The following is a 72,089-nucleotide window of genomic DNA, read 5'->3' on the forward strand; positions in this document are numbered from 1 at the left end:
CATGTGTGACACTCTCGGTTCACTCATGTATCTACTCACAAATCGACTGAGAAACCTGTATTAGGCTGACTATTTCACACATATCTCAGAGATCCAACAATTTGTTTGAACAAAGTTGCATCGACTTTGTCTTCCTCTCCATGCTTCTCCAACTTCAAGTTTGGTTCGACATGTGAAGATGCAGGAGTCAAATCATCCATTTGGAATCTCTTGAGTATCTCTTTGACATACTTTATTTGATGTAGCATCATACCTTGCTTTAACATTTGAAATTCCATTCCTAGTAAATAAGACAAGTTTCCCATATCCGACATTTCAAACTCCTTCTTCAACGTCTTTGAACTTTGATAAGTTCTCCAAGCTACTTCCAGTTACTAACAAGTCATCGACATATAAGTAGATGATTATTATATCTTGTGCCACAACCTAAACATAGACACCACACTCATATTTTCATTTGATGATTTCTAATTCAACAAAGTATGAGTCAATCTTCTTGTGCAACTTGTATACTTTCCTTGATTCCTCCTGAATCACAAACCTATGAGGTTATGTGAAATATACCTCTTTATCTATAGGACCATTCAAAAATGTTGATCTCACATCTAAGTGAAATGTCGACCAACCTTGATTGCATGCAAAGGCGACAACTAGTCGAATAGTATCCAATCTTGCTACTGGTGCGTATACTTCATAGTAGTCGACTCTTTGTCTCTGAAGAAAACCTCAAGCTACCAATCTATCCTTATGTATTTCTATCAACCTATCAGCATTGTGCTTCAACTTGAACACCCACTTCACTTCGATAGCTTTTGTATGTCCTAGCAATTCGACTAACTCCCATGTGTTGTTTCTTTCGATTGCTTGTAACTTTTCGACCATAGCTGACTTCCACTTTTTATCACTTAAGGTTTTGCCATAGTTGATTGGTTCAACACCTACAAGTAAGGATAAATGAAATAATTCTCTATCTGGTGTGACTTCATCATCACCAGTCACTTCATAGTCTTGAAGTCTTGTTAGGCAAGATCTAGTTCTTTGAGGTCTTTGACTAGTACTAGCTACACCATCTTCGACTTTGATTGTGTTGGGCATGTCAATTGTTGCTTAGATGTCGACTGAAATATTGACAATATATTTGACTTCGATATCATTACTTGCTTCATTGAAATCACAACTCATCAATGGCTTGTTAATTACATCATTAGAATTCCAACCCGGAGTAAAATTTCATCAATCACAATATCTCGACCCATCACGATCTTCTGATTAATTGGATTGAACAAATTGTATGCACCAGTTTTATGATTTCCTACCAGAATCATAGGTTCACTCTTATCATCCAGCTTCCTTCTTCTAGCATCAGGAACATGCTTGTAAAAAAATAGAGCCAAACATTTTCAGATGACTCACTGATGGTCGTTTGCCACACCAAAATTCTTCAGGAGCCTTGTTCTTCAACTTCTTGGTAGGGAACTGTTCAGAATATAAATAGAAGTGAAAATAGCTTCACCCTATAAGGATTTTGGAAAATTATTCTGCTTTAGCATGCATCTCGCTATATCTAATATGGTCATGTTTCTTCTTTCTGCTATTCCATTATGTTGAGGCGTGTAAGGTGCAGTTACCTCTTGATTAATGCATGTTATGCACATAATTCTTCAAACATAGTGGATATGTATTTTCCGCCTCTACTATTCGGAGAACCTTGATCTTCTTCTCACTTTGGTTTTCGACAAGCATCTTGAATCTCTTAAAGATTTCAAATACTTTGTCCTTTTGCTTGATCACATATATCCACAACTTTCAACTAAACTCATCAACAAACAAAACAAAATACATGTTTTCACCAATGATATGCTCTTCAAAAGTTCCACATACATCTAAATGTACAAATTCGACTATGCAAGAGGATCTCATTGGCATAGTCGAAACAAAATACTTTTTGGATTACTTTCCAACTAGATAACCTTCATAGAGTTTGTTGGGCATCTCTAGACTTGGTATGTCAATTACCATATATTGAGTGATAAGTTGACTGAGTGATCGAAAGTCCAGATGTCCAAACCTCAAATGCCACAACCAACTATTCTTGTGGTCAACAATGGTTTTTAGACATTGTACTTCAGTTGAACTGCTCATGGTCTTAAATGTCTTGTTCTTGGACAGAGGAGATTTCAAGACCTAATTATTCAGAGGGACGAATAGTTCCAAGGCTCCAACTTTCATAATTACTGAGAAACCTTTTTCAACCAGTTGTCCAACACTTAGAAAATTGAACTTTATTCCAGGTACATAAAGTACATATTTGATCACAGCTTTTCCTTCATTGCTCCTTTGAAAAACTATGTCGCCAGTACCTTCTGCTTGCAATGAGCTCTTATCAGCAAATTTGACCTTGATCTTTTTCGACGAATCGAAATCTGCTAACCACACTTTTCAACCAGTCATGTGATTCGAGCAGCCTAAGTCGAGGAACCAAATCTTGGATTCGACACGGTCATCTGCAATTGCAACCATAACCACCATATATTCAACGTCATCTAAATATTGGCATGGGTTCGCTCCTTCCTCCTTGCCTTTTGTCAATCCCTTGTCTTTATTATACCAACAATTCTTGGCCACGTGACCCTACTTTTCACAATTATAGCAATACACACCTTTTTTTTATTTGTCTTTCTGATAGGAGTTTCCTTATCCTCTTTTCGAGGATTTATAAGCCTTATCATCGACCTTAGGCTTTTGAAGGTTCGACCAAGACTTCTTGCTTCGAGTCTTGTCTCCTTTGCCTTTGAATTTGTTGGAGCCGCCATGCTTCCTCCAAGCTTGAGCTTGCAGTGCTTGTATCAAATCTTTAACCCATTTCCTTTCGATAATCCTAATCTCATGCGCCTCCAACAAACCAACCAAATCTTCCAGTTCATGGTTTCAAGATTGTTGGATTCTTGAATAGCTACAATAACGTGATCAAAGTGAAAGGTCAATATACACATTACCTTCTCAACTATCATCTTATTAGTTAGGGTTTCACCATAATCCATCATGATATGGACGAGATTCAGTACCTTCGACACATAACATACAATCTTTTCATCTTCTCCCATCTGAATCAATTCATACTGCCATCGCAAAGTCTGCAATTTGATAATTTTAACTTTCTCACCTCCTTCATAGTACTTGACAAGAATATCACATGCCTCCTTCGTCGATTCAGCATGAGAGATCTTGTCAAAATTCGTCGAATCTACCGCCGATTGAATGCAATATGAGGCCTTGCAGTCGTTCTTCTTCTCCTCCTTGTGCGCGACCCTCTGAGCATCAATTGCATTCTCAACAAACTCAGGGACGTTATTAGTAACCACTTCTTGGATTTCATGAAAGTCGGACAAGGATTGCATCAGTTTTCTCCATCAATCTAATTCTTGTGGTCAAGAATTGAAAGAGAATTCGGAATGACGTTGGTGTCATTCATCTTTGCAACAAACACGATTAACAACCCTCAATTCCAGAAACACGGTCACTAACATGTGATTCTTGAAAAGACGATCAAGAATCTAATCGAAACTCTAGATATCAATTTGTTAGTGTGTGGGGCACTTTTGTGAGGAGAGAAAAGATAGAGAATATGAAAATAAAGGTTTTATTATTGAATAATGATTGTGATACAAATTGATTTACATATGCATGTATTTATATACAAAGTTACTTGACTACTAAATAACAAACTAAGTAACAAACCTTAAATCATAATTGACTTTGAACTTGAGTCATACACAACTTAAGTTATATCTTATATCTGAACCTATTCTAGTAGATTATATTTTATTTTTAACATAATTTAACCGTTGTTATTATGTTCAATAAGAAAGTTGTATTTTTGCAATTTATCTTATGCCGGTGACATTGGTATTTTTATATCAATTGTATGAATTTGAAATCGTAGCTTCATTAGTCAACCCTTTCTTTTTGTTTTCGGACGAAAATGTTATAGTGAGTCCATATTTGCCGATAGTGTATTGAAAGGGTGGGTCTATGCCCCCACCACAATTATCACTTATTCCATATTTAATATTATAAGTAATATATTAACATGTTAAATGTATTAAAAAATTAGAAAAAAAATTATTATGACCCCCACTTAATAAATAATATTGAATAGTTTAGTTCTCACACACACCTATTACTCTACTACATTTAAAATATTTAATTGTTTACTTTTTAAAAAAAATAGTTCTATATAATAAATATAATAAATGCTTTAAATAAAATTTAAAATAAAAACTTTTTCTATTCCTATTAATTCTCTTTTGACACTTTTCAAGGATAAACAAATCACTTTCCGTATTCCTTTTTCTCTCACTGCAAAGTGCATCTCTGTTATCAATTTTCTTCTCTATAGTTGATATTTTAAAAGATAAATTTTTTAATTTTAATTTTTATGAATTTACAATTTATTTTTATTATCATAATAAGAGTATAAATATATTATTACCTTATTGAGCTTGAGATTGTGACGGTAGAAATTTTATTTTTAGAGTTTTGTAGTGTTTGTATCAATTTTATAGTATTAGCATGAACTTTTTAAATATGATTTTAATTGTGAGTTTTTATTTTGTTTTTAGTAATAAGCAATGAAAAAATTTTTTTTTTTTTAAATCAACAAAGAACATGTTGTGTATCCATTGGTATATTTGCTTTTAAAATTATTTCTGATATTATTGGTGGCAACTGCAATAGCTAAAAGAGCTTTCTCTGTTATGAATATTATAAATAATCAAATGTGAAATTGCATGGGTGATGAATGGTTAAATGATTGCTTAGATACTTATATCGAAAGATATATTTTTTTTATGTTGAAAATTAGAAAATTATTCAATATTTTCATAATATGAAAAACCGTCGAACAATTATAATGTGTATTTATATTTTTGAAAAATAAAATATTATATTTATATTGACTCCACTATTCAAATTTTTTGACTTCGTCCTTGTTTGTTGGGTATGTCCAAAATAATTGTTCTTTTTACAAACTTTAAATAGGAGTATAATAGTGACTACAAGTTGAATATTAACATTTTCTTTTCTTATTATAAATTTGCTTTGTAATTTTAAACTATTGGTAACACTTAATAAAAAAACATAGTTCATAAAATTTTTAATACAATTATTTATGTATAATTGGGTGACAAAAAATTGACAGAGAATGTAAAAATATATATATTCCATTTAATGGGGTAGTTTTAAGTCCCTAAAGAATAAAAAAAATTATTAATACAACATTAAAAAGGTTAAGGATTCCCATTAAAAAAACTCTACATATTTTAAGAGATTTCAAATTCTTGAAGAATAGTCCCCAATTTTTATACCATATAATTGATGAGAATCTCATCTTTGGAAGTTCAAAATACCCTATACTATAATTCGATACCTTGAAATGGCAAAATAGAAAAAATGGAAGAGAATAATTTCGATAACATAAATAAGATAATTTATTACAATAAAAATTATGATAAAAATTTATAATAAAATGTAAATAGATAAAAATATTAATTATAAAATTTTGAAAAGATCATACACAAATTTTAAAAAAACATTTTTATAATTTTAGTATTACTCTATATTTATTTATCTAATAATAGTACATCTAATACTCACAAAGAGGATTAAAAAATGTATAATTTATTTTACCCTTTGAGATCACGATTGAAAACAAGTAGCAGCAATGTAATACTATTAACTATCCTCAATCTCATTTCAATGTAATATTGCCAATTCCTTTGATACATCTGTTTACATCTGGATCATTATGTTAAAATGAAAGTAAAAACATAAATTCCAAATAAAATAAAACTAAAACAACTCCAAATTAATTACTAATGTGTTTTAAAAAAATGATCAACTACTCATTTGGGAGTCGAATCTGGATCAGGCCCTCCTCCTCCTACACCTGTGCCACCTGGTTTTCTTTTACTTTTTTCATTTTGTCCTTTGTTTTTATCGTTAATGCATTTTCCGACAAGAAACACTAAATATAATATGCCTCTGTTACAAAAGAAAAAACAAATAAATAATAACAAATTAGTTTATAGCTCTTAAATTATTTGATGATTTTTTTGGGTACATATTTGTTGACTGATTTCAAATGAGTTAATTAATTAAATATATACTATTTAATATGGTTGAATTAACTTATAATTATTAAATGATGCAAAAATATGTTTAATTAATATTTATTTACTGTAATAAATATTTCTGGCTTAAATTTAACAAATTATAATCTATTAAAATTATTTAATAATAATATAACTTTGTGAAAAAATAATAATTACTAAAGGAATTTCTTTTAGAAATTGATATCCTTTAGGCACAATTTCAGAGACAAATCCTTCAACAAAAAAAAATTAACATTGTACTCCAGATTAAAATCCCTTCCATTTTATATAAGTGCTATTTGATAAAGGAATTTTTTTAACATGTAAATTTATAAGTTATAAGTCATAAATTCAGAATATAACTCTGTGAAATAAAAATTTTGAGAGATGCTATTTCTTAGTGAGAAATTACAAAAGAAAACGAAGAATCTCTTCAAACAATTAATAAAAAGACATGTACGGTCTTTGGAATTATTTTACTTTTTTTAAACCTTAACTATTTGTTAATTCTCTTCTAAATTGTTTTAAATTATAAGTTATAATTTTAATATAATATTAATAATTTTTTCAACTATAATCTCTATTTTTCATTACTCTTCTTTCTTCTAATTATTAAATTTCTCTAATTCGTATTAATTTTCTAAAATTTTTAAAATTTTCTGTCGGTTTGAATATTATCTTATTTCACAATAAATAATTAAAAAATAATGATTTTATCAAACTAATGATTAGTACTGTTTTAACTTTTGAAAATAATAAATGAAAATAAACAAAACAATTCTGCAAAATATTCAATATTTATAAAACCGAAGTAGCATATACTTACATGGTAACTATTACTGATTTTTTAGAGATACAGTTGGAGGTTTGCAGCATTGGCATGTTTCTCTATGATTTATTTCTCCAAATTTAGTGAGTTTGATCTCTATTTGTGATGGTTTGTTGAATGTTGGATTTAAGAGAATGAAGTATATATACAACTATTGATGAGAACTAAAACACGTAATAGCGTTTGAAATGTCAACTTTGAACACTTCTGTTTATCTCTATATATAGTCGAAGATTTAACTAACTAAGGGTCAAATTGTGAGTGGTGATTCCAAAAAATAAAATATTTCAGTTTCACATTTAACTAAGTTTTATGTATTTCAATTGTTTATATAGTCGAAGATTTCTCTTTACCGTCTGTAGCCACATGATATTCACGTCACAACGTGAAATATCACTTCAACTTCAAAACACGTTTTTAGCGACGTGAGCTTCACGCGGCAGGATCTGAAAAAAAAATCTTATGGATCATCAAGAACAGATTTATATTATAAACTTATTATTTCCACCAAACTTTTGATTAAATAATAAGTTTAAAATAAATCTTATGGATCATCAGGATCGGAAAACTCGTCAAAGTTAAGATTACTCGTCAAAGTTTAAAATAATAAGTTTAAAATAAATCTTATGGATCCATCTGTTCTTGACCATCAACTTCTTTATTTCCACCAAACATTTGATTACCGTTCTCTTGTGATTGCATAAACTGCCGCATCATCTTCTCCATATCAGTTTGCCTCTATTTGACGTTGTTGCGCCTCCATTTGGGCCTTTAGCGCCGACTCGCGTCTCGCCTCTGTTAACGCCAATTACCTTACTGTTTCTAGCATTTCAGATGTCAATTGTGGTGGATGTGACGTTCCTTCCCCATCTCTAACTCTTTGAAATAAAGTTTTATCCCCTTTTCTCAAGCTGTCGGCCAAAGATCCAGCACAAAAAAACACCCATTAGATCCCTTTTCGCCATTTGCTAAACCCCAAATATAAAAATCCACAGTTGGAATAAGCGGCTCGGAACCTCTTGGAGTATATTGAGGATTTTCAACCAAAAATTGTGTGAGCAATATCTGATATATTAGAATTAAATCAGTAACAATTAATCACATATACATGTTCTACATATTATATCATATATTTTAGTGCAGAATATAATAGATAATACAAACATGTATATAATTACAGGATCTACGACATGTTAGTATATGAGAGAAGAGGTGGTAGGAATACTTGAATCTATTGAGAACGTTTTTTTTGTTAGTGGTAATCTTGAAAGATAGAAGATGGCTTGTATGATTCTTCCTCAACCGATAATATTAGGTATCATAGCCTATATATAAGGTGATGGCTAATTAGGGTTCCCACTATTCCGAAATAAACTATATTGACATCCACTCATATTTGAGCCCATATCCAATTAATTAATTAGTTAATTAATAAATAGAAATCTACATAGTCTTTTAAATTTATTTGTCTACTTAATCTAAGGCTCTTAATTTGATAAATAGCTAATATAATTAAAATATATATACCAACATAATAATTATTGAAATATAATAATTAAATTATAAAATATTCCAACAATCTCCCACTTGGGCAATATAGTTTTGATAATTATATCACAATTCTTTAGGCGCGCATCCGAATGTTATTTATCTTTATATTTCAACTTTACAATCTGGTTCACTTCATACATCAATAATGGGACCACCGCAGTTGTTGTCACAGACGTATAACGTGACAGAACCTCGACGACCACCACATCGATGTACTTGGTGACATAAATCGATATGAATGAGTGACATGGAAATTTCATGTAATGTGATCTCTAAATCATGTCTATTTCCAACTGGTCCAACTTAATTCTTTATTAAGATCAAACTGAAGTTTGCAAATTCAATATTTGCACAAACTATACAGAAATAGTTATAACAATAATAACCTCATAAACTTTATTTATGCAGATAATCTTAACATAAAGTCTGTATCGATGTCCAAACAATATTATAAAACATAAAGAAAGAGTGACTCCGACTAATCTAGGATATCCTTAGTGATAACAATCATATGAAAGATCTTATATGTCAAGTCTTTGATTAGTGAGTCTTTAGCTGAAATTCTATATGTATATATTCTAGTTTCAACAATAATAACTTATAAGTCAATGAACATTTTAAATATATTGTTGAAAAACTATATGATTGTCTTACAACACAATATAACTTGAGCGATATTTCAAATCCTTATATTGAATTGCAATTGTGTGACATAAATACATACCTTCATTTATTTTGTATTAGAATATCTATTTGACATCTAAAATATCGGAGTCTAACATACCGATGATCTTCCCATTATCCGACCTCTGATTTGTGAGCACAAATTCTTTTGTTCTTTATAATAATCCTCACGATTATCTTTTTTTTTCCACAATTCAAAATTGATTTGTTTAAGTGTACAGATTTTTCATATACATATAAGAAAAATCATATATAAAATTCTTACAAGCAAAACATAAGAAAATACTCAAATTTTCAAATTTCCATGTTTACTTTGTGGTAGTTATAATTGAGACCCAATAGTATAATTTATAATTGAAATATCCCAAATATTATTGTATTTCATGTTGAATTTGCTTTCAACCTTATTGATGAAATTCTTTTGCGATATCCGAATGGTACCTTGAGAATAATCTCTAATTACCAAAATAACTTAATACAAAAGAGGTTTTCCCAAGATCTTTTATCGCTAAATTTTCATTAGAGATTCTTGGTTTCACATAATAAACTATACTTATTTTCACTTAATACAATAAAATTCACATATTATATAAGAAACATAAACTTACTCTCACCGACTTTATAATACCCATAATTTTTTCCTCTTATTCATCTCAATCTCGAATGAGAAAACTAACTTTAGAATAATCATCTTAAAATCAAATAAGACAATTTTTATCATAATATTTATCTCAAAATCAAATGAGACAACTACCTTATGAAATATTATGGTATCACTAATGAGACAATTTCATTAACTCAAATAGTTTTTATCTGTTAATGAGACAATTTCATTAACTTTAATTTGCTATATAAATGGCAACTATATGAATTGAGTTAGAACCAATTTTTTCCCACTCAATTTTGCTATCTCTCCCTCAATATGAATATTCTCAAAATATATTAAAATATTTGTCTCAAAATATTCTTTCTTTAACTTGTGACTAAAATTTATATTTCTCAACCATTTTAACAATTCTAGATTGTCACAAGTCAGGACTAAATTAACTATAATAATATTTAAATACAAATTTATATTTATAATGACAATCTAAAATAGTTAATATATATATATATATATATATATATATATATATATATATATATATATATATATATATATATATATATATATTCACCAAATTTGTACCCTTTAAATTAATGTATCTTTCAACACCATTGAAGATTTGTCAGATCATATTTTTTTATTATTCTTTATTTTTTCTTATTCTTTGAGGTATTTATCGAATGAGCAGTCTTTTATGTTCTCTTGTTTCAATCTTTTCTTTATTGCAAACTTTATGAAATTATTCTATTAAAGAATAATTTCTAACTTCAATATTATAAACTTAATTGTGCAAAGAGAATACAATAGGCTAAATTTTCCACAAAGTCACCAAATCGACGAAACTATAACGCATTAGCAAGATTAAATAGTTTCGTAATGCACTTTTGATATATTTTTTTTTGCTTAATAATCTTAATGAAAAGTCATTACTCTAATGAGAGTTTGTCTTGTTATTTCCTTAAAAATAGCTTAGATTAAACAAAGAAAATATGAAAAAAAATTGTGTCATCTTAAATGATATCAAAAATTAGGAAATTTCATATTTTATGATCCTAAGTTAGATTTATCTTAAAAAAAGAAAACAATGCAATCAAATAAAAAAGATTTAAACTCATATAACATCATTACTAATATGTGAATAAATTATTATATAAACATTCATCTTTACTTATAAATTAAAAGACTCAAACAAGATACCAAACATGCCATTAATTCCCAATCTTTGATTGCAAAATATTTACTCTAAACGGTATTCTCTTGCAATGATCAAACATTAGTAATAAGTCTGGTCACATAAGGGACGTTTTTGACATCAATAACTACCCACATGTATAAAATTAATAATTAATACATATTTACCATCATAAATATGCAATTGTTCAGAAAAACTGTGTCTTCTTTTGACCGGCCATAAGGTTCGTATGAACAATTACTCACTACCTCTTTTGTAATTTCAATTGAATCAAATTTACACAACAGATGTTACTTTTGCAACATGTTGCTTCAATCAACTCAATCAAAATTATTAGACATTTTAATAAATTCAATGGGAAGATTCTTAAATTCACAAGACGCTACCCACAAATGTAGATCATATTCATTTAGGATGTCGTTTAATAATAATAATATTTCTTGAAAGTCTTTGTGTGAGAACAAATTCACAATAAAACATAAGTTTTATGAATTTATATAAATTGGATGATTAAAAAAATATTATTGTATAAAACTTAATAACAATAAACTCAAATAACATTATGCTAAATGTATAACTTAAAATCAGATAAATATTAAATATTAATATATCCAAAATAAGTGTTAAACAAATTAATATATACATCAAATAATTCTTTACATAAATTATTTCGAATTAACAAAATCAATTCCAAAATCTAAAGTATCCCAAATTTAAAGAATTAAATATTTAGTTTTAGCTTATAGTTTTAAGAGACATTCAAAATATTCAAAAAAAATCCATAAATAATATATAATAACTAAATATATATTAAAAAAATCGGTATTTATCTTATCTCTCAAAATCTAAATTAATGTACAGATTTTATGTGAATCAAATTGAAAGATAAACTATAATTAAAAATAAAATAAAACAATTTAATAATAAACTTTTTTTTTAAAATTCAAAACCAAGAATCAAATCATCAAAATAAGATTTTAATTCAATATTTATCTTTCTCAAATAATTAACATAAATATATATTTCTAAATATATATTCTCTAGCCACAAATAAAGTGTTGAAAATCAAAATCTTTAATAAAAAAATATTTTTATGATTCTCAATCATCAATCATAACCACATATGTGATTCCAAATATATTTAGCATAAAGATATTATTATCATCAAACATATATCTCAAAGAAAATTAAAATTTTCACAAATACTTTTCTTTCAAAAAAAACATAAAGTTATTATTATGAATCAAAACTTTATCATATAATTTGCAAGTCAAATTCAAAATTTTATTTAATAGTAACAAACTATATTTGAATCAAATCTAAAATTTATGATATATATCAAAATTCTTTATTTAGTTTCAAATATAAAAAACTTTATTTCTAACATATTTCTTTGGTTTTTATTTTATACAAAATCATGATCAAAACAAATATTTAAGATTATAATGCAATTAAGAAACAAACAATTGTAATTATTTATGAATAAAGAATTTAAAGAATATAAAAGAACATGCGTACATATAAATTTATATGAAAGAACTTAAACCATATAATTCGTTTCAAAACAAATATATACATAATGATAAACTTTCTACTATCACAATGATTTAACAAATAAAAGAAAATATCCCTAAATATTATCATAAAAAAATTATATCTTGAAAAACAAAATTCACACGATCATGAATTTCAAATTTATGCTTCATAAATTTCAAATATTTGTTTTATAATCGCATATCCACACACAGAATTTAAGTTTAATGGACAAATCTCAATAAACTTAACATGTAGACCTTCTCTAATACCACTTGTTGGAATTAAATCAATAACAATTAATCACATATACATGTTCTACGTATTATATTATATACTTTTGTGCAGAATAGAATATAGACAATCCAAACAGGTATATAATTACAGGATCTACGATAGGTTAGTATATGAGATAAGAGGTTGCAGAAATACATGAATCTATTGAGAAAGTTTTTTTACTAACGCTAATCTTGAAAGCTAGAAGTCAAACAACGAACACTTGGTGGCTTGTATGGTTCTTCTTCAACCAGTACTCCTAATGTCTTGAGATAATATACTTGTGTACGGTAATAGTGGAGATCATATCCTATATATAAGGTGATCGCCAATGTGTGATCGCCAATGAGTGCTCTCATTATTCCGAAATGGACCATCCTGGTATCCACTCATATTTAAGGTCATATTCAATTAATTAGTTAATTAATTACTAAATAGAAATATAAATAGCCTTTTTTAATTTATTTGACCACTTAATCAATTAAGACTCTTAATTTGATAAATAGTCAATATAACTAAAATATATATACCCTATAATAATTAAATTATAAAAGTTTGCACGTGAATAAGCGGCTTGGAACCTCTTAGAGTATATTGAGGATTTTTAATAAAAAATTGTGTGAGCAATGTCTGATAATCCTCCTACACATACAATAAAATGTCTGATAATCCTCCTACACATACAATAAAAAAATTAAGTTAAATATGTATAGTTTAAACAACTTAAATTAAATTATAAATGAAATATAGCCACGTAATTTTCACGCCACAATATCTCAGTTGCCATGTGAAAATCACACGACAAAGTTGTCATTAAATAAAAATTGTAACAACCCGTATAATATATATCTAGAATAATATCATACAAGTGTTATTATTTGATATTGACACAATCATAAGTGCATATTGGCATCATTATGTACACATGTCCAAAATAAAAACATGAATGACACATGTCATACAATAAAGTCTAAATAATAAAATCTAAGAACTATGTACAATATCTTCGTTGTACACAACTCCATAGCAGAAGATCACGATAATCAGCATCCCTTGAAACATCAGTAGACGACCTCTCTTGAATTCAACCTGCAAGGAATACCTAAAAAATAACAACAATATGGGATGAGATAATAATCTCAGTAAGTTCTCCTATCCTATGGGTCCAGTCGGCTCTACGGGGTTTCTACTCAATTATAACTCAAGTATTCACCTTCCGTTACTTGTGCATCACTCGCACCTTGTAACTAGGACTTGAGTAGCTAAGGGATAATCGCAATGTATGGAAACATGTCACCTGAGTCCACATAACTCAATAAATCATTATTCAGATTCACGTAACATCGATCCCCAACCGGACCTACGTCTAGGCCAAGGCTTGGTTCACGCATGCCCGTATAATTCGACTTTCACGGTGGATATCGGGTCCTCTATGAGGCGTAATCCCCAGTTCAAGCGAACGTCACCCGTATGGGACTCTAACCCACTTATGGTATCTTTCATCGTATGGGACTCTAACCCACTTAGGTGTCCATCTTTCCCCTATGTCTGTCATGGTTGGAGCTCAAACCCAATTGAGGCACGAATCATTGGTGCCACATCCCCACTTACCGCTTTACCTAGGTCCTCGAAGTGGTATGTGCACAATCACAACTAATTCCGAATACGTGATTAATTCTCAATAACAAATAGGACTTTTGGAGCAACGCTCCTCACCAAAATAGGACTTTTGGAACAAAAGTTCCTCACCAAAATATCAAACAAATCATCATGATATCATATCAATTCCCATGGTATCATAACATGATCCATTCTTATTACATAAAATCACGCATGTTCCATACAAAACATATTGATTCTTTATCAAGTGAATACTTGTCCATGATACACACCTAGGTACTGTTATGTCCAAGCATCACCGTATACTCATTTCCATAACCTAGATTATCTTTCTAAGTTAGTAATCAAGTTATACTCCTAAGGTTTCCTCACTAATCATCATATGTTTTTAACCATTCATGCACACACATAATAACAATACTTAGTATATATTATAATATGATTCATAACATTTATAAGGTATACACAAAGTAATTATAACATGGTACAATAAACATAGTCAAGTTATTACACTCAATTAATTTATCAATCTATCCTAATCAAGATTTAGGTTAACATTTATTCATTGCATAAGTATTCAACAACAAAATCCTTGGCCTAGTGGTTGGAACTCCGTATTCACAAAAATACAAAGGAATCAACTGATTGAACATGGGAAGCCATTGATCATTGAATAAATTCCAATTTCTCTTTCAAAGAACCAATCGATTGGTCCTTACTTTTTCTTCAGAAATTCATCTCTTAACTCCATCTATTCCAACCATAACCATCTCTAATTCATTCCAACAACCCAACCAACGTCAACATCATGAAAACAAGAAACAACACCCTAATCCATCACAAAATATAAATAACAAAATACATGAGATCATAACATCATATCATGGTTAACAACAACAACACAATCCATAAAACCATGTCTAAATTCTTGGAACCCTAAGAGTTTCTAAATCCTCCTCCCCAAAGTTCTAACTAAAAACTCATCTTGATTTTATGATTAAGATGATGAAATATAGATGAAGTTGGTGATGATGATGATGAAGATGAGATGATGGTAGTGATGATGAATATCCATGGCTTCCTTCTTCTTCTCCAAGCCCCTCTTCCTTTCTCTTCTCTTCTTCTCTTCTCTACGTTTCCCCTTTCTTTCTTTTATTTCTGACATCTCTATCTCTCCTACCTACTCTTTCTACTTCTTCTTATCCTCTTTTCTTACCAACTCCCATTCTTTCTTATCCACCACACATACACATACTATATAGTATATACAATATATATAATATTAAATAGTGACACAAAATATCTCAATTGATATTTTGTCTTCCAGTACCAATTGACCAATTATTAATGTTACAAAAAATGTCCCCTCCTGTACTTATTAATAAATGTCAGACTCTTTTTATTAATAATTAATATCTTTATAGTTTACTGGTTACTCTATTGGTCACAACTGATAACATTTAGAGCACATGGGAGCTCTAATTGTTCCAACTGACAAAAGATAGAGTACATAGGAACTCAATTGGTCTCAACTGACAACTAATTGAGCATTTAAGGGAATATGAGATATTACAAAAATATATATAAACAATTAAAATAACTTACCAAAGTTTTTTTGGTACGTTCGTCAACAAATTTCCCCGATTTTTTGTCCGAGTCTTTATAATCAGCTCATTCATTAGTGGAGGTCTCCCCAAACGCTTACCCTAAATAATAAAATTTAATTTAATTAAAAATATATAATAAATAAAAATATAACTTAAAAAAGTAGTAATAATTATCATGCGTCGAGCATGTTCGGAAACACTTATACTTCCAACGGCATTAAGGCAACCCCCTTTTTCAGATGCTCTCATTTTCTTTGTTTTTTAAGATCTTTCCTTAAAACCAGTTGTATCCCAATATATAAGAAGTTCATCAGATTCTTCTTTCCCTATCCAGTTGAAATGAATATTTTTTGTTTCCCAAGGCTTTCTAGCACGCCGTAGCATATCAAAAAGTCGAAGTGATGTTCTGCCATAATAATTTTTTTAACCACTTTCTCGTTCATTTTTTCCCGCGTAAACTTTTCCTGCAATGTTGTATGACATTCAAATAAATAGTTAGATAATTATAATAAAAAAGTAATTTAAACAAAACATAATAGATAAATTAAAAATAAATTAAATAACTTAACAAAAATAAATTAATTATACCTTAGATAAATTAAACCAAGCTTTTTTTTCTTCCCCATTAACATCTTTAAATCTCTTCCAAGCTTTTTTATATTTATGTTGAATTACATAATGTATACATTGGGCAGCAGTCCGACTCGGCTCGAAACTAAACATCAATAATTTGAATTAGTATTAAATATAAGTATATAAAAAATAGCAATATGTATACTTAAATAAAAATTTATAACTTATGAATTTACGATAGGACAAATGTAATATCTTCCATCAATGATATGAACCACCTCATGATTGTCATCCTCCTCTTCATGATCGTCTTCCTCATCATGCACCTCATGATGGTCCTCATCTGACTGCTCATGATCATCATCACGCGCAGGTATATGCATGGATGGTAAGGGTACCTATGTGGGATGTGCGGTGCGGGACACCTTAAACTGCATGGAGGATGAATGTACATGTGGGAAAGGTGGAAATTTAGATCCCCTAGACTGCATGAAGGATTAAGGCACATGTGAGGAAGGTGGAAAATTAGATCTTGTAGTCTACTGGTATAGATAGCTAGGTCCCCCTGTCTGCTGATATGGATAATTAGGTCCTCCAGATGGGCTAATAAAAGCTGGAGCCCCAGATTGACTAATAAAAGCTGGAGTCCCAGACTGGTAAGCAACACCTTCCACAAGATCTCCAATTTCAATATGACCCAATGGTTTTGTTTTGATTACAACAAGAGACCCTCGTTTACGTGGCACAATTGAAGGATAAGGAACATAGTAAACTTTCCTAACAATATGTGACACTATGAAAGGATAATACTCTTTCTACCTTCAGTCCATTCGAATCTCAACAATACCATATGCCTTATCTATTTTTGTACCTCTGGAAGACGGATCGTACCAGTCACAATAAAACAAGACACCTTTATTTTCCGAGTCTAAGTAATTGTATACCAACTCGTAGATATGTTTAACAAATCCATAAAATTCGTCTTCACCACCATCTGTAACTCCTTTTACAAATACACCAATGTTTATGGCTTTTTTCCCTTCAGTTCAAGTCTCCGTGTGAAATTTATATTCGTTCACGAAGTATGTGTGCCATTCATTTGCGCTTTGAATAGGACATTCACACAAGTTTCTCAAATGGAGTATTTCTTGAGTCAGTGCAACAATGCATGACAATTTCTCCTTAAACCATGCTGGAAAATAAGCATGTATGTGATCGGAGGTTGCTTGTTCATCGGTGCTATGAAAATTGGATGTGTTAAATTCCCTAAAAAGAAACACACTGTAAGTTTCAAGGTAATAAGTTTTATATTCACACTGTAAAGAAAATTAAACGGTTGGGGTATACTTACTCAAGATATGGTTTAACTTCAACACAGTTAATCAAGACATGAACATGTGCAAATTACATTTCTTTTTGGGTCAACCAATGCACACCCTTATTTCCAAAGGGACGACCTGGAAGCCCAAAGACTGATAAGGTAAATTGACTTCTTTCGTTAAAATTTACAGGATTTCTTATGATTCATAGAGTTAATATCAAGTGATTGAAATAGTGACTGCAAAAATGAGATGTTTCTCGATGCAAGTAATATGCACATATTGATCCTTCAACTTTAGCTTTATTTTTCACCAGTCGCTTTGAATCACCCATGGACCTTTCAAATGGATACATCCACCTATATTGAACAGGACCGCCAAGATAAGTTTCATAGGCAAGATGCACAGGTAGATGCTCCATAGAGTCAAAAAAACCAGGCGAAATACTTGTTCCAACTTACACAGAATGACTGGAATATTTTGGTCCAACTTAATGATGTCATCCACTCTTAACGCTGACACACAAATATCTCTAAAAAATTGACTAATTTTAGTTAGTGGATTAAGCATATGATTGAATAGTGAACCGAATGCAATTGGAAGCAATCGTTCCATAAAAACATGGAAATCATGACTTTTTATACCATGCAACTTCCCAGTTTTAGTGTCGGCACACCTTGCTAAATTTGAAGCATAACCATCGGGCATTCTCAATTCTGTTAACCATCGAAAAACCACTTTAGCTTCTTGGGAAATTAGATTGTAATTAGCCTTGGGTTTTAATAATTTTCCATTTGGTTGAGGCTTCAACTCCAACTCTTTTCAATTACACCAAATTTCCATGTCTTGTCTAGCCTTCTCATTGTCCTTTGTTTTGTCTTTAACATCCATCACTGTGTTAAATACATTATAAAAAAAATATATTCTGAATATGTATAACATCAAGATTATGGCGCAACGAATTATCTTTCCAATATGGGAGGTCCCAAAATATAATTCTTTTTGTCCAATTGTGTGTGACCACATATCCTTGAATTCTACATGTTTTACCAATATCTGTGAATTTTGGTGGTTCATAAACTTGGTTCCATACTTCACTTGGTGACAATCGAGGCGGAGACAAATTTGTTACTCATTTATCTTTTTTGAAATCAGTCTTGTTTCTTCTATAGGGATGATTTCTTGGTAGGAATATGCGATGACAGTCAAACCACAAACTTTTCCCCCCTTTTTCCAACGTAAACGCCTTGGTGTTTCCCATGTAACATGGAAATCCCATTTTGCCATGCGTACCCCAACCAGACAACAAGCCATATGCTGGAAAGTCATTAAAAGTCCACATCAAGGCTGCTCGCATAGTAAAGTTATATTTACAGGATATACCATAAGTCAATTCTTCAATCCACAACCTCTTCAGATGGATGTTGCATAGTGCCTGAACTTTTTTTGTTTGTAATGATGCCATGTCATTTGACTTGCACTGTGCATTGAAGCAAGTATTCTTTTTAACCTTGGTATTATTGGAAGATAAACCATGGACTTCACTGCTACATATTTTTGCTTATGGTTAATAACTTTACTGCGAACTTGATATCTTAGACTCTTATAGAACTTACATTCCTCCAATGCTCTATCACTAGTACCAAACTCATTGTCATAAAACACATGCAACCACTAATGCAACAATCAATCTTTCTTACTTCTAAACCCAACTTCGACACCAACTTATTTGCATCATAAAGACTTGTAGGCAGGTTGTCTTTCATAGGAGTTGCGTCGAGCATCATTTTTGTGAAGAATTCCAAACACTGACCAGGAATATTCCAATTTGACCTGGTGGCCAATAGTCTCACGCACATTGATAATTTTGAGTGAGAGGACCCCTTCAACAACGACTTATTCATATCATTCAACAACTGATAAAATCTTTGCGCTTCCTCATTCAGCAACTCTTCCCCATCTAAATCTTTAGGTTCATCATAGGTCACGTTCACACCTAAAGCATTGCCCACCATCTCACCGATCATATTAAAGTTTTCCACATATTCCATCGGTGATCGACTACTCGAAGCATGCGTATTACTGGTCTCTTGTACGTTACTCGACAGTTCTTCTCCATTATATGTCCAAACCCAATAACTTTCAATGAAACCCCTTCTATTTAAATGGCGTTCTACTTCCTTTGGGTCACTAATTATAGGTCTACATTCACATTTAAGACAAGGACATCTAACTCATCCTTCGCTTCGACAATATTCCTGAGCAACTGCCCATGTGATAAATCCTTTAACTTCTTCAAAATTTGGTTTAAGTCTACGTCTTCCTGGATACAACCTATCGTACATCAAACTTCGACAGTACCGATAATATTCCATACTACATATTTATACAATCATTGTATTTTTAATTTCAAATGTGATTTTACTATATCAACCAATTTCAGGAATTTTGGTAAAACATTAACTACAAGTATTAACTAACTTAATATTATTCATAAACATAAACTAATATTAACTAGAAACTACTTTCATACAACTACAAATAAATACCTTAATATATATCACAACAAATAAATTCCATACTATTTTGTTTTTTATAAACTTATATAATAAATTCTTTAAGATAAACATAAATATTTTGTTTTTATTTAAACTACACATTCAATAAACATATAATAATTTATTTTTTGAATAAATAACTACTATGTTCTATTTAATAAAAAATATATAATAAACATATAACATAACATATAATACATATAATTAATATACATATATAATATATAATACATATTTTGTTTTAAATATACATATATAATATATTATATTTTTTATTAAATAAATTGTTTAAAAAATTATATTCTGTTTTTGTTCTGTTTTTATTTAATATTCTATTTTTTAAAAATTATTATCCTGATTTTAAAAAATATATATATAACATATTTTAGTTTTAATATTTTGTTTATATAATATATTATGTTTAAATATTAAAATGTAATATATTCTTTTTTATTTAAAATAAAAAATATAATATAAAAAATGATATATTATGAAAAATAATATATTATAAACATATATTCTGTTTTTTTAAATATAATATAATATATTACATTTTTATTATATTTATTTAGAATATAATATAGTATTTTACGAAATTAATATACTACTAAAAATAATATTCTGAAAAATAATATATTTTAGTAATATATTATGAAAAATAATATTCTGTTTCTAAAAAAATCATATATAATATTCTGTTTAAAAAATAATATATAATATTCTGTTTGAAAAATAATATATTGTTTTAAAAATAGTATTTTGTTTATATATAATTTTCTGTTTAAAAGAAAATTATCCTACATAAAAATTTACAATAACAACAACCAACAACCTAATATATATATGTATTTAAATCTGGAAAAAAATTTAATAAATTTCTGAAATACCTAAACGAAGATAAACAAAAACTTGAATCTTGAACCTTGATGCTTGAATAGTGATATATGTTGATGAATCTTGAAGAAAAAAATTAATAATGTTAGCTATACAATTAAAATATCAACATAATATTTAACACATAAAAAACGAAAAATTAAATTATATTAAAATACCTTTTGAGAAAGATAATATTGGGGGGAAATTTTGAAGATGAAATGTGGTGACATGAAGAAGAGGAGGAAATGAAGAAGAGAAAAGGAATTGATAGGAAATGAAGAATGAAACTGAGTCTGGGCGTGAGAGAGAAAAATAGAATTTATATAGTCAATTAAGTGACGTGAATTTCACGTCGCAACCTTGCCACGTGATATTCACGTCGCTACTCACCAACGATCATATGAATGTGTCAATCAAACGTCCCCCATCAAGTCAACGTCTTTTTTTAGTTTTTGAATTTAAAGTTGCGACGTGATTTTCACGTCACAACTAAAATTTTAAAAAAATTCAAATCTCCCTCCACCTGCTAACTGTGCACGTTTGACTTCTTTTTCTTAATTTATTGTACTTTTAAATTTGCGACGTGATTACCACGTCACAACATGTTGGTTAAAATTTTCATTTTCCTTTCCCATGTGCTTCTCTGTACACGCCTGACAATATTTACTTTTTTATTTTATTTTTAAAGTTGCGACGTGATTAACACGTCACAACATTTTGTTTAAATTTTTTTATGTTTTTCCCATGTGCATGTAGCGGTGTCAATTTTTTAATAATAAAAACATGTTGCCACGTGATATTCACGTCGCAACTCCCTTTTTTTGCCACATGATTTTCACTTCACTATATCACGTGGCTGAAGACAGTGTTTTTTTGTAGTGTTAGAGGAAGGAAAATAGGGAGAAGTTCTTGGAGGCTAAAGGAAAGGGTAGAGAGGTGAAGGAAAATTTTGGTGATCATCTGCCTCAAACCAGGGGAAATAAGGGTACGCCCGACAAGTTTTTCAAGGATCAGAGATTTTAGAACATAAGGAGAAGATTGTTTGTGAAGGTGATTAGTGGTAAAGGGACTGTTTTTCAGCAAACCAATCCGAAAGAAGGTACTCCGATTATTCTGAAATTTACGTCGAATGAAGTGGAATTGTCTAGATTCCATAAGGCTTTCATTGGAGTTGTAGAAAATATTGATTTAACATATAGAATGCAAGATATATTTCATTCTGAAGGTTATTTTTCTGTGAAAGTTACACCCTTGGATACTAACCTTTGTATGTTAGAGAAACTGGAAGATGGTGACATAAAGGCTTTGATTGAGGAAGCTTCTTCATGGTTAGGTCAATGGTTCAAAAAAGTTAGAGCATGTCAACCTAAGGATGTTGATTCTGAAAAAACTACTTGGAATAGATGCTTTGGAATCCCTTGTCAAGCTTGGTTTTTCAGAATTTTTGAGTTTCTAACATCCATCATTGGAACTTTCATATGTTGTGATGATAATACGTCCAACCATGCCAGAGTGGATGTCGCTCGTTTTTATGGCCAGAACCAGATGTGCCTCAGTGATTGGAGAAGTGCTTAGTATTTTGATTAATTCTACTATTTTTAGAATCAAAATCACGGAAGAAACCCAAGGTCCAATTGGTTTTATTGCTAGGAGAGTTGCAGCTACTAACTCTACTTCGAAGGAGGAACTAGTTGGTTCGGAGGATAGTTCTGATAGGTGGGAGGACGAAAACGATAGAGGAACGAATTTCTATGTCAACTCAGTAGAAGGAGGATCGAATATTAGAGTTATTGTAGATGGTGTTGTGTCTTGAGGCTCAAAAGGTGTTAATGATAAGACGCGTGATGAATTATATGGAGATAAGACGCTGGTGGTGTTTAAGAATAATAACATTGAGCAGAACTTTTCACCAAATGCTTGACTTCAACTTTTGAAAAGTAAATTGGCATGCACAGAATCTAGGGATCTGGTGTCACATGTAGCGTGTCCTAGGCTTGATGAGGTTTCTAATCCTCTAAATACGTGTCACCTTCCTGATGAGAATGTGAAGTTGACTAAGGATTTCTGTGGCCCTTGGACTTTGGCTTATAATAAGGACAATAAGGTGGAAGAGAGTCATACTATCAAGAGTGTTAGGCCTTTGGTTATGGACACTGAGAAATTAGGCCCAATTAGCTTTGATGATGCATACTAGAAATTTATCATTCGAAAGCCCAAAACAAAAAAGAAGAGGTTCGCTTTGGATATTCTGAAGAAAGAGGATTTTCCTCCTTCTTATTATTCTATTCTTTAGCCTAGATGTGGAAAAATTCCCGCCCAACTTCGTTTCCCTAGAAAGGCAATTAGAAATTGCAAGCAAGTGTTTGAGTTGGAGGTGAAGGTCATTGATGAGATGATTCAGTGAAAAAGTGTTTGAAAGAGTCCTTCTGGTTCTGAGAACCAAATTTCAAATGGAAAGGTGTTGTATTGTGAATCCACTACGGATTCTGATGTCAATAAAAGCAACTCCAGATTTTGTGAAAACATGGAATCCTATGTGGGAAGGATTGTTTGGGAATCTATCACTAGACTGGGGATTTCGAGTGGCAAGAAGAAGTGTGATTCTGCGAAAGAGGTGACGTTAATGGAGAAAATAGATAAGATAGAATAGGTTAAACAGGTGGCGACATTACAATCTCTCAAATGAATATTCTATCTTTCAACATCAAAGGAGGAGGTAGCGAAATTAAGAGAAAGAGGATCAGGTTCAACATTCGAGTAGGTAAGTTTGACATTTGTTTTCTTCAAGAAATGAAACTTTAAACCTTTGATAGTTCGACCGCTGGTGAGTTCTAGGGAGCTAAGGATGTAGAGTGGATTAGAAGTAGGGTTAATGGTGCTTCCGGAGGTATGGTGATTCTTTGGAAGCAAGATTTCTTGTCTCTCAATTACAGTTTTAAGGGGGGGGGGGGGGTTCTTTGGTGTTAATGCAGATTGGAAAGGGAGAACTTATAATTTTATCAATATTTATGCATCATGTAACATGGTGAAAAGGAGAAATATGTGGAATGTTCTGATTCATTTGAAAAGAAAGAATTCAAATGATGAATGGTGCTTGAGGGGAGATTTTAACACTATTTCAAGCAAGGAGGAACGTATTGGAGTCAGGATGAGTTACGGAGGCTAAGAATACGAGGAGTTCAAAGCTTTTATAGAATACATCGGGTTGTTAGATGTTCCAAGTTTAGGTGGTCATTTCACGTGGTTCAATGGGACTGGGGATTCTATGAGCATATTGGATAGGTTCATCTTGTCTACAACTTTGGTCTCAAACTGGAAGATAACAGGTCAACAAATTAGGAATAGGGACATCTCGAACCATTGTCCAATTTGGCTAAAATCTAATACTGAGGATTGGGGTCCCAAACCTTTGATATTTAACAACTGTTAGGTCAAGCATGATGAGTATAGGGAGTTTATTGTTAAGGAGTGGAATGATTTAGTTTCTAAAGGGAGAAGAGATTTCATATTCAAAGAGAAACTGAAAATGTTGAAGGAGAAATTAAAGTGGTGGAACAAATGGGTATTTTTCTAGATCGATTTGAACATGGAGAATGTTATCAATGAGGTGAATGATTTAGATAGGTCTCTTGTTCTGAATCAGGGTGGTACTATTTCTGATCTAGTCAAAGGGAGAGCAAAGGCGTCAGAAGATTTTTGGATAAACTTGGTTTTAAAGGAAAGTCTTTTGAGGTAGAAATCCAGAGCATGTGGCTTAGGGATGGGGATAATATTTCCAAAAAAAAATCATAGGTCTATGAAGGATAGGTTCAGGAGGAATTTTATCAATGTTGTAGAGTTGCCTAGCAGTAGAGTTGAAGGAGTGCAAGATGTCAAGGAAGTTGTCATGAGTCACTTTGAGAAATTCGTTAAAGAAACCAACAAATCAAGACTTGTTCCTGAAGGCATTACTTTTAAGTGCATTTTTGACGAAGACAACAAAAATCTGGAAGAATTGTTCAGTGAGAGTGATCAATAGCATGGGCCTTGATGGTTTCACTTTTGATTTCTTGAAGAATAGTTGGGACGTGATTAAAGACGATGTATTTTGTTTTGTGAAAGACTTTCACAACAAGGCCATTCTTACTAAGGAAAGTACTACTTCTTTTCTCACGCTAATCCCCAAAGTCAATAATCTGCTATTTTTGTCGAAATACAGGTCGACTTGTCTTGTAGGGTGTCTATATAAAATTCTTGCGAAGTTGTTGGTTTTTCGTTTGAAAAAGGTACTAGGTAAACTCATCTCCAAAAACCAAAAAACGTTTATAGGGGAGTATTCTGGTTTTCATTTAAATGAGGAGGTTTCAGTCAATATTCTACAATTTTCTGACGATACTATCATTATTGGAGATGGTAGATTGGAGAATTTGTGGGGGTTAAAAGCTTTTATTAAGAGGATTTGAAATGGTTTCTGGTTTGAAGGTGAATTTCTTTAAAAGTAAAATCTATGGGATTAATATGAATCAGAGGAGTATGAATGCAACTTCTTCATTTTTATCTTGCTATGAAGATTAATTTCCTTTCGAATTCCTAGGGGTGAAAGTAGGAGATAGTCCGAGAAGAGTGCATATGGGGAAAGATGTCATCAACAACATTGCTTCTTGACTGGCAGCTTGGAAAAACATATTTTTATCTTTAGGAGGGAAGGTTGTGTTGTTTAATTATGTGTTGAACTCAATTCCCATTTATTCTTTATCGTTCTATAAAGCGCCAATCAAGAACTTGAAATAAATTAGAAGGATTCAAGCTAATTTCTGAAGGAGAATAGCGATCCAAAACGCAGTAGAATTTAAAAATTTCTCCTTTAGTGATCCTTACAAATGGGCATGATTAGTGATAGAATCGTTACCTCTTGTGGCGATTGAAACCTTTGATGCAGATCTACGGAGCGATCACGAACGTTGAATGGTGGCAACACCTCTACTCAGTCCACACGAACGGATTCCTTCAATCTCGGTGCTAACTGCTATGAATGAAGGCTTTGAGTGAGTGAGAGAGAGAGAGAGAGAGAGAAACGAAATTGCAACTGCACAAATGCTTCTGCACAAGGGTTCTATTTATATAATCACTTGTGTGGGCTGCAAGCTAAAAAGCCCACTTAAGTGTATGTGGCCCATATCTTATGATATGACAAAATCACTTAAGCGTGTGGTACCTTACCATATTTAGTATTCTACTTAAGTACACCGTACCTTACGATGTTCTACAATTCACTTAAGTGTACCGTACCTTACGGTGTTCCTTAGTTACTCCATCTCTCATCAATCTGTCCTTTTATGTGTGACCCTGTAGCTTTTCGCGACATTAGCAATTATATTAAATCACGTATTTAACATAATAAACAGTGAACGGTATCTAACAACACATCACTGCTACCCAAGACACGAAAATGTCATGTAATTTGAAAAATCCTTTGGTGATAATACTTATGTGTATAATTACCCTTTTGCCCTTATGTCTATATTGAACACAAGGCATAGACCGTGTCATCCTTGTCCAGTTCAATATTGGGCCCGTAGACATTTATCCTGTTATGCAGGATGGACAAATTTCATCTAGGTCACTCATGTCCCTCAACATGCTTCGTGGAGTACCTATCAACTGTCTTTATGGTCATCCAGTTACGGATAATGTTTGATCAGCAATAAGGCACTTGACTCTACATCTAGGGTACATAGTGGTTTTAGGTCAAAGGGTGGTATACACCATTATCACCATAAGAATAACTTATGACACTTAGCATAACATTCTATATAGTATTCTCATAGCGGGTCAATCCAGTATAAATATTACTCTTAATATTCATACTCATGTTTAAGACTTGATAACTCCTTATCTATGATCCATGAGATGTGATCATCAGTCTATATACATAATAGTCTTAATGCTTTAATGTTATCCCACTTCACAACAAAGCTCAACTACGGATACTTTAAGAATGATGTCCTTATGTTTAATGTGATATCATGATTAAGTCACACTTGATACATTAAACGGACTAACTATTCTAGGGACTTTATTAAACAAATATAATAAAGAAAAAGTCTTTTATTATTAATAAATAATTCGATGCAAGTATCAAAAGTATTGGCCTCTAGGGCTTACACCAACAATTTCTTGTAGGGTGGAGCAGAAGACAAGAAAGTTATTCATTTGGTCAGTTGGAAATCGGTCTGCAAACCTAAAGAAGAGGGGGGTTTGGGCATTAAAAACCTTGAGCTTTTCAACAAAGCTTTGTTACTCAAATGGAAATGGAGGATTGTGAAGGAAAATGATGCATTGTGGAGTGAGATCTTGAGAGTTAGATACATTAACCCGAAATTGAAAATGTTTATCGATGGTGGTAGTAAGACAAGGAGAGATGAATCTATATGGTAGAGGGATTTGTTAAGGGTGGAATTGAAGGATGAGGTTCATCAGAATTTTTTTCTAACAACATTTTATGCAGGTTGAAGAATGGAAGTGGTATTTCATTTTGGCATAGCAACTAGGTTACAAACCAACCTTTAAGGGAAACTTTTCCCAAAGCTTTTCCAAGGGCTACCGATAAGGAGGGAAGCATTGCTGAAGCAATTTCTTGGGAAAGTGGTGTTTGGGTCTGGAATTTACTATGCAACAATGATGATCCAGAAACTGTTGTAGCAATTGAGATGAAAGAAGTTTACAGGCTTTTGGATGATTTCGAGCCGCTGCAGGATGAAGAAGATGAGTTATGTGTGGAAGGCGGACAAATCAAAATGCTTTACGGTTAAATCTTACTACATCAAGATGACACCTTGCTTGACGGATCTTTCTCCAGATTTGTTGGCAGCATTATCTATAATTTGGAAGATGAAGGTTCGATCAAAAATTCAAATTTTTGGAAGGAGATTGATTCGTGATCGGTTACCCGGTTACCGATAAGAGATCAACTTATTAAAAGGCATATTACTATTTGTTATAGTGATAGTTGTTGTGTTTTTTTGTTTGGATGAAGTACAAGATTCAAACCATCTATTCAATTCTTGTGAAATGACATAGAGGATTTGTGATGTGGTGAGGAAGTGGACGGGTATTCAGTTCAGATCAGATTTGAGGGGTGTTTCTTTTCTTTTGTCAATCAACAATCAAGTCAAGAATGAAAATAGTAGAAACATGTTATTAATTATTTGGATTGCAACTATTTGGAGTATTTGGTTAATGAGAAACTCCATTTTTAAAGATGGGGTGTTTAATTTTGAGGATTGCTTTGCACCCGTTAAGTTCATATCTTGAAAATGGATGAGGCTGAATGACAGTTCTATTTTGTAGTGTAATTTTTTTTGACTGATTCAATTCTCCTTTGATTTGTATCAGGAAGAATGCTTAATGTTCTTGTTTTGGTGAGTTGTAGAATATCTCTTGTACTGTACTCTTGTTGTCTATTAATATATTTCATTCCCTATAAAAAGAATTTAAATAGAAATGGTATTAAAAAAATGAGTTTATCGGTTACATACTTGACATATTTCATGTCATGTCTACACTTTTTTTTGCCAATCTTACTATTTTTCATTGCTCACACTACAATTTACTTATTTCTTGTGAATTTTTATAAATTTCTTGAAATTCTGTTTCCTCTATAATTATCCTTAATATGGCATCTTTTTTAAATTCATTGGCTACATTAATTACAAATTTATATTAATTAGGATTTGCTACATTGATCAACTGAGTAGTTACACAATCAATAAATCAATCAAAGAAATAAAATCATACCCATGCTCTGGCTTTAGGAGATAATTAACTAAATGAGCCTATTGAACTGGTCTATACATGCCATTTAGGAAATTATTAATTATCCCGTCCTTGGTCTTTGATTTATCATAAAATATTCACCCCATTTTCTCTTCCTACTTGCATCCCACTTCTTATCTTGCAATATCTTTGTGCAAGTGCCTCAATAGTCTTAAAAGAAAATCAAGACTACAAAAATAACAATGTTCTACATGTGCCATCTAACCAAAAGCTATAAAATACCGCACTATATTGTTAAGCGGAACCTAAAATAATACACAACAACAACAACATTAGCCATGTCAAATGAGAAAAAAAAATGAAAGGAAAAACATATATCCCTTAATTACAATAAGAATGATAAGCAAAATCCAATTAAAAGAGAAAATAAAATAAACTAAAACAACTCCAAATGAATTAATGTGATTTAAAGCATGTCGAATCCATCAAGAGGATTAAAAAAAGAAAAATGATGAGCCACTGATTGGGAGTGAAATCGAATGCAAAAGTATTGTTGTCAAGTAGTTCACCATCTTCAGCATTTTGTGGTGGCTGATCAATAATTTTCGTGACACCTGGATCAGGCCCTCCTCCTCCTGGACCTGTGCTGCCTAGATTACTTCTTTTTCTTTCAACTTGTCTTTTCTTTTTATCGTTAATGCATTTTCCCAGAAGAAACACTAAATATAATTTGCCTCTGTTTCAAAAGAAAAAACAAATAGATAATAATAAATTAGTTTATAGCATATCTATTTCTAGCTCTTAAATTATTTGATGAATTTTTTGGTACATATTTGATGGTTGATATCAAGTAAGTTAATTAATAAATACTACATAATATTTAATATGGTTGAATTAAGTTATAAATATTAAATGATGCACAAATATGTTTAACTAATATTTATTTATTGTAATTAAGATAACTAAAGTACATTTAATAAATTATAAACTACTTAAATTAGTTAATTAAAAAAATCTATGAATTAATAAAAATATAAGTTTGTGAAAAAATAATTACAAAATCAATATTTTAAACACATAAATTTATAAATTATAATTTATAATCTCAGAATATAATTTTTTAAAATTAAAATTTAGTGAGATGATATTTCTACAATTACAAAAGAAAACAAACAAACTCTTCAAACAATCACTACTATAAAAAAAAAAGTATATACAAAAACGTCCATCTTATCAAGATTCTTTGAAAAATCATGGTGACATCTTTCGATTCAAACACCAATATTTTTTTTTAATTAAAAATTATTAAATATTACCATAGTTAGTTAGACCAACCGTTGTGATATCTGTAATATTTCACGAGTTCGAATATCAACGTTAGTAAATTTTTTATTTTTTCAATATTTTAGTTGCACATTCATTTTGGTTTATTTTTAAATAAAAAATAAATATGATATCAGTACAATTGTTTAACCCAACCGTTGTCATATATTTTTCTTCAATATTTTAGTTGCACCTTTCATTTTGATTAATTTTTAAATAAAAAATAAATGAAATATCACTACGATTGTTTAACCCAACCATTGTGATATATTTTTCATTTTATTTTAAAAAATTTAAATACTTAAAAAATAGCATTTTTTTATTAAATTTCATTAAATAAAGCATATAGCATCACTGTTGTTTTAAGTGATCGTGGTGGACTTCCTTATTCATTTACAAGAAACACAGATAGCTTGTCACTTGAGTTGTCATTTTTTTTTCACTAGCGAAACAATTTTCAACCCTAATATTCAACGTTGAGAAACAAAACAACACCATTTCCAATCAACTGCATCTTCATCGTTCATTAACGAAACGAGACGAAACCAAACCCTTTCAACCAACGTTATCTTCATCTTCACCGTTCAATCAATTTCACCGTTCTTGACTTACATGCCGTTAAGGTGGAAGACAACACCAAATTCATCATTCTTGGCTTACGTACCTTTGAGGAGGAAGACGAAGAATCTCACAACATTTGTTTAGCTCTTTTACTTATTCATCATGTTTTCGGTATGTAAATTTTTTTCTCATGCATTTAATAAACTCTAGTTGCCATTGTTGTTGATGTTTATGTTTCTATGTTGATGTCGAATGTTTTATGTTTATGTTATTGACGTTGAATATTTTTGGTTGTTGTTGTTCTTGAATGTTTATGTTATTATTGTTGTTGGTGTTGTTGAATGTGTATGATCTCATTTGTTTGGTTAAGATTAGATTAATCTTTTGTTGTTGTTTATGTTATTATTGTTGAATTAATGTGTATTAGACACATTTGTTATGTTATTGTTGTTTATGTCGTTGTTATTGTTGTTAAACGTGCATGGTCATATTTGTTTGGTTAAGAGATTGAATTAATCTTTTATTGTTGTTTTTTAAGATAGATTGTGTCTTCTTCATATAGCAGTGACGAAATTTATACAAAAGAAATTCGTACAAATAATTCTCAAACTATAGGCGAAAAATATAAAAGAAAACAAAGAGGTGTCACAATGATTTCTAAATTTAAAAAAGTCTTCAACTCGAGTAACAAATTATTGATCGAGTTTAATGTCATATATTCGATAGGTGAGTATTAGTGTAGTTGTGTTGTATTGATAATGAAGAAGTGTTATTGATGATTAAAATGGTTGTGATGATATGGTGATAGGAGGATGAATGAAATTTGATTTATAAATATATGTTTGCTATATTTTTGAAATTGATGTAAATAATATTTTTGACTTTGATGGAAAAAAATTTAGTTTTGTAATATATGTATAAAAAAGAGGTATATATGAAGAAAAAAAAATTAAAAAAAAATAAAGTATTTCAGCAGGGTTGATTAAGAAGGCCGTGGTGAGATAGGTATAACGCCAAATATTATATACCATACCATCGCTGAAAGTCAAAGTCATGATCTTTATATATTGCACAATGTCTGTTTACTAAAACCATTGTCATATGTAGCGCGCTATCTAGTTTATCACAACAGTCACACGTTCATAATGAAAAACAACATAGTTACAATCATATCATATCTCACAACACTTAATCAACTGTGATGTTATCCATTTTTTAACCGTTATAAGAGAGATCTTCCGTATTATTGAATTAATAAGAAGACATTTATGTTTTTTGGGATTATTTTAATTTTTTTTATTCTTGACTATTTCTTTAACTCTGTTCTAAATTGTTTTAAATTATAAATCACTATTATAATTTTAATATTAATATTAATGATTTTTTCAACTATAATCTCTACTATTTCTCTTTCATACGTTATTAATAAAAGATACTATTATAAAACTATATATAGTTTAGATTTTCAAATTAAATTAATTATTATTTTTAATTAATTTTGATTTTCTAAAATTTTAAAAAATTGAGTCGGTAATATTATCTTAGTTCATAATAAATAATAACAAACTAATGATTAATAGTGTTTTAAATTTTGAAAATGATAAATAGTATTGAACAAAAATGTTCTGCAAAATATTCAATGTTTAATAAAGCGAAGGAGCTTATACTTACATGGTAATTACCACTGATGCTTTATAGGTACAGTTGGAGGTTGGCAGCATTGGCATGTGGGTGAAACAACCTACGGCTACAGCAAGAGTCATGGGAAATATTATAAGTTATCAAACTTGATTCTTCTCTCCTATTATTTATTTCTCCAAATATTGAAGCAGAAAGAAGCTTTTGCTTGTACTCACCAAATTTAGTGGATTTGATCTATATTTGTGGAGGTTAGTTTAAAGTTGGATTTATAGAGAAAGAAGCATATGAAAAGTCACTAAATATTGATGAGAATTAAAACACGTACTTGCTTTTGAAATTTCAACTTTGAACACTTCTCTTTATTTCTATATAATAAGTCAATAGTCAACATATTTGTTTGACTGAGGATGAAATATTATCATTTGACTAATTATATCTTCATTTAATCCTATAACTTATGATCTTATATTGTTTCATAAGTAGGGTGGAACAATAGTACGCGTTGAGATGAAGAAAGTATCCTACAAGGAGATTCAGAATGGTGTGTGATCTATCAAAAGATTATTTTAAATAATCCTTAAGATATTCTCAACGCATAACGTATAACAAGAGTTATTCTAAACAATCATTGTGATATATACAATAAATTTACTATAAATTATGTGGAATATTTATTTCGTCAATGATCACTAAACATATAACATTCCAATCTGATTTAGAACACTATAATATGAAAAATTAAGTTATATTAGAAGAACAAGTTACACCGTTCAATGCTATACAAGAATATTTCATCCCATTATCCACATTCCGTTCTCTAATGGTTAGATTTTGTTTCAATACTCCTAGTTCTTCAATCTCCCTTGCCCTCACGTCTAGTTCATTTTGCAAAATATTATTTACTCTGCAAATAAAATTAAAAGCAGAGAAATAGACAATTGAAGAATTAGAAGCATTAAATCAAGTCATAACCGTTAAAGAGCAAAATGCAGACAATTGACTTAAGAATTCTTGTCTATCATTGAACGATGTAACTTGTTTTCTAATATAACTTTATATATCATATTATAATTTTCTAATGCAATTCGAAAAGTTATATATTTGGTAAGGATTTAGAAAAACACTCAAACCAAATAAGATATAATAAACTCGTCTTCTAAACAAACCTTAACAACAACATATACCAACAACAAACCTTAAACAACATACAAGATACACCAAAAAACTTTTATTAACAACAATAATATCATCAACAACATAGCATAAAATACATATAGCATACAACTTGTTGTTAGACGATAGGCCTAGATCTAGAAGGGGGATGAATAGATCCCGAGTTAAAAACTTGAGGAAAAATAGTTTGAAAATTTTATGACGCGGAAGCAAGTTACAAATATCCCGGATCAAAAAAGCGTCTAACCGAACCCGCAATCACAAAGCTCGAATATGCGTATAAAAGGAAACAATATGATAATTATTCACAAATCAATCAACAACAACTAATCACAACTATTTGAATGCAAAGTTATACGGATAAGTCTATCTCCAATGATAATTCACACAAAAATACAAGTGAGACAATTTGTCAAACACTTAGTGTATGATCAATAATGTTTAGAATTCTATGTGGTTTTGTTTTTCTAGAAATCCAATCGCAACCAAGTGGTTTGTGATTTACACAACAACACCAATTTCAAAATGTGTTCAAAATTATGATCGATCAAAGATCAATGCAATCGACAATTTTCAAATCAATAATATATATATATATATATATATATATATATATATATATATATATATATATATATATATATATATATATAGAGAGAGAGAGAGAGAGAGAGAGAGAGAGAGAGAGAGAGAGAGAGATAAATAGATAGATAGATAGATAGATAAATAGATAGATAGATAGATAAATAGATAGATAGATAGATAGAGAGAGAGAGAGAGAGAGAGAGTGCACAAGAATTTGTTTAAGCATTTTCTCAATCGAGCTCACTATGAGTACGTCTGCCCTCAATTCGAATTCGAATTGAGATATTATATTATATCTTGCTTTGCAAATGTGAGAATACAAGAGATGCAGAATTTTAACCCTACAAACCCTATGTTTAATGTTGATTCTACCATCTTCAAGAACCTTGATCAAAGATTGATCAAGTAACCAACAATGACGCTCCAATTTACCATTCTCACGCTACTTCTTTGAACGAAACACCTTGTTCTTCAAAGCTTTCACTTGGTCAAATTAATTCTAAGCGCACATGTGTTGAAACCCAAGATTTGTCAATGTGATCCACTATCTCACGCTACTCCCTTGCAAGGCATCCCTTGTCCCAAGGCTTTCACTCGATCGGATCTGAATTGCACAACCTTGTCCAAAACCTTCAAATCCTTATGATCTTGAAGGGAAACCCCACCTTGGTTTTCTGATTTGAAATGCTCAAAGTTCTCAACTCAATATCAACAGTACAAACAACCTAATTGGATGTTATCAACCTTATCTATATGGCACCCAATCAAAAAATGATTATGTGTAGTTTGATTATGTGTATGCACATAAGAGAGGTTGAAGATGATGAGAATGCTTTGAAATCCCGATTTTATATCGGTTTTACTCACTAGAAACCTTGCTAGACAATGACGCGTATATGAAGTATTTATATGTAAATATTTTATAAGCAAAAGGAATGCAAAAGGAATAGAAACAAATGCAATTTTCCAAGAATTTTGATCTATAGGTCGACCTAAACAAGTCATATGTCAACCTATACATGTTATGTGCTGACCTGTATAGGCAACACATGAGACAAAGCCTATAGCCTTTAATACTGCAGAATGGGTGTCAACCTATGGATCATATGTGTCGACCTGTAGTTGAAAATATTCTTCTATAGGTCGACCTATAATCGTATGTGTCCATCTTTAGAAATTTTCCCTATCTATAGGTCGACTTGTATAGTGCATGTGTCGACCTATAGGTAGTTTTCCACCCAAAAACGATTTTTTTATGCACAAAACAATTTCTTGATGCATAAAAATTTTCTAGACCATTTTCAAACATGTTGACATGCTTTCTAATGCTAAAATGCACAATACACAACTAGAGTTAGATGATACCGTCCAATATACATAAACGCTAAAGTTTCCTAGTCTTGAAATCATACAAAACACATCTAAACAAAAAGTTGCATTCACACTTTTATTACTGACAACAACAACATATAAACTCATAAAAAAGTTCAGAAACGTATCTGTCACAGAATGACATCCACAATGAAAGGAGGATGAAGTTGAAGTGAAAGCTGCAAACTTGTGTTAAATTTGAATGGATGTCATTTTGGGTCTTTCACACAAGTTTTCAGCGCTCATTTAGCTTCATCCTCGCTAGTTTTTTTCATTCATCTTCCTTACCTACAACTCAAAACCAGTAAAAAGTTCACTCATCTTAAGTTATACACGTCATACTATCCTACAAATATTATAAAACAAGCTATTGAAACCTAAACAATGATACATAAACAACATAGCTCACTTCTTAGGTTATACATTCACTCATATTAAGTTAGCTTCTAAACAGATTTTGAAACATAAACTATTGTAAAGACGAACCTGTAACATAGCTATTTTCTAAGATTTTATGCAAAAAGGAGAACCTTCGAAGAAGACGAGTTCGCTTCATGAGTTTGGGGTTTCCATTTTGCATATTTATGAAGAAAGGTTGTCAAAATGTTAATGGAGATTAGGATATATGAGAGAGACGAGTGAGAGAGATGTTAGGATTTTGTTTTGAGAGAGATGATTGTTATGTACTGATGCGAGAGATAATTTCACTTATACATAAATATGTAAAACCTCGCATCATAGTTGATAATAAGAACCGTGATGTAATGATAACACCTTTCACCACAGTTGATAATATGAACCGTGATGATATACAAGGACAACCCCATTTTGTAAATAAAAAATAATAAAATTATTGGTGTTGGGATTCGAACCCTTACACTCCAGGTACATTTCACCATAGTTGTTAACTATGACCGTAGTCAAATGTCCTTTAGTAAATAGCAAAAATAAAAAGCGTCCAAAAAAGAGTTATTACCACGGTTAACAAGAAGACCATTGAAATATGGTGTTATAAAAGGTATATTTTCTAGTAGTGTATGATTCAAATATTGGTTGGAGAGGAACTTGGGTTTTAAATAATGATTGCGGTCGCAAAAAGACTTTTACGATTTTGCACTACTACAAAAAGCATATTTCGTAATAATTTCTTACTACGACCACTTAACTAACCAAAGTAATATATCTTCATTAGGCATGTTTCATTTTTTATTTGTAAATCGCATATAACCAGGGTTCATTTAAACAACCGTTGTGATATGTGAAGCAATGACGTGCTTCGAATCCTCACACCTATAATTTTAGGTTTTATTTTTGTTAAAAAAAAAGGGTGTATTCCCTTAATTTCTATTTTTAAATAAAATTAAACACTTTTCACGACGGTCAACTTTAACAATAGTAGTTAAATAAATTGACATTTAACCACAATTATTTTTATCAACCGCGATGAAATATATTACCTATAAAAGCTAACTTATATAAGTTCAGAACAAGTTGCTTTCAAAACTCCAACATAACTTCTCCAACTATTATGAATAAAGGAAATGTTTCACGAATTTTTACAAGACAAAACAAGTAACTCATTTCTTTGTCTTCATTCTCCACAAATCTTTTCAATGAAAGGCATGTTCATGAAACATTTTATGAGTTGATGTTATTGTTGTTCAAAATATCTTTCTTGTTTTTCTTGTTCAAAATATATGTGAAACATATGGTTTATTGTTTTCTTGTTGTTAATATGAGATCATAGTTTTTATATTGTTATTTTTGTTGAGATAAGTAAATGGTTTAAGTTATTGTTGATGTATGTTGTTGTTTTGTTAAGGTAATTTATTGTTTATGTTAAGTTAAGCTGTTATTTTTGTTAATAAATATTGTTGTTTGTGTTATTGTAGCTGTTTTTTTTATTTGGTTTGTTGATGTTTTGTTGAGGTATGTTGATGTTTTGTTAAGGTAATTTGTTGTTTATGTTAAGGTAAGTTTTTGTTTTTGTTGATAAATGTTGTTGTTTTGTGTTATTGTAGATGTTTTTTATTATGTATGTTGATGTTTTTATGGAAATATGTTGTTTCTTTGTTAAGGTAAGGTGTTGCTTATGTTAAGGTACGTTGTTGTTTTTGTTGATCAATATTGTTGTTTGTATTATTGTAAATGTTATTTATTGGGTATGTTGATGTTTTTGTGGAGGTATGTTGTTATTTTGTTAAGGTAAGTTGTATTTATGTTAAGGTAAGTTGTTGAATTTTGTTGATAAATGTTGTTGTTTGTGTTATTTTAGATGTTTTTGTTGAAGTATGTTGATGTTTTTGTTAATAAATGTTGTTGCTTGTGTTATTGTTAATGTTATTCCTTGTACATTGCAACTTTTATTTCGTTCAGTCAACATGTCCTAGAAGATGAGTTTATTATATCGTATGTGGTTTGAGTATTTTACCAATCATTCACTAACTATATAACCTTTCGAATTGAATTAGAAAATAATAATATGAGATATTAAGTTATATTAGAAAACAACTTAAATTTATAAATGTCTTACGAACTTTTTGCAGCCCATTATTCGTATCTTGCTCTTTAACGGTTTGAACTCGACTCAATGCTTCTAGTTTTTCTGCTGTCACTTTCTTCACTACTAGTTTTTTCTGCAAAGTAATTAATACTTTATAGAATGAAAAAGGAGGAAGGAAGTGCTAGCTGAAGAATTAGAAACATTGAAACAACTTATACCCTTTAAAGATAAAAATGCGGATAATAGGTTGTATAAAGCTCATACAACATTGATTAGTGTAACTTGTTCTTCTAATATAACTTAATTTTCCATATTATTGATTTCTAAATCAGGTTGAACAGTTATATGTTTAGTGAGTAGTTGGTGAAATAAGAATTTAACATAAGTTATAATAAACTCAAGTGAACATATCACTTGTTGAGTGTAATTTTAAGTGTCGGGTTTTTGTTATCGTATCCACAGGGATTGTAAGATATCACCGCCGTTCGATGGTTGTATTAATTCTAGCTTTAGGTAACAATAGGGTTTTGGTTGTTGTCACGTTATCTTGCATAAAAATGTAATAAAATGCGGTAAAAGTTATGGTTTGAATATTTGAGAAATATTGCCAAAGTTAGGGTTCAACGATCACTTTGCATGTATTTGTTCGGTCAACAATCTTATAAACTCCTTTAGATGATAAATTATTTCACAAAGTCCTCCCAATGTGTTTCTCTCGAACACACATTGTGAGTTTTCCCATTTTGATCCATTGTTTATCTCTAACACAATCTATCAAAATGACAACTTTTTGGTTCAACCTTATGGTGAACAAAATCATTCATTACTATCTCTAGCTAACAAACAAGTTTGGATGAAAACCTAGGTTAAGAGTTGGTAAACATCTCTCGATCATAAACCAACACAAAGAGTTTTGAATAAGAACAAAGTTTTCATCATATATTCACCATTAAAGAGTTTACAAATGAAGATCCTTACATTTACACACAAAGCTAATGATCATCTACATCTAACCTTGACAAATGGAGGACTTAGCTACTCATTTTCATGGTAGCTTGGTCGGCAAGTTTCGGAAGAAGGTTGATCAACATCCAAGTCGAATAATCAAGATTGGATGGGAATCCACCTTCTTTTTGTAAAAGATGGTTAAGAGATGAAGAGAAATGAAATCTAGGTCAAAAAGATCTCTAGAGCAAAAGCTGGAAAATATCTAGAAAAAGTACAAAAGTATGGAAAGATGAAGTATGGCTCTCAAAAGTGGCACTTGCTACTTATAGTGCTGTTTCTGGGCTGTCATGCTCGCTAGGCGAGCAGACTGCTTCGCCTAGCGAGCCCCAAAATAAGGCACCTGAGGCATCTGCGCCCAGAGAAACAGCCTTTCCCAGACTGTCATGTTCGCCTAGCGAACAAAACCTTCGCCTAGCGAAGGACACGCTTCAACCTTCGCCCCAGCGAGGTTGAGAGGTTTTGCTACTGGAATGCTCGCTGGGAACTCGCTAGAGCCTCGCCTAGCGAGTGAGTGCTGGCTGCGCTTTTCACCAAGTCTGGAAGTGTTCGCTACCCACCTCGCTAGCAGCTCGCCTAGCGAGTTTGGTCATGTTTGCCACTGTAAATTACTGGAGCATTTCGCTGGACTCTCGTTGGACGCTCGCCTAGCGAGTGCTTCGCCACAGCCCTCGCCTAGCGAGCAAGCTGATGAATGCTTGTTTGATTTGATCCCTTTGCCAAATTTCTTGTGTCTTCACTTTCTATTATTTCATGCCTACTTCCTGCACAATAACACACAAATCAAAGGTACCAAGATCGTTTATTATTGAATTGCATTTCATCTAAAACAAGGGTGGTTTTGAACATTTTAGCAAGGAAATGGAGTGAAAGATACCCATATTTGATAGCTCAAATTAGCACTTTTGGGTATCTAACAGCTCTCCCCAACTAGATTCTTGCTTGTCCTCAAGCAAAGTATGCCTCTTGAAGGACAAGAGGATTTGCTTTAAGAAAAAGGTTTCTCCGAAGTCGGATAAAACGGCTCAAACACAAGCGAATCAGCAGGTACAAATTTCCAACGGTTCGAATAAAATAATACACAAGAACTAAAACTTAATAGTAATGCGAAATATGTATCTATCTACAACAATATTATTTTGAATGAATCACCCTATCTCTCCTCTTCGAATAAGGATTGAAGAATTTACGCGTTTGCAACCGCGGGAATAATCTCACTCTCTAACAAATAATGAAGAAATCAATTCGATTCATACAATGTCTAACAATTATAATGGTAATGTGGAAGCACGAAGATCACTAAGGGCTTTTCGGTTGAAGCTTGGTCAGGTTAACAAACAAGGGTCATTTCTAAGGCCATTGAAAACGAAATTGCCGATGCAAAAGAGACATTCACTGTATATTATTTACACATTTCAACTTCAGTCCATTTATTTCTCATTTGAAACCTTCACAACTCTTATTTCACAACTCAATTTTTGTTTTTCACTATTTTTCTTCCAAGCAAGCATTAATTTTCATTCTTTCTATTTTTGTTCTTTTCTTTCACATCATACTTACAAAACAGATGTTTCTTTTCTATATTTTCTATATATATATATATATATATATATATATATATATATATATATATATATATATATATATATATATATATATATATATATATATATATATATATATATATATATATATATATATTTATGCTTGCTCGGTTTTTCAAGAGTTGTGGTACTTACCAATTCTCATTTTCGTTCTCCCCAACTGATTTCTTACTCACCCTAAGTGAATGCTCTTAACTTTTTACGGCAAAAGAACAATAATCAAGATTTTCCGGGTTGTAAAAAAAAGATTCTTGAAATCTCGCTTTATTTCAAGCTGAGATTCAACTGTTTAAGCTCAAAGGGGTTAACGAATACTCTCTCTGCTCACAGGTAAGTTATATTTGGAACTGGTTGTGCTCGATAGAAAACAAGTGCCTTGATCATTTCTAATTGCTTCCACATATTCACAATAATAAAAGACAAAGCATGAATCAAATGAATCATCAAAATTTATTAGAATCCAGCATTTAAGTGTACAATAGAGGTTTCCTCACAATTTGTGGTTTTAAGTCCTAGATGAAACATTCATTCAATTATGTTGCAAAAAGACAATACTCAATTACAAAAAAGAGTAAAGTTCTAAGTGCATTCTAAAATTCTAGCCGGAGGTAACCATGTACCTTAGCCTATTTCACTTGTTTATTCTTATCATTGCCATCCAAGCTCGGATGCACCTTCATTGGATACTTCTTTGAGGAGCAACCAATCTAGAAGGTTTGCCACTCAACCAACCAAAAATTTATTAAAATAAACAAAATTTAAAACAGAAATAATAATATAAACTTCAAAATATAAATTTGTTCATGGGGGACAAAACACCCCAACAGTACAAAGCCAAAATCAAAATACAAAATTCTGGAAATACAATAGAAATAAACATAACAAAATAAAAACTTAGCCCTCCAAAGGCTCAGAACCCTCCTCACTACCGGCCTCAGAACCGGTAGCCTCATCATCATCATCATCATCAGCAACACCACCAGAAGACGCACCAGCAGTCGCCCCCTCACCATACACAGGCCTGTCCACAGGCCAATTAGCGTTAAGCAGAAACTGCTCACGCGTCATCAATGAATGAGCACCGGTGGGGTCACTTCCCTGCAGCTGTAACCGCTGCATAGAATCGTGCATATCTATCATGGCACACTGAGTAGCCGCCATCCAGTCCCAGTTGTAATCACAGACAGCTTGCAGGTAAGGATCTGGTCCAGGAGTAGAAGTACCAGGACCATCAGAAGCCCGGGTACCCACTGCAGCTGCACTACCTCTAACACTCTTCACCCTACAATACTTGGCCACATACTTGTCATCAATGGGCGACGGGATCCTTACCTGACCCCTTGAGGGTAGTCTCACCCTCGCCTGAATGCACAAACTCATGATTAAGCACGGGAAAGCCAGGGGACAATTCACACGAGCCCCCGACTTTAGCCCGCTCTCAATCACGGACTTAAGCTCATTAGCAATAATCCTCGCCACATCGATTTGGACGTTGGTGAGGATACAGTGTACCAAGTGTGCCACTAGGATCGGCACTGTAGAAGTGTGGGACTTGGGTTGGATGTTTGTCAGCACCATCAGCAGGATCAGTTGAGCCAAGGGAGTCATGTCCTCCCTGTGGTATCTCATAGGAACCCCAGATGGGTTCAGTTCAACTGATTTCCCTCTTAACAGCAGGGCGGCAGAAATTGCTTTAATATCCCGGTGAAGCCGTAAGTCTGTGTGGTAGGTGTCTCTCTCCTCAGCTCCCAGCTGGAGCGGTTCACCTAGGACTCGGTTAATGGCATCCCGATCAAACGTAACGGGACGGCCGACCACTCGAGATGTCCAAGTAAACGGCTCGTCATCATCCGGTAGTGCGTTCGCATAGAACTCACGTACCATTGCGATATCATAGTGCTCGAGTGGGGAAATTAACCGATCCCACTTCTTTGTGTCAATCAACCCGGCGAATGCTCTGTTTGTGCCTTGAGGGTTGATGATGAATCTCTTCTCCGGTAGAATTTTCCGCTTCTCCAAAGTAATGTATCTTGCCGCTTGCTTCGGCCCGACAAATTTGTCGGTATCAAACTGTATTGTTACGGGACGGGAAGTGTTCCCTCCCTTTCTCTTCTTTGAAGCGCCGGATCTAGATTCCATCTGCAAAACATAAAGAGGAAACAACACACACAAAACAGATTAGACAGCAAAACCAGAAATCAAAGAACTGTCATGCTCGCTGCTGCTTCGCCTAGCGAAGTGGCAGCGAATGCTCGCCTCTGGTTCGCCTAGCGAGTTGCTAGCGAATCTTACGGGTTTTTGGGTTCTGCAGCATTTTTCAGAGAAATCTTCCCAAAACCCACATTCTAATGGTTTCAATTTCAGAACCTAATGATCTATCAATTAAAGAAATGTTCTATGCTATAGGTAATTACAAACTCACATGCAAAACTAAAATTCCCAATTGCAAAACCTAAAGTTTCCCATACCAACAACTTCATCCTAAATGACATTCAAATCAGCAATAAACAAAGCTTAAGCATAAAGACATGGTATTAGGGCAAACCTTAGCAAAATAGAGTGATTGGGTATGAAATGCAGTTGTGAAATGCAGTGAGGTTCACAATCCTCCAAGTTAGGGTTAGAGTGAGTTGTTTGTGAGAGAGATGAAAATGAAAGAGTGAGGTGAGTGTTCAGTTAAATTGCCTCAGCAGAGTTGCAAAAACAGAAAATTTGTGTTTGGGCCAAAATGAGTGGCCTGCTGAGATTTTAAATAAGTGCTGTCACGCAGCGCTCGCTGCTGCTTCACCTAGCGAGCAGCATAGCGAATCAGCTCGCTACTGCCTCGCCTAGCGAGCATCAAGCGAGCATGACAGCAATTGCCTTTTCAAAGGCAGTATTATAGGTACATTCAGCATGGTTTTAGCACTTCGAATCCCATCACAACACAACAGAAAAACAGTAAATACTTACAATGTTGGGGTGCCTCCCAACAAGCGCTTGTTTAACGTCGGCTAAGCTCGACGGTGCGATGCTCACAGAGGAGCATCCAAAGGAATTGCACTGCTCTCGCGATCCACATGACCGCCGAGATAAACTTTCAATCGTTGGCCATTCACGGTCCAACTATCCTTCTTTTCTAGGTCCTCAATGACAATAGCTCCGTACTCCTTAACGTCTTTGACCCGAAATGGCCCGGACCATTTTGATTTCAACTTTCCGGGGAATAACTTCAACCTGGAATTGAACAAGAGGACCAACTGTCCCGGCACAAATTCTTTCTTTCGGAGCTTTTTGTCATGGTACTTTTTAACCTTGTCTTTGTACAACCAACTTGAGTGATATGCGGCATTGCGCATCTCTTCCAACTCAAGCAGTTGCACCTTCCTTTTCTCACCGGCCAAATCATTTTCAAAATTTAAAAATTTCAGGGCCCACAATGCTTTGTGCTCCAATTCAACCGGCAAATGGCAAGTTTTACCAAACACCAATTGAAAGGGAGTTAGGCCAATTGGAGCTTTAAAGGCGGTACGGTATGCCCATAACGCTTCATCCAATTTTTGGGACCACTCTTTTTTCGAATTTGACACATTTTTTCGAGGATCCTCTTAATCTCACGATTAGAGACCTCAGCTTTCCCATTAGCCTGCGGGTGATACGGAGTTGTCATCCTATGTGATACACCGTAATGTTTTAAAATGCTTTCCAACGGTGCATTACAAAAGTGTGACCCTCCGTCACTTATCAACACTCGGGGGGTTCCGAAACGGGAAAATATGTTTTTCTTCAAAAAATTTATCACCGTTTTCGCGTCCGCCCGAGGTGAGGCAATCGCCTCAACCCACTTAGAGACGTAATCAACTGCGACAAGCATATACTCGTTCCCATAAGAGGGTGGGAATGGTCCTACAAAATCGATGCCCCAACAATCAAATACTTCCACTTCTTGGATGTTTTGGAGAGGCATCTCGTCTTTCTTACCAATCCCTCCGCTTCTCTGGCAACTATCACAACTTTGCGCATGGGTGTGTGCGTCTTTGAAAATAGTGGGCCAATAAAATCCCGATTGAAGGATTTTAGTGGCCGTTCTCACCCCATTATAGTGTCCGTCGTAAGGCGAGTTATGACAATGCCAAAGGATGCTCTGCGCTTCATCGCCAGTAACGCATCTCCTTAATAGGTTATCACTACCCAACTTAAACAAGTACGGGTCATCCCAAACATAATACTTGGCATCCGAAAGAAACTTCCTTTTTTGGTTCGAAGTTAGGTCGGGAGGCACAAAACCACTAGCCTTGTGGTTCGCAAAGTCTGCAAACCACGGCCTAACTTGAACTTTAAAAAGCTTTTCATCAGGAAATTCTTCCCGGATTTCCTTTTCTGACGCGGTAACCTCCACATTCACTAAGCGGGATAAATGATCCGCCACCAAATTTTCTGATCCTTAATTTCCACATCAAATTCTTGTAACAAGAGGATCCAACGGATGAGCCTTTGTTTCGAATCCGGTTTGGTGAGCAGATATTTAATCGCCTCGTGGTCGGTATACACTACGACTTTAGACCCTATAAGATAAGACCTAAACTTTTCAAGCGCGTACACTATTGCAAGTAGTTCTTTCTCCGTGGTGGCATAGTTTATTTGAGCCTCGTTAAGAACTTTACTCGCATAATGTATCGCATGAAATTTTTTATCTTTTCTTTGGCCAAGGACCGCTCCAATTGCATAGTCGCTTGCATCACACATTAGCTCAAAATTTGAATTCCAATTTGGAGCGACTATAATTGGAGCGGTCACCAATTTTTCTTTCAAAGTTTCGAAAGCTTGCAAACATTCATCGGTTAAGAGAAATACCTGGTCCTTAGCTAGCAAATTGCTCAAAGGCTTAGCCACCTTTGAGAAGTCCTTGATAAAGTGCCGATAGAAGCCGACGTACCCCAAAAAGCTTCGGATGCCCTTCACATTCACCGGAGGAGGTAACTTTTCTATCACTTCAACCTTAGCTCTATCCACTTCAAGCCCCCTTGAAGAGACTTTGTGGCCAAGCACGATCCCCTCGGTCACCATGAAGTGACACTTCTCCCAATTAAGCACCAGATTGGTCTTTACACATCTTTCCAACACCGTTTTCAAGTTTGCCAAGCATAGACTAAAAGACCCACCAAATACCGAGAAGTCATCCATGAAGACTTCCATTGTTTTCTCTATCAGGTCGGCAAAAATGGCTTGCACACATCGTTGGAAAGTCGCCGGTGCATTGCACAGCCCAAAGGGCATTTTTCGGTATGCGAACACTCCAAACGGACACGTGAAAACCGTCTTCTCATGATCGGCCGGGTCAACCGCAATTTGGTTATACCCGGAATAGCCGTCCAAGAAACAATAGTATTGTTGGCCCGAGAGTCTTTCGAGCATTTGATCCATGAACGGGAGTGGAAAATGATCCTTTCTAGTCGCGGTATTCAACCGCCGATAATCAATACACATTCGCCACCCCGTTGCAACTTTAGTAGGGATCAATTCATCCTTGTCATTTCGGATTACGGTAATTCCACCTTTCTTCGGAACCACATGCACGGGACTAACCCATGGACTATCCGAGATCGGGTAAATCATCCCCGCATCCAACAGCTTCACAACTTCCTTTCGAACAACCTCCTTCATGGTAGGATTTAAGCGGCGTTGTGGTTGAGCTACCGGCTTGAAATCCTCTTCCATCAAAATCTTGTGCATGCAATAGGAGGGACTAATTCCTTTTAGATCGGAAAGAGTCCAACCCATGGCTTCTTGATTTTTCTTTAGCACATGGATCAAGCGGGCTTCTTCATCAGTTGTCAAAAGGTTGCTTATGATGACCGGCTTTGCTTCGGTCTCATCTAGGAATACATACTTCAAAGTAGAAGGTAGTATTTTCAATTCAATAGGCGCTTTTTCGTCAATAACCTCCTTCTTCAAGTCTTCTTCCTTTACTTCCCACGGTTGTAGTTCGCCTAAACTATCAAGTTCCTTTAAGCATTCCTCAAGAGCTTGCTCTTCTTCAACGGTGAAAACCTCCAATGAGTCGTCAAGAGCTAACTCCATAGGAGATATCTCGTGAATATGCTTAGAAACCTCCAAAACTGCTTCTTCGATCACATCGATGCGAAAGATATCATTTCTATCTTTTGAATGCTTCATTGCTTCGAATAGATCGAATGTTACTTCCTCATTTTGGACTCTCACCTTCATTAAACCGTCATCAACGTCTATCATCATTCGCGCGGTTTTCATGAACGGTCGGCCCAAGATGAGCGGAGCATCATCATCTTCTTCCATATCAATAACAATAAAATCGACCGGGAAAAAGAATTTGTCGACTTTAACCAAAACATCTTGGGCTACGCCATGAGGATGGGTTGTCGACTTATCCGCCAATTGCAACGTCATTCGGATGGACTTAATTTCGATGTTGCCAAGCCTCTTTATAATAGACAAAGGTATGAGATTAATGCTTGACCCCAAGTCAGTTAGTCCCTTCCCGACATAGATATCTCCAATTTTAACTGGCAAAGTAACTCTTCCCGGATCAACCTCTTTTTTTGGAAGCGTCCTTTGAATAATGGCACTACAGCTCGCATCAAGGACGATGGTCTCCGGTTCCGTATACCTCCTCTTTTTTGTAAGTATGTCCTTCATGAACTTGGCATACTTGGGCATTTGCTCCAAGGCTTCGGCAAACAGAATGTTTATTTGTAATTGTTTAAAAATATCCATGAATCGGGTGTAATGCCGTTCATTCTCCCTTTTGGACGGGGCATGAGGATAAGGGAGGTTTTGGATTGGAGTAGTGCTCACTACCTCCTTTCCCTTTGCAACTCTAGAACTCCTCCATCTAGGCTTTTTCACTTCCTCCCCCTTTACTTCATCACTCGTATTTTTCTCAATCTCCCCACTTTTTTTCTTTTCAACTTCACCATTCTTTTCGTTATTTTCAACTTCTTCCTCCTCACTCCACTCCCCCACTTCACCATCAATATTTTCCTCCACTATTTCCTCCTCATTTTCTTTCTTTTTCTCTCTTTGTTCACTCTCAACTCTTTTGTTATTCTCACTCATCAACTCCTTACCACTTCTCGTCATGATCGCCTTACAATGCTCCTTAGGATTTGTTTGCGTATTTTCCGAAAAGGAAGGGCCGGTTTGTTGTTCCGCGAGTTGCTTAGCAAGTTGCCCAACTTGAGTCTCGAGATTTTTTATGGCCGCGTCATTGCTCTTTTGGTTAGCCATTGACATTTGCATGAATTGCGTCAATGTCTCTTCCAACTTAGAAGTTATGACCGGCGGTTGTTGAGGTTGATAAGGATTTTGGGGAGGGTTTTGACGGCTAGAAGAACCACCTCTATAACCTTGGTTATGGTAATAGTTACTCCTAGGTTGGAACCCTTGGTTCCCTTGGTAATGTTGTTGTTGATTTTGAGGGTGCGGTTGATAGGGTTGTTGTTGTTGTTGTGGTCTCGGTTGGTAATCCCTTTGGTTTGCCATGTAGTTTACATCTTCGAACCCCGAAGGTGGACAGAATCCGGTGTCATGCTCACCTTTGCAAAGTTCACAACAAGCTATTTGTTTAGCTTTAGACGGTTCTCTCAACTCTTTTATTTGTTGCGTCAAGAGTTCCACTTGTTGTGAGATGAGCTTGTTTTGGGCAAGGATGGCATCGTTCGTCCCTAGTTCAAGCACTCCCGGCTTTTTCAAAGAGTTGCCTCGACTTTGACTCTGAAGATCATTGAGAGCCATTCGATTTATGATATTTGTAGCTTCTTCGGCACTTTTAGACAATAAAGAGCCACCCGAGGTAGCATCCAACAACGTCTTGCAATTTGGTTGAAGTCCATTTTTGAAGATATGGATTTGAGTCATCTCATCAAATCCATGCCCTTTACACTTCCGCAACATGGACTTGAATCTTTCCCACGCTTCATTTAAGGATTCATTGATTCCTTGTGCAAACACCGAGATGGCCGTCTTGGATTCCATGAACCGGTTATGGGAGAAGAATCTTTCGATGAACTTCTCTTCTAACACGTTCCAGTCTGTCATGACGGCTGGTGTTTGGTCTAAGTACCAATCTTTTGCTTTGCCGAGCAAAGCGTGGGGAAATAATCTTCTGAACAACGGGAGCTCCTGAGCCTGATCCACTCCGGCCGCCAATGTTATCTCATAAAATTTTGTGAGAAAAGCAAAGGGATCTTCATGGTCCATTCCTGTGAATGGACTTCCATATAATAAATTGAGAGTTCCCGTTTTCATCTCAGCTTGCCTTCCCGTGTGGTTGGCAAACTGAGCGGTGTTTCTTGGACTGTTTATGCATGGAGTAGAAATAGGCGGTAGTGGTGGTGGCTCCATGTTAGGTATGAATGATGGTGGATTTGTGGTAGAAGAACTATCTCCTTGCTCTTGACGTTGTCTAGCCTGTTGCCTCCTACGTCTCGTTTTGCTATTGAGCCTCCTTGCGGTTCTCTCGATCTCAGGATCAAAAAGAAGTTCGTCCACAGGGATTTGCCCTCGCATAAAACATAAGCTGCAAACTAAACCAAACAAATTACAAGCACAAGTCAAAAATTCAAAAGCTAAAAAATAAGCAACCATTGCGATGCTCGCAATATCAATTTACAATCCCCGGCAACGGCGCCATTTTGTTGAGTGTAATTTTAAGTGTCGGGTTTTTGTTATCGTATCCACAGGGATTGTAAGATATCACCGCCGTTCGATGGTTGTATTAATTCTAGCTTTAGGTAACAATAGGGTTTTGGTTGTTGTCACGTTATCTTGCATAAAAATGTAATAAAATGCGGTAAAAGTTATGGTTTGAATATTTGAGAAATATTGCCAAAGTTAGGGTTCAACGATCACTTTGCATGTATTTGTTCAGTCAACAATCTTATAAACTCCTTTAGATGATAAATTATTTCACAAAGTCCTCCCAATGTGTTTCTCTCGAACACACATTGTGAGTTTTCCCATTTTGATCCATTGTTTATCTCTAACACAATCTATCAAAATGACAACTTTTTGGTTCAACCTTATGGTGAACAAAATCATTCATTACTATCTCTAGCTAACAAACAAGTTTGGATGAAAACCTAGGTTAAGAGTTGGTAAACATCTCTCGATCATAAACCAACACAAAGAGTTTTGAATAAGAACAAAGTTTTCATCATATATTCACCATTAAAGAGTTTACAAATGAAGATCCTTACATTTACACACAAAGCTAATGATCATCTACATCTAACCTTGACAAATGGAGGACTTAGCTACTCATTTTCATGGTAGTTTGGTCGGCAAGTTTCGGAAGAAGGTTGATCAACATCCAAGTCGAATAATCAAGATTGGATGGGAATCCACCTTCTTTTTGTAAAAGATGGTTAAGAGATGAAGAGAAATGAAATCTAGGTCAAAAAGATCTCTAGAGCAAAAGCTGGAAAATATCTAGAAAAAGTACAAAAGTATGGAAAGATGAAGTATGGCTCTCAAAAGTGGCACTTGCTACTTATAGTGCTGTTTCTGGGCTGTCATGCTCGCTAGGCGAGCAGACTGCTTCGCCTAGCGAGCCCCAAAATAAGGCACCTGAGGCATCTGCGCCCAGAGAAACAGCCTTTCCCAGACTGTCATGTTCGCCTAGCGAACAAAACCTTCGCCTAGCGAAGGACACGCTTCAACCTTCGCCCCAGCGAGGTTGAGAGGTTTTGCTACTGGAATGCTCGCTGGGAACTCGCTAGAGCCTCGCCTAGCGAGTGAGTGCTGGCTGCGCTTTTCACCAAGTCTGGAAGTGTTCGCTACCCACCTCGCTAGCAGCTCGCCTAGCGAGTTTGGTCATGTTTGCCACTGTAAATTACTGGAGCATTTCGCTGGACTCTCGTTGGACGCTCGCCTAGCGAGTGCTTCGCCACAGCCCTCGCCTAGCGAGCAAGCTGATGAATGCTTGTTTGATTTGATCCCTTTGCCAAATTTCTTGTGTCTTCACTTTCTATTATTTCATGCCTACTTCCTGCACAATAACACACAAATCAAAGGTACCAAGATCGTTTATCATTGAATTGCATTTCATCTAAAACAAGGGTGGTTTTGAACATTTTAGCAAGGAAATGGAGTGAAAGATACCCATATTTGATAGCTCAAATTAGCACTTTTGGGTATCTAACATCACTACAGTTGAAATCTATAACCATGGTGAAATGTTGTGTGATACGTCCTTCACTATGGTTGGGAGGAACAACTGTGGCCAGGCTCATCTGACTTTTCAAATCATTGACTTCCTCTCTTAACAAATCCTGACCTTGCTGGAGTTCGTCCATAGCTCTTTGAGACATGCTTCAAGTTCTGAGCGCTTCCGCTAATCAGCTAGCTGGTTTATGAACAGAAGACGGAATGAGCTTTTTTTGGTAAATGATATGCATGATGTGTATTGGATGCATGCGTGATTTTTTGGTTTTTTTATATGCAAAAATGCAATGACATGTTCAGGATCACCGATACATCGTATTTTCAGGTCATTCAAAAAACAATGGGTAAATAACTAGTATCTCTTATTAAAATAACCCCCTGGGTAGGCTTTATGGTTGATAGGTTCCTAGAGTCATAGATCCTTCTTGAGAATGTCACTATCGTGACGAAGGCTCATCGGACAATAATACCCTCAAGACGATCTCGTCTAGGTGAGGTCTTCATATCATCCCAACGAGGAAGATACCTAGAGGGACAACATTACAAAACCATCGACTCCAAGGTTCTAAAAAGGTCCCTAGAGTCATTGATCCAGCTTGAAAACATTATCACTATGACGAAGGCTCGTCGGACAATAATATATCCAAGAGAATTTATTCTAGTCAGGGTCTTTGTATTGTCCCAACGAGGAAGATACCTTGCAGGCCTCTACTACACAACCACCATCTTAATCCTAGTGTTTTCCTCAGACTCTGGTAGAGAGCCTATCTCACAAAGTATCAATAATCAGAGAGACCTTATAATATCAATGAGAACCAACAACAAATAATAGGTAACAACAAAATAATGAGATAAAGAAAGGAAGAAGGAATAAAATAAATAAATAAAGCTAAAATTCATCGCAAATCGAACTAAGTTAGGCTTGTCTCTCTCTTTAGAGCTTTCGTCTCCAGCAGAGTCGCCAGCTGTCGCATCTCAAAAAATATGGTCCTTCACAAAGCATTTGCACGCTTGCGGAAAATTGATTCGAATAGAGTCACCACCAAACTTTATTTATTCTAAAGGAGGAAAGGGAAAATATCGATAAAACCCTTAAAAGAAAAAGAAAATGGTCGTCGCAACTAAATTTGGGTTCGGGAATCGGTTATGAAAGGGGAAGGTATTAACACCTTTGGCATCCGTTGTACTCAACGGGAACCTCTTAGTTAAATTTGCGATTGAATGTTGGCGATGTTAATTATTTTCTTCGACTTATTGAGCGAATAAAAGAAAGGAAAGAGAAATGTTTTCTATTAAAGGTGTGCCTCACAAGATTTCGAAATCCTGCTCCTAAGAGGTTCTTTGTAAGCAGAACCTCTTAGTTAAATTTGTGATTAAATGTTAGCGATGTTAATTATTTTCTTCGACTTATTGAGCGAGGAAAAAGAAAGAAAAGAGAAATGTTTTTTATTAAAGGTGTGCCTGACAAGATTTCGAAATCCTGCTCCTATGTATTTCCATGTGCTATGGAGAATTCAAAACTAAGTAGTTCTTCTTACAAATAACTACTGGGTTAATTTTTTTTAGGAGTGACCCTTTAGACATATTGAGTGACTAAACATTTTCCTACTGCTCACTCTTGGAGGCGAAAGCCTTTGTTTATTTCACGTCGATGTGGATAAAGCATACTCATTTCTGAAAATATTTTCGAAGTTGCGCAAGAGAGGAAAAAAGTTTGATTTGTTGAGTGTTTTGTTGGATGACGATTACTCGAATGGACGAATAAGACAACTTGTATCCAAGTAACCGAGAAGAAGAATAGAAGGCTCTAGATCATCTTCCTTTTCATCCTTAATTATAAAAGGATTTAGATAAGGTTAATGTATTTTAGATGGATGACAAATACTAGAATGGCCGAGTAAGGCTACTAGTATCCAAATACTCGGGGAAAGAAATAAAAGGCTATAGAGAACCTCGTTTTTCGTCCAAGTTATTACGAAAATGAGTTTGACTTAAGTTTTGATTGTGAAAGTGATTTGAGTTGAATCGGATTAGAAGTTTTTAATGGATGATAATTTCTCGAATGATCGAGTAAGGCAATTCGTATCCAAATAATCGAGGAGAGGAATCGAAGGCTCTAGACCATCTCACTTTCACCCTTTTTGAAATGGTGTTTTAAGTATGATTAGATATTTTAGTTTGAATTAGATAAAAGACACTCGATGTTGATCGAAGTTTTTTTTTATTTGCATTGAATTGAAACGGGATGGAATGATTTGAAGGTTTTTGAAAATGATGGAGAAGTGGAAATGGTTTTGATTTGGGAAAATTGCTCAACTTTTGATCGAGTATTTATTTTTTTTGTTCTTTTTTGAAAATTGTTGATTTTAATCTTGAGTTAACAATCAACTAACGCAATAGCAATAAAGGAAAACGATAAACTTATTACACATTACGAGGATGAGGGTACAACTTTTTCGAATGAGGATACAATACAAGCTCAATAAAAAACTATAAATAGACAATGATCTCATTGTAAGGAGGTCTAAGAGAAAACCAAAGGACCATAAATAAATCAGAGTTCCAGGTCAGTGTGTTTTCTTAGCTTAGTTTATTGGTACATTTATTTTAATTCCATTTGGTATTTTCTGAATAAACAACTATTTACACTCTCTCGCTTCGTAGATCATAATTTGGGCTACGAGAATCAAATTGATGCATTTTAATAGGCGTTGGAAAGCTAAGAGCATAAGCTAAAAGTTTCACGTTGAAGTCATAAGCATATTCGGAGTTTATAAGACTAAAATAAATCGTTTTAGTTTCAGACTTAAGAAAATACTTAGTTTTTGGGTCTGTTTTATATTTCTTTTCCAGGTCGGATGCTATTAGGTCCAAATTCCCTTGTTCTATATAAACAAATTAGTAGTTTTAGGAATAATTATTCAGCATTTATAAAATAAAAAATAGGGCATATGAATCATATGGATAACTAATTCCCAAAGAGCCGATCTACTTTATTTGAATTCCAATTTGAGGTTTTTATTAATTTCAGTTTAATTTTGATTTCTTTTCAATTCTTCCTATAAACTCGTTTGCTTAATTTGATAACTTTCGTTTGCTTAATTCGATTGTTGTTTATAGGATAAAGTTGATTAAATTTGACTGTATGTATGATCCTTAACTATAATCACGTTAGCGTAGCTTTTTCGTTATCATGTTTGATTAAGTCGTGTTTGCTTAATTCGCGACTGCTTAAATCCGTTTGTTTAATTTGGAAATTAGGAACATACATCATATAACCGAATAGGATCGAATCCGCTTAAGCAATTGAAATCATAAGAATCGATGATAAGTCGGAAATTGATACAGTATATTAGCTTATTTATCGATTTTGATTTTACCTTAATCATATTAAATTTAACTTCTGAACTGTAAAAACCTCCTTATTGTTACAATTGTTGGTTAAAATATTCAAGAGTTCTTATGATATCACTCGAGTGTCGCTTTTATTTTACTATATTTTTAATTCTCGTTTTTTTACCCGTGTGCAACTGTGGATCAAATTGGCGCCATTTATGGAGACACTTGTCAATTTTAACCAATATTAGAGTCATAAATGTTGTGTTTCAATGTTCTTGCCCTAGCGTTCTTGCGTTCTGACCTTTTCGAATTTTAGTGTTAGAAAATTAGTTTTTAGGAAAATTGTCTCAGATTAGTCTTATTCTTTTCCGATTCATTAGGAAAAAAATCAAGGATCAAAAGGCTTAATTGAGGACGCCCCCTAAAAATCCAAAATTTCTTATTTTTCTATTTATTTTGATTTACTTTCCATTTTTAAACTCATCTCTTACGATCATTTTTAAAAAAAATATTTTACCTTCATACATGTGAAGGTTCAAGTTTTGGGATTTTGCATTCGTCGGCTTGATTGAAGAGTGCATAAAGAGATTTAGTATGGAGAAATTCAGGAAAGAGTGAGTTGGATGAAGCTAAAGTTCCTCTTCGTCATTTAATTGTCTATATTATGGTTATATAGACAAATTATCTAGACCTATTTTAAATTTTATCTCATAAATTTATAGTGTTTTTTTAGTCAATCACCTCAAATATATAAATTGTATATTCTTTTTCATCACATTTTAAGTCATTCATCCAATCTAAATTAAAATATTTAAATAAAAATATATTTATTTCTATTTATAAATATCTATTCTTTATATTAATTCAAAATTAATAAAAAATATTTTTATCTAAATTATATAAATAAATAATTAAATAATTATTATTCTACTTTAAGTAGTTATATAAGATTTATATAATTATTAAGATAGAAAAAAAATAGAAAGTATAGAAATATCTAATCTAAACTATAGTAACAAAAATTATACTAATTAAGATATTATTAAGATAAATGAAGTACAAAATATACAAAATTAAGATATAATTTCAAATATCTAAATTTATATAATCACAAAAATATATTAATTATTTAAATAACATTTAAATCATTATAATATCATTGATATCTTAGCGCGTGGAAGAGCATGATGCAAATGGAGATTAAGAATTGAATCATTATAGTAAATAACTAGAAAAGAATTTATTGTTAATCCACACGAAAAATTGTAATAAAAAATAATAGAATTTAATTGATATACACTGACCGTGTAAAGATTTTTTAATGCATTGACCGTGTAAAATCTTTTACACTAGCCGTGCATAACAATTAATCTCAAAATAATAACCTAAAACTTCGTGGAGCATTAATATAAAAATATCATTTACTACCACAAACAGCCGAACCATTAAATATTCTAATAACACAATTACGTTTGAACTCCTAATTCTAAATAGAATAATCTAAAGATTTATTATTTTCAACAACGATTATGTTAGCTCCTATTAAATTATAATTCTTCAAATATATTTTTGAAATACAAGATTTTGGAATTATTATTTTTAATATGGTAGCTTAATATTCTATTATTATTATTATTATTATTATTATTATTATTATTATTATTGGTATCATTGTTATTAGTTATTAATGTAGAGTGAATTTAATAAAAAATATTATTATTAGCTATATATTATATTATTATATATTATTTATATTATTATTATTATGGTAGCTTATTATTATTATTATTATTATTATTATTATTATTATTATTATTATTATTATTATTATTATTATTATTATTATTATTATTATTATTATTATTATTATTTAGAGAAAGATTAAATTTATTCCCAAAATAATGGAGCACGCCCGATCTCAAGGATCCAGGAAAAGCTAAAACAAGTTGTTCAGCCAGAACAACTAATCAAGCCAAAATTACTCAATACATAGTAAATTATTATTAACATGCCTAGATAATTTTCTATGTCCTATTCATCTCATTACTATATTAAAAATGATAGCATCCTTCAAGTTATCTTCAAGGCTATGGTGGTTGAAGACCAAATAATTCCTAATCCTCCATAGTTGTATATCGATTTATCAGCAGCTATTTTTAGAATATTTCTTCTCCGTCCTTTCTTTCTTGTGTTTTGAATAAACGGTTGAATTGTAATTTCTTATGTCAAAGCAGGTTGCTCGACAGAATAAGGAAGTGTCGAACTACCTAGTATGTTAATTTGTGTTAGTGTGTCGAAGTGTCGAAATATGTTGTTTCACACAGGATTTAAACTTAGATCTATTTTAGTAGTGTTAGCTATTTTGAGTTTTTATAGTTTTGAGCTTTGACTTGAGATCCAAGTTAATCTAAATCTATAAATAGAGGGAGTAACCCTTATTTTTGTAATGAGGTAAATAGAGCATTCATAACATTGTATTCACAGTATTTTGCAATTGTAAAGTGAATAAATTTTTTTTCACAATTTGTAGGCAAAGAGAAACTCTGCAGAATTATATTATTTTTCTCATTTATCGTTCTTTACTTTCTTTTCTTCTTCATTGTTTTTCTTTTATTGTCAGTATATGACTCCAGCTGGTTGGACTTCTTGTATAACCTGTCACTTTAGAATATCTTGTCAAATGGGGTGAGTGATTGTGCAATAAAAAAAATATCAATAATTTCATTCTCACTGCATTATGAACAAATACCATCATTCAAAATTCCAAATCGCATAATTTTATTCTTTGTTGGTATCATGCCCATGAACACTAACCACATGGTGAAAATAGCACGTGGCCTCGCAAGGTTGTTGAAGAAAGTCTTGTGCCAGTCCACCTGCTCCATATCTCCTCGAAACTCTTTGTACATAGCATTTGTTCTAAACTTTCCTTTTTGTTTTGCCTCCTCCCAATGTATGGTTTGAATCATAGTTGCTCTATTCTTCAAGATTCGCTTTAACATCCAAGAACATTGTTATGGCTCGCACCAGCTTATGATGTCCTGTTGTTTGAGGTAATAAACATTGATCCATTTCACCCAAAGCTTTGGCTTGCAGATTCTAGAGAAATTTTGCAAGAGTAGCTTGATTCCAACTAGCAAAATCAACAACATTGAGACCCCTGCATTTTTTGGATCACAGACTTTTGTCCAAGCCACAAGAGCTTTCTTATTCCCCTCATTTTCACTCCATAGCAACTTCATGCACAATGCTTCAATATTGGTGAATGACTTTCTTTGGCATCGGAAAAACTTGCATCCAGTATATTGTTATACCAAACAACACACTTTTTATTAATGAGAGGTTGGCATTGAATAATTGTAAGTCTTCCTCTAGAAAGAGGGACATCAAGCAGGCAAAGAACCAACAGTAAAGTCAATGACAGACAAATATATATATATATATATATATATATATATATATATATATATATATATATATATATATATATATATATATATATATATATATATATATATATATATATATATATATATATATATAAAAGATAAGATTAATCAATATAAAAAAAGTAATAATATTTATAAAATAATAATTTAAAAAATATTCAATTAATTTATAAATGATAATTGAATTTAAAAAGTGTAATTAATATATAATTTATTAATTAAAATAACATAAATAAAATATAAAGAAAAATAATAAACTATAAACTACTTCAATTAACCTATTAAAAAACTAAATTATAAATTTATGAATTAATATCTCTAATTTAAGGTCCACTTATCCTTTTTATTTTTCATTTTTATTCAATAAATTATCTTCATTAAAAAAGTAATTTTATCTTCATTCTTTTTAATGATTCTTTTGATATTTTTATTCATTTAAAAAATGCTTACTTTTAATATAGTTATATTTTTTTCTTAACTTTAATTATTTATAATCATATTTTATTTTATTTTATAAGTGAGAAATAGTTAGAGATAATTTTAACAATTAATATGAATTTAAGTTTTAAACACAAAAAAAAATCAAAACAATAAATTCTTAAAAAAACACATTTAAAATGGAACCGTGAGAGATTTTTTGACATATAGTTGAGGGTTGGCAGCATTGGCATGTGGATGAAACTAAATGTAGCAAGAGCCGTGGGAAAATATAATAAGTTATCAAATTTGATGTTTCTTTTACTAATTATTTCCTCAAATAATTATGTATAGAGAGAGAAGCTTTTGGCTTGCAGTTGCCAAGTTCTATATGGTGGGTTGTTGAATGTTGGATTTATAAAGAGAGAAAATGTATGATAGAATTGATTTTTTAAAATTTTAATATTTAAAAAATTATAGTAAAATAATAAAATATATAAAAAATATTTTTAAAAAATATTTTAACTAATATTTCATTTGAAGATTTTTTTTAAACAAAAAAAATATTATAAAAAAAATATTTTTTAAAATTAAAACAAACGGCCTTTGTTACTGGATACTGATCTATTTTAACAATGGGGTGTGAATAGTATTTATAAGGCACAAAGCAATATGAATGGATCCTATAGTAAATGTAAATTAGGAGAAAGTGATTCTAATTTCTAACCTTGTTTTTTTTTCTCTTCATTTTCTAACCTTGTTGTACATAATAAGAAGGGTTTTACTCATCACACTTCATCTATTACTCCCGCACCTTAAAGAAATTTCAAAAATACTTCTAGATTTTGATTTTATAATTCGGACACATGAAATACACAACATACCCTAAAACACGCCAAAATTAATATTAAAAAATAATTCAGATTTTAAATTTTGAATTTTTCTTTGATACTACTACTTAACCACACCACTAATTCATTAAGGAGGATTTTTTGAATTTGAAATCCGAAATATACTTTGATCAGATAATTAGAATAAATTTCAGACTAAAACAAAAAATCGTGCCATGAGATTTTTCGGATTGTGAAATTCATAATATATCTTGTTATTAGTAAACATAAGCAATTTCATACAAGAAAAGAAGAAAACTCAAATTAACATGAATATTTGGTATCACATACACAAAATATATAACATTACATAGATCTTTGTTAACATAAAATTTAATATAACATTTCATGAACTAGATGTGATTGAAGACGTTTCAACATCTTTTATAATATCGTCAATCGATATCGCCACTGTCGTAGTCACTTCAATCATACTTTTCTTTCGTAATAGTGAAATGTACTCCACATAACTCTTACATCTTAAATCTTCATTCGTCTTTAACTCAAAATTGTTGAACTTCAATTTTCCTTCATTATAAATCGAGGGTGAACGATACTCGATCTTAACTATCCTTCAATTGTATGGATAGCCAAGAGATTATCTAGTTTGGATTTGAGAACATAAAGAGAGGTGTCCTTTGTGACCCTAAATTCAAGAGGAGGGCTCACGCCGTTGAAGTAAACAAATGTGAAATACTAATATTAAGATATTTTGTTGTGTTTTTGATAGTTACATTTACATAAGAGACACATTTATAGAAGTTTTATAGAAATAAGATCCATACAAACGTTATCTTGTCTCATGTGTCATTTCAGATTTTGAAATTCGGAGTCAATTAGGTACATTAAGGGTTTGTCTGAAGTGACCCTTTTACCTATGGAAGAACAACACAACAATAATTATGGTTTGTCCGATTTTTAAAATACTAAGTCGTTCATTACATAAGTTAATCTTGTAGGTAGGTAGTTTTACACACAAACTTCCTAATTTTTATGCAAGTAATGTTAGATATAGGTTAAAACACTTCAAATGTATCCAAATTACATTATTGAGTAAAACAATCCAACATTGCATACAAAAAATATGTCATAAAATATATCATAAGATAAAACTAAAATGCATAAAAATATGTGTGACGACCTAAATCTATATGTATAGGTGTTCCGCCCTAAACATTTCTTGTTTTGATTCTTTTTCTATTTCGCTTAACTTGGAAAACTCTTCCATCATATCCAAAAAATTATCCGATCAACTTTATAATGGGTGAGAATTCGAGAGTGCAACTGCTAGAAGAGGGATGGTGGGAGGGTGAATAGACCTCCCAAATAAAATTGACGAGTTAAAAAAATAGTTTTGAAAAATTTATTAGAGTTTGAAAATAAAAATTTGTTAGCACGGTGGAAACAAATCCGTATGAGGTGATTATACTTATTGAATAATATATACGCAAGACATCTTAATCGGTACATAATATGATAATAGTCAAATCAATCAAATAACCAAAAATTAATAAACAAACAAAGTATTGATTTTATAGCAAATGTACAAAAGACGTGTATTTGTACAATGTCAATAGAATATGAATTATAGCACCACAATTTTCACCCTTAATCAATAACAAGACAAATAAAAAGTTTCGATTCTAACAAAACGTACACTTAACCAATAACCACTATAACAAAAAACTCATTTTATCTCGGTTCTGAAAGGCCACATGAAATGTGCGTCATTTTATCCCTCGGGCCAGACTTCACCGATGGGAAAAACTTAATGGTCATGGATTTGATCCCCAACAACTATATTTTTATTATTTTCAGAACTGAATGACGCGCCCTAGATTTTCTCTCGATTATAAGAAAAACCGAGGTAATAGAGAAGTATTATTACATCGGTTTGTAATAAAACCCAAGAGGAAAACATTGTTAATTAATTTTTTTTTCTATATTTGTCATTTTAACCTATTTTACAAAATATTGTGTTGCCCATTTCTGAATCAGAAACATTGCATCTTTTGCCCATTTCTAAAACAAAAATATTGTACCAAAAATATTCATCATTTACATCGATTGCAAAAGCAAAATGACGCACACCTTATAATCTTACAACAAAACTAAAACAAATTATTAACCAATAAAAGCAATAATCAAAATGAAAATTCTTGTAGACCGTCCAAAAGTTCACTTCTGTAATTTGTAACCGGTCTTTAAGCACATATAATTTGAACAACATTTGAAACCAATTAGGATAATCAACACCATCAATAACAACAACAATACATGCAGCAACAACAACAATAACAACAACAACATCAAAAACAACAACAACAACAACGACACCATCAATAACAACAACAATATCAGTAGCAGCAACAACAGCAACAGTAACAACAACAACAACAACAACAATAATAATAATAATAACAACAACAACAAATCTTTAAACCATTTATCTCAACAACATTCAAAATTCAATCTTCGACAACAACTTCAAACTTCAATATCAACAAAATGCATCATATAACACTTACTTTAGGGGTTTTTAATTTTCTGACTTTTACTTCTAAAACCATGCAACATAGGGTATCATTCGACATCTCTACATATTGGAAAAAATAAATATTAATAAAAAGAATAAAAAAATTAAAATGAATAAATATATATTACTAAGTGATATAAAAAATTTAACCACTAGTTTTCTCATATTCACTCTTAATGATCATGGGGAATAACATGTCCATCATCTTAATCATTTTCTTCATATGAGAGATGTACATGTGGTTCTAAAGAAAGAGTCTCAAAATTTAAATCTTGATTTTCATCACTAGCAGGAATATGTTTTTTTTGTAGAACAATTGACCAACTAGTGTTATAAGGATCAGTGACATAAAAACTTATTTTGCTTGGGTTTCCATGACAAATGGTTCGTTCGTATAAACTGTCTTTTGAAGATCAACCTGTGTGAATCCTATGAGAGAGTCAAAGAAAAATGTTGGTTTGAGGTTCAAGCTTCCTACCTTCTTGGAGAAGATGGAGAATGGTATTTCTTTCGTTCTCTAGGGAGCAAAATGTTTGAGACATAATAGAAAGTGAATGAGACTTAAAATTTTGACGACTGAATAAAATATTGTTTAGAGTTTATATCTACATTTTTAGAAAAATCGAGGGAACACAACTAAGGTACAAATTGGGCTCAATTTTATTAAATAAAATATTAATCAACATTTCATGTCGGATTTCTGAAAAATCGAGTGATAAGACGGTTTATAAAATAAGGGCGCCATTTTGGTTTTAAATAAAATACAAAATTGCAGGAGTTGGAAATTGAAGCTCAAACCATGAGCTACACTTTTTGTTGGTTTTCTAAAAACCCGATGGATAAGATTTTAAAAAAAATTTAAAAAAATAAAATGGCGTGTTCTAGGTCATTTGACCTCAGGCTTTCATTAGCTGAGATGAAAGTTTTGTCATGAAATGTATTATTTATAGAAGTAAAATATCTACCAAGGCAAAATCCTAATAGCATATGATTCTAGGAAAGCGATAAAAGCAACTAACATGCAATTTCTAATATATATATATATATATATATATATATATATATATATATATATATATATATATATATATATATATATATATATATATATATATATATATATATATATATATATATATATATATATATATATATATATATATATATATATATATATATATATATATATATATATATATATATATATATATATATATATATATATTTGTGAAAACGATGCCGGAATTATAAAGTATAGTTGGTTTCTTGTTTGGTAAGAAACCCACAAAGATAGAAAAGAAGAAAATAATAAGAACACAATGAAATTGGTTATAAACTGCTACTCTTTACTTTCTCTTTGACACAAGATTACAAGTGTTATAGAATAGCAAATAACCTCTCTCATCGTAATTATGATTTTCATTATACAATGTTGAGAGACTAGTATGTTATTTATAAGAAAACCAACATACTAAACTAATGGGCTTTTACACATAGGCTCATTACACAAGTTAACTTAGAGAACAAGCTAACTAAAATAATTAGGCACAATAAACAGACCCAATTCAACGTACTAACAATCCTAACATACATCAACTACAGCATGTGAACAGACTTCGACAACATGTTAAGGTCCTGTCGAATTGTCGAACCATGCAGCTACCCTTTGACCATACTAGAGTTCGATCCAATATCTCACAAATCTCCACCTTGGAACAAAGTCTATAACATCAAGGGAACAAAATAGCTTTCTTCATGCAGTTTTATCAACTACGTATAATAGAAAAACTTGCAACTTGGTAATATCTTGGTGATAATATCAGTAGCATTGTGATCTGTCGAAACATTTAGCACTTGGGCTTCTCCATGCTCGATTACCCCTCTGAAGAAATGCATCCTCACATCGATGTGCTTGGTTCGCTCATGATAGGATGAATTCTTCGACAGATGTATAACACTTTGACTATCACATTTAACAATGATAACTCGACCTTGAAGTTTTAGTTCCTTAGCAAAACCTTCAAGCCACAATGCTTCTTTCAGAACTTCAGTGAAGGCGATATATTCTGCTTCAGTGGTTGATAAGGCAACAACCTTCTAAAGTGTTTCTTTACAACTGGTGTTTATGCTAAACATAGTGAACACATATCCAAAAATAAATTTTCTGGAATCCATACAACCTGCATAATCAGAGTCGACATACCCTTCGATTTATACTTTACTATTTTCACCATATGCTCCACCATAAATCAGGACTCTATTCAGAGACCCATTTATATATCTTAGAATCCACTTTAATGCTTTCTAGTGATCCTTTCTAGGATTCGCCATGTACTTGCTTACAAGACTTACTGCATATGATATGTCGGGTCTAGTACAGACCATAACATACATCAAAGAACCTATTATGTTAGCATATGGGATGTTATTGATATAATCTCTTTCGACCTCAAATTGGGACATTAATCTATACTCAGCTTAAATTGAGGGTTTGTCAGAGTTACGACAGGCTTTGAATTCGACATACCAAACTTATCGAGAATCTTTTGTAGGTATGTCTCTTGAGATAAGCATAATTTTGACTGATTTTTGTCTCTTTGGATGTCAATCCCAAGAATCCTGGATGTTGCGCCCAAATCCTTCATATTGAACTCCTTATTGAGTTCAACCTTCACCTTCATTGCATCATTGACACTGTTGCTTGCAATGAGAATATCATCCACGTAAAGAAACAAAATAACAAATGGACTTCCAGTTTGAATATGAAGTAAACACAATGGTTGAACTGACTTCTAATGAAACCTATGTGTGCCATGAACTTGTCAAATCTCATATTCCACTGTCGAGGAGATTGTTTCAGTCCATATAAAGATCTATTCATCTTGCACATATAATCTTCCTTACCCTTTTATGCATGCCCTTCAGGTTGCCTCATCAGGATTGTTTCATCTAGATCTCCATACAAGAAAGTAGTATTCACATCCATTTGTTCCAGTTCTAGGTCAAACTGTACCATAATGGAAAGTAAGATTTGAATGGGCATGTGCTTCACAACAGAGGAGAACACATCATTGAAGTTGATACCTTCTTTCTAAGTGAAACCTCTTGCGATCAATCTTGCCTTGTATCTCTTTGACGTCACTCCTCCGGTTCCTTCCTTAAATTTGAAAATCCACTTACAACTGACTAACCTAGCTCCAGCAGGTTTCTTGACCAGTTCCCAAGTGGGGTTATCATGAAGAGACTCTATCTCATCATCCATGGCCTTCATCCAATTCAGTCTTATTTTGACTCCTCATAACTTCCTTATAGTCTCTAGGTTTTTCATCTAGAACCTCACTTGCAGAGATTAAGGCATAAGCTATGAGATTTGCATACCCAGGTCTTTGAGGTGGCTTGATGACTTTTCTCGGCCTATCTCTTGCAAATAGGTAGTCATCAACAGTTTCCTCATCTTCCTCAATATCTTCAGTATCTTGTGCTTCTTCTTCAACTTGATATGGGATACTAATTCAGCATCGACATGCTCTAGCTCAACATGAATCTCTTCTTGTTCTATCTCTTCTTCAGATATTTGTGCACTTCGACTAACGTCATCAATTTTCTTGAAAGCCATCCCAACTTCATTGAAAATTACATCTCGATTGGTGATACACCTCTTGTAACCTAGCTCTAGGTACCATAGCCTATAAGCTTTGACTCCTTCAGGGTATCCCATAAACATGCATCTCAGAGCTCTAGGTTCGACCTTATCCTTCCTAATGTGAGCATAGGCTATGCAACCAAAGACTCTAGGTTTATCGAGATTTGGTGGATGTTTCGACCAAATTTCTTTAGGTGTCTTCATATCTAACACAATCGAAGGACGTCTATTTATCAAATATGTTATTATCGAAAAAACCTCTGCCCCAAACACCTTCTTTAACCTAGCACTAGTCAACATGAATCTAACTCTTTCTAAAATGGTTCCATTAAATATTTTAGCCAAAACATTTTGTTGGGGAGCACCTGCAGTAGTTTTGTGCCTTGCAATACTAGAGGCTAAACAAAAAATGTCAAATACCTCATTGCAAAATTCAAGGCCATTGTCGGTTCTCAACCTCTTGACCTTCCTGCCAGTCTGACTTTCAACCAGAGTCTTCCAACTTTTGAAGTTCTCAAAAGTTTCATCCTTAGTCTTCTGGATGAATAACCATAACTTTCTGGAATAATCATCAACTATGGATAGAAAATATCTTGCTTCTGAATGTGATAGACACCTCACACGCCCCCAAAGTTCAGCATGGATGTAATCAAGGGACCCATGTGTTCTTTGTTTTCTTTTATTGAACTTCACTTTGCAAGATTTTCCAAGTACATAGGGTTCACAAAACTTCAGCTTTTCAACTTTGTCTCCACCAAGTAGATTTTGTTTCCTCAATTCGACCATACCCCTTTCACTTACATGGCCCAATCTCATGTGCCAAATTTCTGTGTTTGATAAAGGTTTTGTGGATGCAGCATCTACAGAACCACTGACAACTTCAGCCTCAAGGGTATACAAGCCTTGTTTCTTAACGCCTCTTAATACTTCCTTAGACCCCTTCATGACTTTTAGAATACTTTTATCTCCTTAGAAAACATATCCTTTCTTGTCGAATTCACCAAGAGAAATCAAAATTCTCTTCAAATCAGGTACATACATGACTTCAGTCAACAACATTATTGACTCATCATGGAGCTTGAATCTCACAGATTCAACACCTACAATCTTGCAAGCTTTATTTTTTCCAAGCAATATAGATCCACCATCTTGATCACATAGTTCCTCAAACAAGTCTTTGTTTGGATTCATGTGCCAAGTGCAACCTGAATCCATAATCCACTCTTTACTTGAGTCGCCGCTTGAAACCATAAGAACATCAAATGTGTCAAAATCATCTTGAACAAAGGTTGCAATCCCATTATCCTTACCTCAATGATCTTTCAGTAGTTCAGGGCACGCTTTTCTTGTATGAACCTCCTTCTTACAATGATAACATCGAATACCAGATGCATCACCACTATAAGACTTATGTTGACTTTTACCCTTCTTCTTGTCAAACTTGCCATCTCTCTTGTGAAGTTTGCCTTAACCGAGAGACCTTCACCGGTCAAAGATGGAATGTTCTCCTTTCGTTCATTCAAATACTTAGAGTGCAAGGTTGATAGAACTTATTCAAAGGTTATAGACTCTCTTTCGTACAAGAGAGTTTCTTTGAAGTGAGCATGTGTTCTGGGGAAAGCACACAACAGTAACATCGCTTGATCATCATCCTTGATTTTTACATCGATATTTTCAAGATAAAAGATTAGCTTGTTGAACATATCTAACTTCTCATCCAGAACTTTGTCTTCACTCATCTTGCATGAATACAAAGCTTGCTTCAGGTAGAGGCGATTGACCAATGATTTGGTCATGTACAATCTTTCGAGATTCTCCGAAAGACCTGACGTCGTCGTCTCCTTCGAAACCTGTCGAAGAACCTTATCCCCAATGCTCAATAAGATGGCGTTGTGGGCTTTCTATACCATAGTCATTTTTTATTTATCCTTTAATGCATCACCATGGTTTAGGCTCCCTTCAATACTTCTAAACGACCCCACTGAACCAATAGGGCTTTCATCTTCAAGCGCCACAAAACAAAATCGTTCACTCCGGTGAACTTTTAAACCTCATACATTGTTGAAGACATATTCTCCATGCTCACCGCACCAATTTGTTATGAAAACGATGCCAGAATTATAAAGTATAATTGGTTTCTTGATGTGTAAGAAACCCACAGGGGTAGAAAAGAATAAAACAATAAGAACACAATGAAATTGGTTATAAACTGATATTCTTTACTTTCTCTTTGAAACAAGATTACAAGTGTTACAGAATAGCAAATAACCTCTCTCACCCTAATTAGGATTTGCATCATACAATGATTGTTACATAAGTTAACTTAGAGAACAAGTTACCCTTTGACCATACTAGAGTTCGATCCAATCTCTCTCTCTCTCTATGTCTCTCTCTCTCTCTCTCTCTCTCTCTCTCTCTCTCTCTCTCACACACACACACACACACACACACACACACACATACGTACACATACACACACGCACACACACACGTACACACACACGTACACACATACACACACGCACACACACACACACACACACACACACACACACACACACACACACACACACACACACACACACACACACATATATATATATATATATATATATATATATATATATATATATATATATATATATATATATATATATATATATATAGAGAGAGAGAGAGAGAGAGAAGTGTATGCTGGATTTACAGTGGTTTGACTGTCATCCTCGTTAAGCATATTGGACTCTCCAATGGTTTCCCATTGAAAACACCAGTCATTCGATATAGTTTGTGAAAAATTACACTATAGTAAAATCACAATATCCAAATAATGTTGAAAATATAAAAATCTTCTATCTGGATCACTTTACTTGTACACAATATCCAAACTAAATCCTTGCATAATCTTTACTCGAAATCATCTTAAATCTTCTAGCCCCATTAGTTATACTCTAAAGTCTCCGTTGTACAACGATCTTTCCTCGATCCTCCTAGTTTTTTCGTAGGATTTAACACAACACTATCAAAGTGAATCTAGAGAGAAGGACCTCCTTCTTTTCCGTTAGACTTGTCAAAACCAGCCATAAAACTACACAACTTGCAAACATCTGAAATCTCAATAAAATCTTCAAATAAATGTTAAACACAATATCCTAATCTCCTTAACAATCACGAGTTTCCAAAGATGAGATTTAGATTCACACGAAAATAGAATTAGATTGAGGTGGAAGATTAAATAAATTGTTTGCAAACACTTAATGAAGATTCAAAACCCTTTTATAAATGAGAGAACAAGTGAGTCGTGAGTTTTTAAATCAATATTGGAAGTGTGTTTTTTTAAAATTGTGAGAGGTTTTTTAGGAAAAAAATGATTTTATATATGTTGAAGATCTAGCATAAAAATGAGTGAAATGGTGTATGGTTCAATCATAATCAAGAAGTATGATTCGAGTCAAAAAATTAAATTATTTGAATCAAGAGGTAAAAACCATATGAGAACCCATTTATGTGATTCGAGTCGCATAAGCTATGATTCGAATTACATGATTCTAGTCATGAGAAATGGTGATTCAAATTTGAGTCCAAAAGCAAACCATAAAACTTTTAGCTCATTGTGATTTGAATCAAGAAGTCTTGTGATTTGAATCTGAGTCATGTGATTTGTATCATAAATTTTATAATTAAAATCATGAAAACTAGAAAATGATCCTTGAGCTCCATGTAAGTCTAATTCGAGTCAAGAGAGTAGTGTGGTTCTAATTACACTACCAGAATCTCACTTTTGCAAAAATATCAAGAGATTTTTTAGATTCTAATATAATCACGAATTGAACCATTCTCAAATATAGTTCTTAATCCAAAAACTTAATAGATTGACTTGAAGTATATTGGTTAAACTATAACCAAACACTTTGATATATGCATGCTAAAAACAGAGTTTAAAAACAACCCTGAAAGGTATAATCGATGAGAAGATTCAATAACTGAATAAACAAAACCAAAAGCTTAAAAGACAAGCAATCAAAATATTTAGCCCATGAGCAGAGACATGGAACATGCAACTTCACTTTCAACTTCTTTTGTAGAATGAGATGTCCACTCAGGAAATGCTCGTGGTATAGGACATCATGGTTTCAAACAAACTTTAATAAAATGTTGTGATTTTGAAACCCACCCAATACTCATAATGCGTCAAGATGAATTTTGAGGTGGGCCACTTCGACGTGGGAAAAATATTTCTAAGAGACCACATCTTATGAAATTATGCTCCTTAGGGGACAGGCATCGAACATGATGTCATAGACAATAGTTTTAAAAGTTAAACGGAAAACACCACAATAGCAAGTACTAAAGGATGAAGCATAAAAGTAGTAAATAACATGATAGTTGTTTACCTAGTTTGGTGAAACCACGCCTATGTCTGGGGGGTTAAGTCCACAAGTAACAATAAGTCTTACAAGCAACAATAAACCATATGTTGTTCAATTCTTCTTTCTAACAATACCCAATGATTTTCTACGGCTTCCCCTAAACGTGAGAACCTACTCACTTTCTTCTCAATCACACGACCTGTAACTAGAGGTTACAACTCAATAATCAATATTGAATACTACCACTCAACTAGACAAATCTTCTAAGCTAGGTTACTGAAACATAGAGGTCTACATAAAGATGTTGAATATACAACTTAACTAGACAAACCTTCTATGCCAAGTTAGTGAAACATAGAGGTTTACATAAAATATCAAGAACTCTTGTAAACCCTATCACTCTAAAATCTTCAATGTGAATTCTTGCTTTCCAATGTAGCTTTAATATTTTTATATAGCATAATAAATCTGGGTTTTTCTCCTTGGATATTAGCTTTAATTTTTTATAGAATTAATGGAGAATTTGTTGGATTTTATATGTTCCAAAAATCTTTCCAACAAGATATGATTTGTTTCAATTTCAATTCAAATTTAAATCTTAATTTAAATATGAATTAATCTTCTTCTGACTATCAAACAAATTACCTAATCATATTGCTAAGCCAATTAGCAATAAAAACGATCCAATCTTTGATTAAAAAAATCTTCCAAAATGCAGAAGCAATGACCTGTTGCGCAAGGCCTATATATCGTACCCACATGCTATGACTTATTGTGATTGGTTGTAGTTTGGAAAAATAAGTAGTTTTGACAGATGTTAAACAAGATGTCCTGACATGTTATTTCAACATTACAGTGTAACCTAACTTAAGTATCTTGTGAGATTTAGTCTCTTTAATGTTTTATCCGAAGATTCTCTGAAGTTTTAGTTCACGTATATGGTTGAGCATTTTCCATGAACTTGAAGACCATTGTGTCTTGACTTATTTATGAAGTAACGATGTCAAGACATTTTAGGAAACATCTGATTTGATTGAGATCATATCTTCAGAAGATTGTGCAGAGATATTGGATCTGCTGAAAATCAAGGTCGAAGCCCATGCCTCTTCACTGCTATTTATAGAGAAGTTCTAAACCTAAGAATGCATCGAAGCAGTGCAGTACATTAATAGAATTAAGGTTTCGTGTGTGTGCTTTGTGTTAGCCATTCGAGTATCTCCTCGACTCGATACTTGAATTGGACCTGGTGTATTGAGTTGTAACTAACAATCCTTTAGAAGCTTTTAAGTAAGAGTGGGTTGTGTTTCTCAGTTGTTAATTGTCGTGTGTTTTAGGAAAGTTAGAGGGGTCTCATATCTATAAGTGTCCTAGACAAAAACTTCTACAAGTAGAGATTAGGTGAGAAGTCTGTAAAACCTAAGGTTGTTCAGGATTTCAAACTAATTATATGATAGTGGATTTTCCTTCTTAACTTGGTAGCCCCCAGATCTAGGTGACGTTACATCGAATTGAGTTAACAATTGATTGTGTTATTTACTGTCATACTGTCATTTCAATCCTGTTATTGTTTATGGTGTGATAATGTTCTAACCTTGAGGTCGTGACATCGTGTACGATATTAGGGATCAACTTTCCAGAATTTCAGAAAGGTTTCATGCATTAAAAATTATTTAGAAAAGTTTTCATACATTAAAAATAGGTTTTCATGTGAAAAACAAATCTATAGGTTGGCCTATACAAGTTTTAGGTTGACCTATGTAACTCATTTTTAAGCCTGTTTTATGTGCTGACTCATAGGTTGGCACATGACATTTACAGGTCGACCTATACGATTTTTAGGTTGGCATATAGAAGAAAAATTCTTCTACGGGTCGACACATAAGATCTATAGATCGACACATATATTGCAGTATTAAAGCTTGTAGCTTCTGTTTTATATGCCGACTCCACAGGTCGACACATAGAAGGCGCATACACTTGACAGGTCAACACATGACATGTACAGGCCGACCTATGCTTCATACAGATCTACACATGACTTCAACAGGTCGACCTATACGATAAAAACTTGCAATTTTTCATATTTTTGTCAAGTCCTTCACATTTTCTTTTGCCCTAAATCACCCATGCATATACATACTTCATACATGCATCATTCTCTAGTAAGGTTTCTAAAGTGAGTTAAACCTACATGAATCCAGGATTTCAAAGCATCTCATCATATTCATTTCAATCTATTCATACACACAATCAAACTACACATAATCAATTTTTATTGGGTTCCATCTAGATTAGGATTGATAACATACAGTTAGGTTTGTTGTACCTAGAAAATTGGGTTGAGATCTTTGAGGGATTCAAATAAGAA

At 32.8% G+C, this 72,089-nt stretch overlaps 2 long non-coding RNA genes across 2 annotated transcripts; both read right to left on the reverse strand.

Annotated features, from left to right (window-relative positions):
* Positions 1 to 5,725: 5,725 nt before the first annotated feature.
* Positions 5,726 to 7,093, reverse strand: LOC127083053 (uncharacterized). Its single transcript, XR_007788295.1, has 2 exons — positions 6,979 to 7,093; positions 5,726 to 6,042 (listed from the first exon to the last, which is right to left on the reverse strand). It is a non-coding gene; the product is annotated as an uncharacterized LOC127083053 (long non-coding RNA).
* A 21,939-nt stretch (positions 7,094 to 29,032) lies between these two features.
* Positions 29,033 to 32,968, reverse strand: LOC127086164 (uncharacterized). The gene is made up of 2 exons (XR_007789414.1): positions 32,688 to 32,968; positions 29,033 to 29,868 (listed from the first exon to the last, which is right to left on the reverse strand). It is a non-coding gene; the product is annotated as an uncharacterized LOC127086164 (long non-coding RNA).
* Positions 32,969 to 72,089: the final 39,121 nt, after the last annotated feature.

Source organism: Lathyrus oleraceus, chromosome 5, assembly GCF_024323335.1.
Source record: "Lathyrus oleraceus cultivar Zhongwan6 chromosome 5, CAAS_Psat_ZW6_1.0, whole genome shotgun sequence".
Taxonomy (NCBI): domain Eukaryota; kingdom Viridiplantae; phylum Streptophyta; class Magnoliopsida; order Fabales; family Fabaceae; genus Lathyrus; species Lathyrus oleraceus.